The sequence below is a fragment of the Pinus tabuliformis genome, chromosome 7, assembly GCF_031772625.1.
Source record: "Pinus tabuliformis cultivar Carrire ecotype Pingquan chromosome 7, CPIR1, whole genome shotgun sequence".
Taxonomy (NCBI): domain Eukaryota; kingdom Viridiplantae; phylum Streptophyta; class Pinopsida; order Pinales; family Pinaceae; genus Pinus; species Pinus tabuliformis.
Window position 1 is genome coordinate 1,671,353,199 of NC_142293.1, and position 72,089 is coordinate 1,671,425,287.

The 72,089-nt window shown below is 36.2% G+C and overlaps 1 protein-coding gene across 1 annotated transcript; it reads right to left on the reverse strand.

The window, feature by feature from the left end:
* Positions 1–38,642: 38,642 nt before the first annotated feature.
* LOC149254879 (uncharacterized) lies at positions 38,643–39,638 on the reverse strand. The gene has a single exon (XM_089454860.1). It carries the CDS (start codon positions 39,636–39,638, stop codon positions 38,643–38,645), a length of 996 nt encoding a protein of 331 aa, XP_089310986.1.
* Between the last annotated feature and the right edge of the window lie 32,451 nt (positions 39,639–72,089).

The following is a 72,089-nucleotide window of genomic DNA, read 5'->3' on the forward strand; positions in this document are numbered from 1 at the left end:
TTCCTATGGAATTACAATGCCGATAGTGCTAAAAAGGGCTTCTATTATGAAATTGTTCCCGATAACATGGGTTGAGCCAATTAATGGAAAAGGATTAGTGATAGTAGCTAAAAAAGGAAAATTTATAAAACAGTCAGTCTAGAAATAGATGGCTGATAATCTAGTTGAGGAAGATGAAGGGATTCAACCAAAATTAGAGGAAATTGTATCAGGATTAGAGCGTTTGTCAATATCGCCTGCACCCAGGCCACCACTTAGCCCCTCCCCATGATATTTGAACCACTAACATGATTGTGACTAAACCCCAAACAAACCAACCAGAGTACACATCATGGATTTTTCTCTACCCCACCACTTGTATTGCCTGCTACCCCCACAAACACATCTATGTGTGTGCATTATTTGCATTGCTATATACCTATGTGTGTGTGTTTGAGAGAGAGACAGAGAGAGTTATAATGAAAGTGTTGTGTAAAATTTATAACATAATTTCACTACATGGATTAATGAAATTTGACTAAATCTATTATTCAGATAGAAATCCTTATTATTAGATTACCTTCAATCATTTGACATTGTAAATACAGGAGTCACCTTTTTTCTTAAAAAATATTAACAATAACAACAAAATAATGTATTGATTTGACCTACACAATAGATCTAGTAAAACATAAGATGTGCAAGATCATGTTCACATATGTTGATAAGAGATTTATTTTGGCATCTAGTTTTGGAGAATAATTGTTATAAATACTATACTACTTAAAAGATAGTGTTTGGGTAACATTATCTATAAATAAATTATTTTACATATAATAGAAATATATTCATAATATATTTTTATAAATACGAAAAAGTAAATATAAATTACAAAATAAAACATAATTATAAAAAAATGCGCATGGTACTGAAAACCCATGGTATTGACTTATGGTATGCATATGGAATATGGCCTATTTAAAAGGAAAATAAAACCAACCTAGATCCATCTTAACTTCAGATCTACCAAGCTTTGAGAGGGATCAAATCTCTTGATATGCAAATATTTTTTTAGAGTGAAAAAGAGTTTTGATCCCTCTAGATTCTTGGTAGATATGGAATTAATATGGATTTAGGCTAGTAGATCTAGAGTTATGAGTCTAGACTATTTATAATTTTAACTTTAAAACTATGAAGTTATATTAGATTGTAAAATTATCGTGGTTTACAAGCTCATAGTATTTCACAGTTTGTAGTACTTGTCCATGGTATTTTTTAATGATGAATCTTATAAAAAAGCTTGAGGAAACCCAATATGGAAAACAAGAGTACAAGGTTAGATCCATCTTAATCTTAACTCCATACATTCGTTTTTGGTGCATTCCGATTTAAGATGTATCTATATTGGTTTAAAGGAAGAATGTTTCTCTTAAAAAGACTTGGAAAAGATTCTCTCGCATTTTACAATTTACAGAAGAAAAATAAAAGAAGCCAAAAATTATCATAAAAGTTTAACTACATAGAAGTTATATTCTTTGATATATTTTGGTGTATAAAGATTATCATTTCTTTCGGGTAATAGGCAAGTTAATATCATAATAGGTGAAATCATATTTTTGATATTTTAAATAGTGTTTTTATAATATAAGTTTTTTTAAATTTAGACTAACATTGAATAACAAATTATATTATTTAATTTTCTTCCCTTCATATCTTTTTAATATTTAATTGATATATTTCATTAATTTGTTTCTTTTAATGTCAAAATCATAAGATAGATAATTATACATGGTTATTACCCTAGATAATAATAAAAAACAGGTTTGTCTAAACCTACATTTTAATTCTCCTCAGCTAGGGCAACGCTAAAATCGCAGGCGAACTAATGCTGCCGTATTAAGGGCGTCGACTGAATTAGAGCTATTTACGATTTGTACTCACCTACTGTTCAAATCATTGTATTGGACGAGCAACATGGCAGCAAATTATTAAATTACAGTTTAACTGGTCCACCTCCTTCTGAACTCTTTGAAAATCATCACTCATTTTTCTTTGTCGCTGCAATAAGCACTCTCCGTATGCTCTCGTTATTTTCATCATATTCTCTTTCAATCACTACTGCTTTTGGTTGGGAGTAATGTTATGGGATTAGAATCCATTGTGTGCAAATACCATGTTTGCACACAATGCATTCTAATCTTTTGTCTAGTTAGTTTTAGAAGTAACAATGATAGAAATAGAAAGTAATGAAAATAGCAGCAAACATATGGAGAGTGATTATTAGGGCGAGAGGAAAAAGGTTGAAGATTTTAGAAGAGCTGACAAGGAGGTGTACCAGTTAAATGTACAGATCTAAAATGAAAATGTGGAAGAAGTTTGAAGAGAATGAAAACTATTCGAATTCTTGAGATGTGCATTTTCCTCTTAACTTGCAAGACTGATAGACCATGCTGATAGGGTATGGTTGTTTCAAAGCTTAAAGACCAAAATATGAATTCAATGTTCATAAATATATTAGTAATATAAGGTTGTTTCCTAAATTATTGATTTGTTTTACTAAACGATCAAATTATCAGTTTAGTTTAATGTTATCGTTAAAATAGTAGTTTAATGTTGATGCAAGAGCATCATTGTACTTATCTTATTTTGGTAAGGGTCTTGAAATCTTTTAAAGAGAGGAACTTTTGTTAACAGAAAAAAGTATAAAGAGTAGAAAATTGTGATGTATAGACAAACATGTATTACTATATATGATGAAAATACAAACAATTATTACATAGTAGTTAGTAATTTTCATTTAGTTTAAATATAGCTAAATTAAAGTAAAAATGTTGAATTCAAATTTGTGTTAATTTAATCAATTTAAGTTTTACTGAATGGCAAATTAACATATTTTATTAGTTGTAATTTTGAATTGTGGTTCTGAAGAATCTAATCAACCAAACAGTTAAATAAATTACTTACCTCCATGCTAGCAAAACAACCATATTAAAAAATAGTCAAAATCTAATGGCCATACCATTTTTCCTGAAATAGCAAGATTACAGTAATGATGATAATTTTAGCATAAACACCTTTCATAGATTTATTTACAACTTTCATTTCAAAAGCATTTCATAGATTTCTTTACAATTTCATTTCAAAGTGTTTCATTTAGAACATGAGTGATTTCCTTACAATTTCATTTCAGAGTGTTTCATTTTAGAAACATGAGTGATTTCCTTACAATTTCATTTCAGAGTGTTTCATCTCAGGACATGAGTGATTTCCATACAGTTTTGTTTCAAAGTATTTCATTTTAAAACATGAGTGATTCCTTTGTAGTTTTGTTTAGAGCATTTCATTTCAAAATAATTTTATTTCAAAGCATGAGTGATCGATAATGAGAAGATGTATGGTTTTTATTTTAGTTTTTATGCAAAGGATTGTTAGAACATTAGATGAATACTTTTGCTTTTAGAAATTAAATTTGTGTTGCAATAGATTAGTTAAGTTTTTGTTAATTCAATAAGACAATGTAAATTTTCTTTAGTTTCATTTTACAAGTTTAAAGAGAATTTTTTATTTCATTAGAAAGGAGTGAGAAGGAATGTAATTGAGATTGAATTTATTAATTTCATTTCCTTTAAAGAGTAAAATAGGAACATAAAACATCCTTAGAAATATTTTTCAATAACTTAATCATACACATTAATAATTTGAAGGCTTCTAGCATATATAATGCACTTGCACTTCACAAGTTTACCAACTCTAGTCGATAATTTATGGCTTCACAAGTTTACCAACTCCAGTCGATAATTTATATAACAATTTAAGACAATTAATTTGACAAACAACACCCATATTTCTTACTAGAGATTTATAACATAGCTCATGGAAATATTTACATCCATATAAATATGTAAATGTACCAAACATCACCAAAAAATATACCAAAGACATATACCAAAACATCCACTCAACCAGCAAATAAGGAATGATACATAGACCACATATGATCCACCATCTCCCATGTAGCTTCATCGGGCCAAAAGTGCTTCCATTACACTTTAACCTGTTTGATTGCTTGGGTTCCGGAGCATGAACTTCTTTCTCTATAAAATACACTACGGTTTTGGCTGGAATTCTCCTTCTAGCTCCACCTACAATACAGATTAATCAATCACATGATCAACTTATTTAACATACTTCTTAAGCAATGGCACATGGAAAACATCATGGAATTTCACTGTTGGAGGCAGTGCAAGTCGATAGGCTACTAGGCCAATCCTCTCAATAATCTTGAAAGGTCCACAAAACTGGGGTGCCAGCTTAGCACATGATCCAATTTGCAAGGAGTTCTTCTTCAGTTTGAACCACAAGTACACTTGTTCCCCAACCTAGAACTCCTTGAACAACCTATTCTGATCTACATAGATCTTTTGCCTATCCTGTGTTGATTTCAAGTTCTTCTTAATTACCTGCATTTCCCACTCCATGTCTGCCAACATGTTTGGTCCAATAACCAAACTGTTCATTGTATCGATCCAACTGATGGGAGTATTGCAACCTCGCCCATACAATACCTCAAACAGACTCATCCCCAAGGATTCCTGACATTGTTATAAGATAAATATACCAGTGGAAGGTACTCTTCCCACTTCCTCTGTTGATGCATCACATACATCCTCAACATGTCCTCCAATATCCTATTGACCCTCTCTATCTGTCCATATGTCTGCAGATGATAAGTTGTACTGAAAGCTAACTCTGTGCCCAAACTCATAAACAACTCCTTCCAAAACTTGGAAGTGACCTTCACATCCCTATCTGATACAATATTCTTCGGAACTCCATGAAATCTGACCACGTCCCTGATGAAGACTTGTGCTACATCACTCGCTGAGAATGTGGACTTCATTGGAATGAAGTGGGCCACCTTTTTCAACCTTTCCACCACTACCATGATGGAATCACGCTGTCTCACTCTCCTCGGAAAACCTATGATAAATTCCATGGAAATGACCTCCCATTTCCAATATGGAATCAAAATCAGTTGTAGTAGTCCACCTGGATACTTACACTCTACTGTCACCTAATCAAAATCCAAGCACCTAACCACAAACTCTGCTACGTTTCTCTTCAAATTCTTCCAATAATAGAATTTATTCACTACTATTAATGTCTTCTAATATCTTGGATGATGTGAATATGGTTTCACATGAAACTCCCTCAAGATCACCTTCTTTAGATCACTGCTATTTGACACATATATCCTGTCTCCAAACCTGACCAATCCATCTGTAATGAGACAATAGTTACATCTTGTGCACCTGCATTTGTACCTGTACCTGTACATGTACCTATACCACCACCTGTACTCTGTTGCATCCTGTGCACAATCTCCATATACCTATCATCTTGCTAACCTATCTACAAGATCATATCCTATAAATATGTCCCATAGGAGCTCATAGATTCTATGTGATTTACCTATATCTGCTTGCTAAGAGCATCTGCCACCCTGTTCTCTTTACCTTTGATATACCTGATCTGAAAATACTCACTGATCGTGGCCAACCACCGAGCCTGGCTGCCATTCAGATTCAGTTTATCAAATAGATACCCAAAACCAATGTGATCACTCATCAATAAAAACATCCTACTAAGAAGATAATGCTGCCAAATCTTCAATGCATGTATGGTCGCTGCCAACTCCAGATCACGTGTCGGATAGTTCTGCTCATGCTCATTCAATTTTTGTGACTTATACCATATCACCTGTCCATCCTACATAAGGAGTCCACTAAGTCCTCTCTTGCAAGCATCGGAAAATACTACAAACTCTTTGTCCAAATCTGCAATCTTTAACATTGATGCATGTGTCAACAACTGCTTGAGCTGCTCAAAATTGGCCGCACTTTCCTCTGTCCCTTCAAACTTATTACCTTTCCTCTACAATGATGTGATAGGATAAGAAATTTGTAAGAAGTTCCTGATGAACCTCCTATAATACCCTGCTAACCCCATGAAATATCTCACCTCATCCACATTCTTGGGAACTTCCCACTCCAAGATAACTCTTACCTTTTATGGGTCCACTGCTAAGCCATGCTTGGAAACCACATGCCCCAAGTAGTGTACCTCAGTCTGAAAGAAACTACACTTGTTGAGCTTAGCATACAACTGATGCTCTCTCAAAAATCTCAACATTGCTGCTAAATGCTCAACATGTTTTTCTTGATTTTTAGAATATACCAATATATCGTCAATGAACAAAATAACAAACTTGTCTAAATAAAGACGCAACACACTATTCATCAAAAACATAAAGGTAGATGGAGCACTAGTTAAACCAAATGTAACTACAACAAACTCATAATTCCCATACTTGGTTTGGAAATCTTTCTTGTAGATGTCCTCTTCTTTAATGTGTACTTGATGATATCTGGATCTCAGATCAATCTTCGAGAACACTGCTGCTCCTTTTAGTTGATCAAGCAAGTTGTCAATCCTTGGAAATGGATATCTGTTCTTGATGGTCACTTTGTTCAACTGCATGTAATCAATGCACACCATCCTTCTTCTTCACAAACAATACTGGTGCGCCCCATGGTGATACACTTGGCCTAATGTATCACTTGTCCAACATTTCGTTCAACCGGAGCTTCAACTCTACCAACTCTAGAGTGCTCAGCTTGTAGGGTGCCTTTGATGCTGGACCTATCCCTCACCAACTCAATAGAAAATTCTACTTCCCTATGAGGTGATAACTCTAAAATATCTGCAGGAAATACATCCTGAAACTGTTGTATAACTGGGTACCTACTCAAAACATCTACATCCTCAACTTCCTTACCTTTGTCACTATAAATGTGAATTTCAAATAACACACACCCTTTCCTACGACTATGCTTATCCTGCATAGCTATCACCATTCTAGCTGATGTTGCTTTCTTCTTACCCTTTAAGATTCTTTGTTCCCCATTGTCATCCAAGCACTCAATGGATTTGTCATAACAATCCACCTTGGTTCTATGAATGTAAAACCAATCCATACCCAACAACATATTATATGACCCCAACAGTAATACATTCAAATGCACTAAGGTAGGAATACCATTCAAATCAAATGCGCAAGCTCTTATCGAATGATGAACTCGCTTCTTTGTACCTGTAGCCAACTGCAGTAACCAAGACTTAACATGCACTTCTTTACTCAAACCACAATTATCCACTAGGTCAGGATTAACATTTCTATAATTAGATCTAGGGTCAATCAAAATAGAAACAACTTGATCACAAAGATTATCGTCCATCTCAATGACAGATTCCTAATGGTTTTCCTGTTTATTATCCAGTGCTGCATAGATCCTAGGAATACTTTGCCCAACATCTCCCAGTGTCTGTGCCTCTTGATCAATTTAGATCTACGCTCTACCACCTTAATGCTATGGAAAATCTCTCATGTGGTGTTCTTTCCACAAGTCCAACTGCATCCTTGTTTTTCTCCTTAGATCAAAGTCTCTATCCTTTGTCAAATGAATTGAACTTATCAGATGGCGTTGCATTCTCTTTATTTCCTATACCTTGAGGTCCTGCTCGCTTCTTGTCCCATTTTCCTTTGTTCTTTGCATTACCTTTCTAGTCCGTCTTAGTCTTAGATCTATGCATCGATTGATCATATCAATGCTTTAGCTTTCAGATGGCCTCCTCCAATGATCTAGGTTCATTGAACTCAATCCTGTCTTTGAATGCAATTGGTAATCCCCTAATAATCTATGAATATTTTCTTTCTCCTTTTTTAGGTAAGGCACACACCTCAGTGTCTCCAAGAACCTACTAGTGTACTCCTCATCTGTCATCGATACCATCTTTAGCTCATAGAATTATTTTATCCTATCATCAAAGTATCTCTCTGATAGGTAATTCTTCTTGAATAATCTCTTGAACTCATTCCAAGTCAAGTCCTCCTCATGAATAATTCTAACATTCTTCACATCTTCCCACCAAATATATGTTTTACCTTTGAGACTGAATGTTGCTATTTGGCTTTCATGTTCTCTAAGTAATCATGCAACCTAAAGAACTTCCTCATACCAAGAAACCACGCCTTGACAACATGTGATTTATTCATCTCTCCATCAAATGTAGGTGGTTTTTCTTTCTTAAACTTGTCCAACAAATATCTACTGTCACTCCTCCTGTAAGGATGATAACAATGATGATCATAATGCCTGTCAGAACCAGAACTAGAATAGTACCTGCATCTATCACCTCTCCTATTCAGAGTATCCAAGGACATGCCGTATCTGATTGTAACATCTCTACATGAACTATACCCACTAGGAGACCTATTTCCATATGCCCCATTAGTTTTGTATTCTTGCTCATGGCTGATCTGAAGGGGTCCTTGTCATTGCAATTCTCACAAAATCTGAAGTATAACTACATTTACCTCTGCTTGTTTCTCTTGTGCCCATATGATTACACCATTGTCTGCCTTACAACTCCTTATTTATACCTTTAAGCTTCTCAGCGTGTCTTCCAAATCAGAAGAGTGCCCAACACCATGCTGCTCTTATGATCCATAGGGAGATTCTTGGGAATTGTATTCTACCATCTTGCTAGTAATCTTTGATATTCTTCCTGCAAGGTATATCATGTCAGCTAAACCAAATTACAATAAACCAGTCCACCTTAGCATAATTTGGGAGGATACCTCGTTTGCAGGATCAAAAAATCAACATAATACATGTATAACATAATCATGAAAACATATAGAAATATAACACATAAGCATATAAGAATATAACCATCATTCTAACTAGAGTCCAGTCATCAATGCATGACTAGATCAACTACACATACCATGACCTCATGCATGACAACAACCACCACATCACTGTACACTTGACCACATTGAATACTAATGTGCATAAATAATGCATATTCAATGATACACTCAAGACAACACACTCCACAACAACACCATCAACTTCCCATGGCGACCTCACTGCAACCATAAACCATACCATACAAATGCAACAAACACATGGTCTTACAACATGCGAAACACATATGCACCCGACATGAATGCATGACCAATACACAACCCATCCAATCCGAGGGGTGAACCATGCTCTAATACCAATCTGTAACCCCCTATCCTCCCACATATACCCAAGCAACCAACCAACCAAGGTAAACATGTTACAAGCAGTTACTATGATATGATTCAACTCCCTATGTGTCAGTTAAGGAAGTGGAATTGATAGAACACATCAAACAGACTTTCCACATCAGCAACAGAACCCCCAGGAGCCATCCCAACCACTTAGATAACCAACCCCTAGGTCCCACTGAGAATTTATACCATTAAATTCCCGAATTCTCCCTTGATATGGACAACCATGCATCTAGGAGGCTCCAAATGCTCCCACAACATGGGTATGCATGCATCTGTATACTTTTCTCCTTAGAACTATGCCTGCGACTCCAGGATTTGTGCCAATTTTTCAGTCCCAGAGCCCATGCCACTACCACATAACTGAATGACACTTGAATAAATTAAATATAACAACAAAATGATGATACAAATGCAAGTACTTGAACAAGGACTTGACTGGACCCCTACTAGCCATGACAAGAATTTCGTCAAACATGTCCTAATTATGTAATCTACAAGTTTAGACAATAGATATAAGCATAGGGGTCTCATACTCATCTGAGAATCACTAAAAAGAATTGATGCCTCAACACATTAGCTGTATTTTCATCCATTAGGCCATAGATACATTGTTCATTCATTTACAAGTAAAAACACGATGAGAGCCATACATAGTCACTGTCATAATACATGCTCATAACTAACATAATAGCAACAGAAATACCAAGGAAAGAACAACCATATCATCCACATATAAACCAATATAATACTCATGAATTAATAAGGAGAAATAACCTCATATTAATAATGTAGAGGAAAACCAGGTTAGGAACTTCCACAAACCACCTGACCATAGACATGGTTGAGTCAAATCTCCCATCAGCTAGTCATCCCTGTGCCATATTCCAAGCATGAATGTGGGATCTCATAAAACACATCAATCAAAACCATCTAGGGATTCCAGAGGAAAAACCACCTCAACCCATCAAACAGTGATTCCACCTCACGGTCGAACATCACAACCATCACTAGATTGTTCTCTACCCAAGCCTTCCAAGGCTCTAGAGCGTTTGTTCCAACTAAGGCTTCCAAGACTAGTAAATCAACCCAAAACTGTCATTGGGATTCTAAAGTGTTTTTCGAACCAGGTACTAGTAACTCAACCCACCAAGGGCTTCTTGAGCATTTTTCCAACCAAGGCTGTTACAGGGCTTCCAGAGCATTTGTCCAACCCAAGATTCCAGGAACTAGTAACTCAACCCAAGCTAAATGAAACATGATAACCAACCAGAAAAACCAATAAATCAACCCACAACACCATGTCTATCCAGGAAATGGGAAGTCTAGGAAAATCCACTATCAATCCAGGAAATTCTCCATGCCAATGACAGATTTGACCAATAAACCACATGCATATGCCATGCATGCCAAAACTAGTGAGGAAAACATACATGCAACTTGATACTTGCAAGAAAAACCCATTGTAGTTGCTGATACCGATGTTCTCTTGTGATTTCTTGCTCTTCCTTTGCCTTCTTGCTCCAAAACTCCAAGTATGCCACAATCCTCCAAGAGTGCTCCAAGAAATCTCTTGTTGGCATTATGATACATATGTTGTACTTGATGGCAACCCACTCATCTCAGATGATAAATTATAGTGCAGATAAAAGTTCACGCACTTTCATGAAGATAAAAGTTTCTTTCATGAAGATAAAAGTTTATTTCATGTAGAGAAAAGTTCACGCACTTTTATGCAGAGAAAAAGTCTATTTCATGTAGAGAAAAGTTCACGCACTTTTATGCAGAGAAAAGTTTAGAGAAAAGTTCACGCACTTTTATGCAGAGAAAAGTTTAGAGAAAAGTTCACGCACTTTTATGCAGAGAAAAGTTCACGCACTTTTATGCAGAGAAAAGTTCCTTTCATGAAGAGAAAAGTTCACGCACTTTCATGGTTGGCTCATGGTATTAGTCCGACAGTTTTTGATGCTATGGTTTTGGTCCGTGGTATTGCATCCAAAAGTGTTGATCTCACGCACTTTCATGGTTGGTTCATGGTATTAGTCCGACAGTTTTTGATCCTATGGTTTTGGCCCATGGTATTGCATCCAAAAGTGTTGATCCCAAGTATTGGGTCTGTGGTATTGTGTTATTATGGTTTTGGACCGTGGTATTGTGAAAGGCCTAAGACTATAAAAGAGGAAGGAGATCATTTGGCAAAGTATCATCAAATGAATTGAATATCTAATAAGTGCTAGATCTGAAATATTTTGTGATTGGGTTATGGTGCAGATTTGGATCTGAATGAAGGAGGAACCTTGGTGCATAAAGAAGGATAAGTTCTATTGATGGGTCATAATATTTATGCTTGAATAATAGTATCTTTGTATGATTTTGATCTGTTATATGAAGCGCATGCTTGATCTATAAATCTGACAATCTGGGTTAATTAGTGTCTGAATATTTGAAAGAAGGAATTATTCTTTATAGATCTGCACGCAGGTTTCAGGTTGTTGAAGTAGCGTATATCTTTAAATTATGATCTAGCTGCCTCTGTCTATTGCTGCAGTATTTTGGGTTCAGAATTTGGTGTGTGGTTACTGTTATTATGTTCTGGGTACAACTGTCAGAGAAGTGTTTACTTTATTCAGTGATAATTGGGAAAAGGAGATTGTTTGATGCAGATATACTTGATGATTGATTGATGTTCATGGATCCAGTCTGAAAATTTATGAATCGTGGTACCTGGAGGAGAGAAGATTGTAGGCCGGCGCCTACGTACTATTATCTTAGCTAGTACAAGAGCTAAGGGGGTGGCAGCTCCCTTCCAGTAGTAGTTGAAAACTTTGGAGCATTGTAGCAGGTAGCAGCCTGCGTACTAGTAAATGGATCGGCTAGTACAAGAACTATGGGGGTTGTAGCTCCCTTCCAGGAAAGACTGGAGAACGAGAGAGGGTTGTAGCTCTCTGCAGGTAGAAGCCTGTGTACTGGTATAAGACTACACTAGTACAGAAATATTGTAAAAGGATTTTCTTATTAAGAAGAAGATTGAGATGACTTGTAGCAGGTGGTTTTCTCCCACATTGGGTTTCCACCTTATATCATGGTGTTCATGTGTGTGGCTTATGTGTGATGATCTGTTCTATTTTACTGCACCTGTTTACTGTTAATATGGTTGATAATGTTCTAATGCACTCATTAAGGATCAACTAACTGAATCATAAGAAGTTGTGGAAGTAGCATATATGAATCTGAATATGGAAATGAAAAAGTTTTATTGATGTGATAATACTGATTCACCCCCCCCCTCTCAGTATTATTTCCAACAATTGGTATCAGAGCAGGTCCTTTGGTAGAAGCTTGATCGCTTGAAGGAGATCCGTGGAACTATGGGAAAGAAGCTTAAGAAGAAAGCACCTAAGAAGAAGAAGACATCTCAGAAGAACTATGACAGTGGGAGAATCGATTGGGGATTAGGTATAAGAAGCTCTTCAGATTCAGATTCAAATTCGGAATCATTTCAGAATAAAGATGAACTATCAGGTATGAATTTGCTATCCTCTGATGTTCCAGCTATCTATCCATTTGGAAAAGATGGAAGTGATAACGAAACAACTGAATGTGCTCTTATGGGTGAGGAAGAAGGATATCAAATAGAGGCAGAATTTAACAGGCTGACAAACAAAATTAGTGAACAAGAAAGACTTCTGAACATAAAGAGTGGTGCCCTCAAAGAAGTTGTTACTAGACAAAAGGCTCAACGAGAGTTATTCAAGGACAAATATCAAAAGTTGCAGGATGAAGTAACATCTCTAAGAAATGAAGTCAATGAAAGAAGCACAACCATCAAGAAACTCAGAGATAGATCCAGTTACTATGAAAGTCTTGAAGCCACAATCCGCTCGCTAAAGGAAGATCTTGAAGAATCAAGGAAGCAGAATAAAGATCTACTCCAAGCTAATGAAAAACAGGTAAACGAAGTTATCAGCTTAAAATCTCAGCTAGAATGTGCCTTCAGAATTCGTCAAATGCAGCAGGATCTGAATGAAGAACAAGAAAAGGAGATTCTCAAACTAAGGCATCAGTTGGAAGAAGGAAGGAAAGCTGAAGAAGACATGAAGAAGCAATATCTTGAAAAGGAAGAACAACTTCAAGTTGAGGTAAATATCTTGAAAGGTAAATTAGAAGAAAAGGATAAACTGTTGTGATTTCAAGATAGTACTAAAGTCTTGGATGATATTCTTAATAGTCAAAGGTCTCCTGCTATCAAAACTGGTCTTGGTTTTCATGAATCTATTGAAGGTGAATCTAGTTCACAAAGTAAGACAAGGGACTCGACTGCAAAATCTGAAATGCTCAATAAGGAGATGAAAGGTCAATCTCATCATCAACCAAGGAAAGAAATTCTTCAAAGAAAATCTTTTACTCCTCCTATGAATAATGTTGAATGTTATGTATGTCATAATCTTGGACATGTTGTAGCCAGATGTAGAAGAAGAAGGTTTCAAGACCATCATGCAGAAATATCATCACATTCAGGGTACTTTAATGGATATTGCTTTGCTTGCAATATGTTTGGTCACAGAGCTGTTGATTGCTATAGAAGAAATATGAGACATGTAAGATGTTACACATGTAACAAGCTTGGACATATAGCTAAGGAATGTAGGAACAAAGTATGGGCACCATACCAAAAGGAGAAAACATCATCATCACACCTGAAGATGTGGAAGAAGAAAGAAGTACAGCCAGAAAGAGGCGGCATAGCACAACATATAGACATAACAAAATCGGAGGGAGCTGGAAGTGTAAAACTTCAGTGTCCTAAATCTCATATGCAAGTTTCTTAAAGAGAAGTCACGTATATACGTGGGTTGGTTATGGCATAGTCGCGTATATGATTGTTTGAGGAAAGGCAGAAGGGATAGGTTCAGGAAAAGGATCAGTTATGATTCGGTTTATTATTTGCGATGTTTGATAATGGTTACAATTGCTGATGATGTGTGGAAATGACTTGATGGTTAGAAGTGTTTTGTTTCTAACTTGATAATGATGATGTCTTGATACTTCTTGCTGATATGCATGATCAGATCTGACAATAACCAAGATGGCACAGGTTTAGGGGGAGAATATGCTTTTAATGAATTGTTGGCATTATGGTTAATAGTCCTTGGTGATGATGCGTATATGGATAAATGATTCATTTTGCTATGATTATGAGTTGTTCAGATGATTCTTGGGGTTACATAGTTGATATTTAGATCAGATTTGTGGTTGATTCTCTAATGGTGCTTACATGGTGATCTTCATAAGGATAAGGAGAAGTACATAGCTTGATTTCACATCTTCTTTACTTGATGATGAGTCACTCATATGATGTTGTCGTCATATGCATAAAGATCATATATTATGATTGTTCTTGGCACATATATGGATGAGGATTGTTGGCTGGATACATGGATGATTATTCAAAGTTGCATTGTTGGAGACATGATGATGATGAGTTCTTACCTATATGATAGGTTTTTTCGTACATATGTTGATTAATGCAGATATTCCCAATTGATGATACTTGGTTCATGCAGATCTGGATGGCTATGGTGTTTCTCACATATGATAGAATGTGAATGATTCTGTATATACAGAATTCTGTTCAAAAGGATGAGTTGATACAGACATACCTTGATGATTCATGCACTAATACAAGTTGCTGGTCTAGTTGTTGTTGACATATGCTATGGAGTAGATCATACAGTGTCATTGTTGATGTTTATCATGATCTTATTTAGGTGTTTGGTCTCTGTTATAAATGCCATGTATATCATTCGATGTAAAGGTCATATCAAGACTCATGATGTAATAGTGTGTCTCTATCTATTGTAGTCATTTGATGAAATATTTCAGTCATATCAAGGTCATGTAACGGCCTATGTTGGTTTCCCCACTATGCCTGGGATGAATGATGTAGTGTACTTGGTTGTCATTTTCTGGTATATCCCCACTTGGTTGGGAGATGGATGTATGTATGAGTATTTGGTGCTAGGAAGGTCACGTATGATGTATAGAGTCATGTTCTTGGAGAACATCTTTTGCAGATCTTTCCTACAGTTAGGGGGAGCATGAACAACACAATTCAGAAAGAGCAGAACTTTCAGCATGTGGCATGAATAGATTGGTACACCTTGGCATATACAAAGGGGGAGCTCATTCAGAGATTTCAACAGGTACTCAGGGGGAGTATGAACAGCGGAATGCCTTTCTAGGAAAGAGAATATCTTGTTTCGCCCTTTGCCCTTGATTTCAAAGGGGGAGAGTGATTTGGTATTGTTGCCGTCAAGTCCAAAGGGGGAGATTGTTGGCATTATGATACATATGTTGTACTTGATGGCAACCCACTCATCTCAAATGATAAATTATAGTGCAGCAAAGTTCACGCACTTTCATGAAGATAAAAGTTTCTTTCATGAAAATAAAAGTTTATTTCATGTAGAGAAAAGTTCACGCACTTTTATGCAGAGAAAAGTTTAGAGAAAAGTTCACGCACTTTTATGCAGAGAAAAGTTTATTTCATGTAGAGAAAAGTTCACGCACTTTTATGCAGAGAAAAGTTTAGAGAAAAGTTCACGCACTTTTATGCAGAGAAAAGTTTATTTCATGTAGAGAAAAGTTCACGCACTTTTATGCAGAGAAAAGTTTAGAGAAAAGTTCACGCACTTTTATGCAGAGAAAAGTTTATTTCATGTAGAGAAAAGTTCACGCACTTTTATGCAGAGAAAAGTTTAGAGAAAAGTTCACGCACTTTTATGCAGAGAAAAGTTCCTTTCATGAAGAGAAAAGTTCACGCACTTTCATGGTTGGCTCATGGTATTAGTCTGACAGTTTTTGATGCTATGGTTTTGGTCCGTGGTATTGCATCCAAAAGTGTTGATCTCATGCACTTTCATGGTTGGTTCATGTTATTAGTCTGACAGTTTTTGATCCTATGGTTTTGGCCCGTGGTATTGCATCCAAAAGTGTTGATCCCAAGTATTGGATCCGTGGTATTGTGTTATTATGGTTTTGGACCGTGGTATTGTGAAAGGCCTAAGACTATAAAAGAGGAAGGAGATCATTTGGCAAAGTATCATCAAATGAATTGAATATCTAATAAGTGCTAGATCTGAAATATTTTGTGATTGGGTTATGGTGCAGATCTGGATCTGAATGAAGGAGGAACCTTGGCGCATAAAGAAGTTCTATTGATGGGTCATAATATTTATGATTGAATAATAGTATCTTTGTATGATTTTGATCTGTTATATGAAGCGCATGCTTGATCTATAAATATGACAATCTCGGTTAATTAGTGTCTGAATATTTGAAAGAACGAATTATTCTTTATAGATCTGCACGCAGGTTTTAGGTTGTTGAAGTAGCGTATATCTTTAAATTATGATCTAGTTTCTTCTGTCTATTGCTTCAGTATTCTGGGTTCAGAATTTGGTGTGTGGTTACTGTTACTGTGTTCTAGGTACAGCTGTCAGAGAAGTGTTTACTTGATTTAGTGCTAATTGGGAAAAGGAGATTGTTTGATGCAGATATACTTGACGATTGATTGATGTTCATGGATCCAGTCTGAAAATTTATGAATCGTGGTACCTGGAGGAGAGAAGATTGTAGGCCGGCGACTACATACTAGTATCTTAGCTAGTACGAGAGCTAAGGGGGTGGCAGCTCCCTTCCAGTAGCAGTTGAAAACTTTGGAGCATTGTAGCAGGTAGCAGCTTGCGTACTAGTAAATGGATCAGCTAGTACAAGAACTATGGGGGTTGTAGCTCCCTTCCAAGAAAGACTAGAGAACGAGAGAGGGTTGTAGCTCTCTGCAGGTAGAAGCCTGCGTACTGGTATAAGACTACACCAGTACAGAAATATTGTAAAAGGATTTTCTTATTAAGAAGAATATTGAGATGACTTGCAGCAGGTGGTTTTTGTTAACACCCAGGTTGTTCCCTATGACTCCCAAGGGAATACGGCCGGGGTAACCACTAACCAATCTTTGGGTTACAGTTCCTAGCCTAACTGCAACCAGAGAGGGCTCTCTCTTTATGATTTGTCTCTTGTTATGATGGTGTTTTAGGCTAGCTATTATGCTCAGGTTTTGGTTTATGTTTTGGTTGAAGGATTTCTTTCAGGTCTTATGATGCAGTGTTTAGACAGTATAATACCATTGGGCAATGGAGTCTGAAGTTGTGAAGTGATCTGATACGCTGGTTTGGTGGTGCTCAAACTGCAGGGCCTATTGTGTATTCTAAACAGACAAACTAGATCAAATGGTGATGTATGTCGATCAACAGAAAGCAATTAAGAATTTTCTATTGAGGTGGTGGGTGAAGGTGAACTGCACAGGAGCAAAACTTGAATTCCTGTGACAAAGGTCACTGTGATAGATGTATTCTGAAAGTGCAGCATTTAAGAATTACACTTAACTAGATTACAGCTGAAGAAAATATTGATAAACAACGCAGATTGAACTCAGGTTACTCAATGAATAAATCCTGAAAGCTATTCTTTTTCCTTGTTGCTTAGTATTGAAAACAGATAACATATATGGATTTTAACAAAACAACTAATTAACAGAGAGAGATACAGAGACTTATTGTATGATGAAATACACAGGGATCCAGCAGTTATCAACAGACACCAGGACGCATCCAACACCTCAGAAATCCGAGAAATTCCATTGCTTTGCTCTATTAACTTCTGAAAAGGATTACAGCATAAGAAATTCTTCAGGAGAAATCAACAACAACCCTTGCAATCATATGCGAAGGGGACTTTATAGAAATGCGTATACAAAATATCTCAGGCATTGAGTCATCTGAGAGAGAAAATATCTTCATTATTACGTTCAGAAAGTAGGCAAGGAGTTATTACAATTTTAAATGCAGCGTAAATGCCCTTTATGTCTGTCAGAGGATTGTTTTGACTTTTGAGAGTCACTGAGTCGGTTGCATTACTCTGTTTTAATTCTGGAAATACGCATTTACTTTTGGCTGCGCAGTGCATTCTCGGGTTTGCCAGCTGTGGTTTTCTTTTTCTGCTTTGTTGGCCGCTACATCCGCTGAGTTGGCTCAGCTTTGATTTATGCTGCATGCTGACTTTGCTGAACTGTGCTTTTTATAAAAAATTTGTAATAAAACAGAAATTTGGTGAATACCTTAGTGATTACAAAATTCTCTGTATTGCATCTGTCCACCATTCCTGTGTAGGGAGCTGATGCCTGAGGATGGCTTCCATTGTCTCTTCAGCTTCTATATATTTGAAAAAATTTGGGGCCACATCAAACAAGTGATTAATTTCATTCATTATGAAAAATAGATTTTCTATTTTACTATAGAAAACCTGTCCTGTAATAGGCCCTGTGTCTTCTGAAGTGCTGGCCTTCTCATTGATCTGTGCTGAGGCAAAAACATTTACTCTTTTAGCAAACTGTTCATGGGTGAATAATTTCCCTCCGCTGTTCAGTAAGCTAGGGAGTCCTCTACTCTGCAATACCTGAAATTTCTCCATGAACCTATTTGCCTCTGTTTGCATATCCTGGGTTCTTCTGTCCAATGTCTGCACCAGATTTCTAAGAGTAAGAACCCTCTTGATCATTTGAATAGTCTCAGTTCTATTTGTGATTCCAATGGTGGCTAACTGAGAACTTGTTTTGTGGTTAAGCACATTGATCATTCTTGTAGCAACTTCAGGCATATTTCCTAATAAGGCCCTTGATGTTCGGATTTCCTTCTGTGCCTTTGGGATGAGCTCTAGTTGCTCATGGATTGTCTCAATATATGGCCATTGGTTGTTGATGGATTGGCCAATATTGGACCATATCATTGCTCTGACCTCAGATATGATTTTATCTAGCTTGAGCTCATTCTCAAGCTCCTTGATCCTATCTTTAAGGGCTTTGATTTCCCTGGCCTTTTCTCCCACCTCTCTTTTTGTCTTATCATGCCTTTCATTGACCTTGGCCAGCTTATCTCTGGTTTCATGTAGCTCCGTCATCTGAGCTTCCAAGATTTGTATTTCATTCTTTAACTTCTGCATGTCTAGGCTATGTGCCTGTTCTGTACTTGTAGGTGCTGCTGAAGTGGATGTAGCTGTTTGTTCAGTTTGTTGAGGTGGAGGCACAGTGGAAGGAGCAGCATCCTCAAGATTGATAACTTGAGGAGGAGGCTGAGAAGTCTGACCCTCTTGTCTTTGCTTTAGTGCTGCTTGTAAGGCCGCTTGAGTAGCCTCAGACTCTCCTAATTTCTCTTGTGTCTGCAGGAGTTGTTTATAAATAGAAATTAATAAATCTGTGGTGTCCTTCTCCTGTCTTTGTTTGGCTACCTCATCTGTCTAAGGGTGCATGGTGGCTGGTAGTTTCATTTTCTTCCTCATGGCGGCCAAGTCAGCATCCCTCAACTTCAAGAGTTCCTGTACCCCTGACAGATCTTTGGGATCATGCCCAATTTCAATGATTATGTCTTCCAGGGATCTTATTCTGTTGTCCTTTGCCTGGGATGATGCCTTCTCCAGTTCTAGTTGAGAGGCTGTGGCGTTGAGACTGCTTTTTAGCTTATAATTTTCCAATGTCTCATCTGCTAATGAGGCATACACCATTTCGCCAGTTTGTTTATGCAGCTCAATTTTATCCATTGGGTGTATGTCTTTGGCCATGACCTCCAGGTTAGTCCTGAGGTAATCCGAGGTAGATTGGGGTTGCAATGCAGTAGGCATGAAATGGCTCATTATCATTTTGGCTTCACCTACATCAAAAGCAGACATAAGTCTCTGCTGATTGGAAGGAGCCATGTTTAGCAGGTGATTGTACAGTTGTACTTTGATAGGATCACTCCTCCTCTTGATGTCTATAAATTGCTGCTTGATGCTTACTTGTCCTTCTTTTTGCTGGCTGGAGGAGCTGACCTCCCCTCCCATGGTCCTGTCCTGTTCCTGCTGGAAGGAACTTGCTGAAACTTCTCTGCTGGGTGGGCCCATGCCCAATGCCTCTCTTATTGCTATATCCTCCTCTGGAAAATCATTTAGTCTCTGCCTTTTCTCTCCCTGGTTTATAGAAGATGTTAGGGGAGTTTCTCTGTCCCTTTTTCTAAAGACAAATGTATCCTCCTTTTGAGGGGTTTGGAGGACCGAGGCATCAAAGGTAGTGTCTTGTCTTGTAGGCACCGTTCTTTCAGTGGTCTGAGGAGTCTCCACTGTTTCCTTTTGCTGGGCAGACTGCTCCTGCCTTTGTTCTTCTTGATGTTGTCGCTCTTGCTGTTCTGATTCTTCTTGCTGCCCTTGCTGCAGCCCTTCTGCTTGCTGCTGTAACTCTGCCTGCTGCTGTAACTCTTGTTTATTTATTGGCTCTGTCTCCATTTCCGTCTCTTTGCCACTGCTGGATTTATTCTCCGTTACCTTGGTATTTTGCTGCTTGGCAGTTGAGGAGGATTCAGCCGCTCCCGTTTGTGTACTGGGAAGTGTGAATACCTGTGGACAAAGCTCAAGGTCAGCCAACTTCTTTAGATTCCTTAGTGCCCTCTCGTTCAGCTCTTCTTGTGACAAGGGCTCTTCTAAGGTCCCTCTCCTCCATTTATCTTGGTTTGCATATTTTTCAATGTGAGGGATGCTATGGTGATCATAAGCAGACAACTTATATTTGAGCCTCCTTGTAGTTATGAAATGGTTAGGGTCATAAGGTACCCATATAAAACTGGTTTGCAGGCCAAAGGCCTCAAGCATTCGCTCTGCTTCCCTCCATCCTTGTTCTCTCTCATTATAGATAATATGGCCAAGTTGGCTTCTGACCTTCAACTGTGCCTTTTTGCCTTTTCCTGAAAAATGAAGCACATCAACTCTGCCAAATTGTCTAAAGTACTCTAGGGCAAATAGCCTCATAGGCACATACTTGGGTAATTTGAAAGGAGGTAGATCACACCCATATATCCTGATGATAGTGTGGTTTTGGTAGAAGTACCAATCCCCAATGCTATAAACTTTTGACAGCTGAAGAATCCTTTGCATATCCTCAGTGAGTCTTGGTGGGGGTGAGCTCATCAGCATTGCCATGGCTGGATGGATGAATAGATCCATAAATTCACAGTATGTGTATGGAGACTCGGGTCTGATATGGAAGACAGAAGACCAATAGACTATTGATCTGGGATTGCCTTAGGCATCCATTCTTTTGATTGAAAAGTGAAATTTCTGATGTTGATGATATAAGATCAAATGGTAAATGTAGGAGGTGTATCTGAACACCCTATCTCTTCTTAAATTCATCAATTGCTCATGAATCTTGTCTGATATGTAGGTGGCATAGTCATAGCAGATTGGTGACTTGCCAGGAGCAAACATAAGCATTAATACCAGCACAGTTGTATCAATATGCTCGACTGAACTATACCCCAAGATGGGAGAAATCATATCTGCAAGGTCTCTGCCCAGCTCATTGAGGTATACATGAAGAATTGGAGGGGCCATTACAATATTGGTTTTGATGTATAGCTGATTGAATTTAACAATTTGAGCATCTGTGAGTTTATCCCCTTGTTTTATCAGATTTATCAGTGATAAAGGAGCCAATTTCTTCTGAGGGTTGAAGCAGAGCATGTCTCTGATAGCCTGAGGGGTAACATAGAAAAGTACTGCACCAGATGGGTCAAGAACAGCCCGCTGAGAAACATCATATTGTTCAGCACAGAGGTGGATTAGTTCAGGGAACTGGTTGACCTGAGGGAGCTTAAAGATAGGGAGAAAAGAGTCCCATAAGCCCAGTATATCTGTCCCATTTTCATGCTTGGCTTTTAATTCATTTAGCAAATGAAGGTGGAATTTGCTGCTCATAAGCTTCTCTTCCTCAATTTGGTAATCCATATCTGCTAAGGCTTGCCATTTCAAGTCCTTTTGAGGAGCATTCAGAGGTTGAACATTTAGCACTACAGGTGTCTCCATTGCACAGGAGGATTTTGAATCAAGTGTAAAGTGATTTTGTTTTGAGCAGGACAGCACAGGGGAATGCCTCTGTACCAGGGAGGTTAGATTATCAGGAATAGAGAGGGATTCTAGAAAATAGCAGTTGAAATACTATTTATGGCAACTGGGACCAATGTTTGGCCTTTCCTTTCTCTCTTAATGGCGAAATTTGGTTTAAATGAACCTGCCGCGATTGCGCAGACAGAACTTAGTTTCTCAACAGAATGTAGGTATAACAAAGCTCAGTTGGTGTTTTTCGAGGTGGTAGTTGGAAATTGGAAGCTCTGCAGAGGAATCCACTGGTGAATTTATAAGTTTTAACGTCCTTTAAGCTTTCGGAGTGATTTATAGAGAATTGCAGGCGCACGGAGGATAAATGATGAAGAATACCTGGTAAAACAGTGAGCAGAGGTCGTATATGCAGGCTGGACTCGTACGCTGGAGGCCTCCTGGTCGATTTAGCAGGTTGACAGCAAGCTCGGACGTGAACCGCATGCAGCAGAGAGAACGAAAAATGAATGAAAAGAATGTAAAAATGCGATTTTTGGCCATAATATAGACTTTTAGCAATTTGGCGCCTTTTTGCGATGACGTCAGCATGATGTCATTGGTGGGGTCAAGGTCGGATGACGTCATGCTGACGTCATCGGGTGATGTGGCGAGCCCTGACTGGCCCACGGGGATGATGAGGTGGCGGGACAGATCGGCCAACGACTGGAGCGAAAGTTGACGTGGCGGCATAGGTGGCGGTGACGTAAGGCGACGGGGAGCTGACGCGGCGAGGACGTAATGCAAGCGGGATGGGGAAACCGGAAACCGGCAGCGGTTTCGTATCGCACTGCTTACGGTACGGTGGCGGTAAATATCAGTTGTACCTCCGACGTGCTGGGGCGAGGGCGCGTGGCAGCAGAGTGACGTACCCAAAATACGGCCGTCGGAAGGTATCGCCCGGACAGAGGATCCGCTCCGATATGGATGCTGACCGTCAGATCTGGAGGAGCAAGATCTAACGGTTATCGGGAGTTTGACGTGACAGGAGGATAGTACGGTTAATGATCGGGCGTCGGAAGGGGTCCGATGTGATAAGGGCCGTCGGATCTGGAGGGCCTGATCCAACGGCCATCGGGAAGGTGACATGACCAGTGTATACGGCAGCGGGCGGAGGCATAAATACGTGTTTTGAAAGATTTTTCCAATGTATTTCAAAAATCAAATTGTATGTGCAAACTTTGGTTAGGGAATAGAAAGTGGGTTTTTTGGGAATTTTGGCAGTTTCAAAGGGTTTTCATGGGTAAAAGGGTTTTTATAAGGTTTCTCCTGGCAAATAATGGTTTGGTGAGTGGAATGACTTGAGGAAAGGGAGGGTAGATGAGTTGTAGGTTCATCCAAGTGGCCAGATGCCACTTTGATCCCTGATATAGGACTTATTGGCTATATTGCCAAAGGGGTGGGTATTTATATAATGCTTGGGGTTTATACACCATGGTGTTAGTACTAATAGGGGAAAAGGTAATATAGGGGATTTACATAGTAGAATTAGAGTTAATATGGATGAGAGGGTAAGTGAAGGGAAAACCATTAAGTTTATGTGAAACAAACTTGGTTTTAAGAGTAGATCAAAATGAAAATAATTTTAGACAAGAAATGTGGCTTCTAAAGATTAAGAACCACCATGAAACCTTAGTCTTTTCCATGAATCTTAGCTGATGGGGGGATGTTAGAAATGAAATTGGAGGGGAATGAGGGAAATTAGTCATGCTTCCTGATGCAATTCGATGAAGAAGAACACCTTTGTCAATTAATTGACTTTGCTTTGATGCCCACAGTTACCATCTCTGCAATGGTAGGGATAACCTTTCTGCAACCCCAACTACTTACCCAGCTACTTGCCTAGCATTTTTATTTCTTCTTGGAGGGTGCACTTGGACTTGCAGACCCTTACTTGCCTTTTCTTTTCTTTGGCTTTTTTCTTTTGCTTTTTCTATCTACTTCTACCCTTATCTCTTCCAAGGTCCCAGATTAAGCTGTTGGGAGCCTTTTCTTCTCTACCTGAACTAGTTGTCTGCCAAGATTAAGCAGTTTGGACAGACTTCTTTCTCTATTCTATAACTGAAAATTGAAAACATGGCATGATCCAGATTAAACTGTTGGATCATCCACCAAAATTGAAATAAGGTCATCAACATTGAAACACTTTACACACCTCTTGTTCTCTAGCAAATATGGGATCTTTGTGATATCAAAGCAGAGCATATTTGGACTTTCCCTTGCCAATCATGAAATATGAAACCTATTGGTATAGGTATCCAACAATTTTCTCCCACATTGGGTTTCCACCTTATATCATGGTGTTCATGTGTGCGGCTTATGTGTGATGATCTGTTCTATTTTACTACACCTGTTTACTGTTAATATGGTTGATAATGTTCTAATGCACTCATTAAGGATCAACTAACTAAATCATAAGAAGTTGTGGAAGTAGCATATATGAATCTGAATATGGAAATGAAAAAGTTTTATTGATGTGATAATACTGATTCACCCCCCCCCCCCTCTCAGTATTATTTCCAACATCTCTAAGTGTCAAAGAGTATGAGAGAGAGATAGCTCCAAACCTGAACTAACAAAAGTATGTGAAATGATCCTCAAAATCCTTTTTATTAATGAGGTCTCTATTTTCTTCATTTTCCATTATTTTCCTTCGTTTTCCTCCTCACATGCAACTTGTGACATTTCACCTCACTTTACTCCTAATCTCCATTATTTTCATAAATAAATGCCAATAAATGCCACTTTGCCTTTCCAAATCCTTTACCATTGCCTTTTCCAATTTCCTTAGCCCTTAATCAATCACCAATGATTCCCATCACTATGCCCAACATTCAACTTGGAATAAGTGTGCCATCAACCATGGTTATTATTTTTCCTTTATTAACTTTTACCTAGATTTTTGACAAGCGCTATTACACATAGCCCAAGAGCATGTGTAGGAGCTTTGATGGTACTAACAATAGGTCTAAGGGGGATGCTAGGATTGTGTATTTTTTGTTGTCCATAGATTTTAGGGGTTTGGGGGTATGGAGAATAAGACTTTTTTGAATGGAATCGTCTATAGAGGAGGATTTTATAACTTTTGTGACAAACTGAGTTATGGAATTAATGGGGTTTTTGGGAAGGATTTTGTAGGAAGAAGATCAAACAATTTAGATTCATGGTTTGTGGAGTTCATAATGATTTTAGCATTTCCTTTATTGGCCTTCACGATAAGAATGTCGAGGTTATTATTAATATGCTTAATATATTGGACTTCATATTTGGATAAATTAGGGTTAGACGGTTTGGGACAATGAAGAATTATGCCACATTATTGTTGAATTGATTTAGCAACATGAGTGGGAAGTATTTGGAAAACTAATTCAGTAGAGCATTGGGATACAACGATAAACCCTTTCTCCAAGAGATGATGAGAAGAATAATAATGATCATAGGATGATACATTAATAACAAAAGATGGTTTGGAAAGGAAATTATATCAGGGGATTGGGACAAGTGTTAGGGTTAGCCAAAGCATTTGACGGACAAATGGATTTAAGGGGAGGATTATTGATTTGATCATTATTAATTTGATTATTTATATTCAAATGAACAAAACCTTTATTTAGCGTAGGGGATATTGAAGAATTAGATGGATTAGATGTATTTTAAATACTAACATTATAATTATTAGAAGAAACGTTATTATAAGGAGGAATGGAATTAAAATATTTAACTTTATAATTATTAGGGGGAGAGGAAGAAATAAAATAATTGAGCTTTAAAGAAATAGACTCAAGTGATGGAAGTGAAGTGGATTGAATGATAGGGTTTCCAAGGATTAAGGATTCGTTTTCCAATGGATGTGCGTAGGTAATGGACGCCGACATCTCATGAGAGGAAGGACTATGAAATAATATATTTATGGATAGCATTGTCTATATTAAAATGTTTATTTTATTATTAACATATTTTTAAATACATGTCAATATCACTTAACTCTACATATTGAAATATTTTATTTATGACACATTGAATTTTATTATTATTATTAATCATTTTTAAATGTTATATATTAATTTAATATTAAGAAATGAATTAATCATTCATCTTCAACTTATTATTATGAAGTGATTGAATTTTTTTACTTCCAATTATTTCTTCTCTTTAGGCATTGAAATACTTTCTTATGGTTACATTAATTTTTGTGTTTTTTAATATTTGCTTTCTTTCTATATATACATATATGTATTAGTTGATATTGAAATAAATTAGTTAACATAGATATTCAAATAATTTATTAAGTCCTATATTGAAATATTTTTAAAAATTATAAGAAGTATACATCTTCCTGATATTCTCGAAAGTGAAAATACATTTTCTTTTACTTTTAATTACCTTATCTCGCTCTAAAGTTTATATACTTGATTATGTTACTTCACATGGATATCAAAATATTTTATTTATGGTTGAGATTGGGAGTGAATATTTTTACATCTCCTTCATGCTCAACAACAAATTGAGCAAGTATAATGAGAGTAGGATTATTGATACATCTCCTTCATAATCAGCAATGAACTAAGCAAGTACAATAAGAGTGGGATTATTGATGTTTTATAATTATTTTAATTAAACATAACCAAATATTATATTCATTTTTGTCTTTTTTATTATAGCTGACATTGTTTTTTTACCTAAAGAAAAATTGATATTTATTTTAAATTGAAATGTGTCAACTTGAGGTTGAGTACAGAAGGAATTACATATGTCCCTCATACCACGTTGTAAATGTGCCTCTCAACACAACTAGTATAGACCCATCTTAATTACGGATCTAGTAATCGCTAAGAGGGATCAAATCTTATGAGGTGAAAACCTCTTTTTTAGAGGGAAAAAATTGAAAAATTGTTTCCACTTCAAGACATTTGATTTTTCTTGATGCTTGATAGATTGGTGGTTAACATGGATATATATTGGTTACATATATAAACTATGTATTATTTTTCATTTTATAAATTGCATTTGTGAATGTATAAATGGATTCAACACCTTAAAATCCCCTTGGTCACTTAGGGATCAAATCTCATGAGGTGCAAACCTCTTTTCTAGAGGGAATAACTTGAAAATTTGTTTTCACTACGAGAAATTTATTTTTCTTGATGCTTGATAGATATGTTGTTAATATGGATCTATACTGGTTACATATATAAACCATGTGCAATTTTTCATTATATAAATTTCATTTTTGAATGTATAAATGGATTCAACACCTTAAAATCCCCTTGGCCACTTAGGGATAAAATCTCATGAGGTGTAAACCTCCTTTTTAGAGGGAAACACTTCAGAAATTGTTTTCAATTTGAGAGATTTGATTTTTATTGATGCTTGATAGATCTATGGTTAAGATAGATCTATATTGGTTACATATATAAACCATGTGTAATTTTTCATTGTATAAATAGAATTTTTGAATGTATAAATGGATTGAACACCTTCCCTTGGCCACCTAGATTGTGTAGACTATATAATTTAAACTTGCAATTCCAACAAATCATTGTTAGATTTCAATATTTTTTTAATGGTAATGAGAATATTTGTATTAATTTCAAATTTGTGCCAATATCACAGTGGTACATCGGGAGTTACATTATTGTTTTCTCCCACCTTCAGGATCATCTACAAACTCCTGAACCAAAATTATCCCTTGAAAAGGAATAAAACCAATACTAAGGATATACGTCTTTGGAGGTAAGTACCTTCCAATAGAAACCTAAAATTGAACAAAACTTGCAATACATATAGCCTACAAAATATAATCCCTAATTGCAAGATATTTCCTTGAATCCACGTTGACTAACAAATCCCATCCCCCCAAATTTGTACATTTGAAAATAGGATTCATTCTTAATCCATTAGTTCTCAATGAGGGTGATCTATTCGTTGAAATGAGGCATCAGGATTAGGGTCCTCCATCTTGCTTTCGTATGTAGGTAATAATGGTGGAGGTTGGCGTGGCGTGCCCTACCTAAGACTATTACATACATGAGAGACTCCCTCACACACTTGCGATTTTGAGTATTGACACTCCCCTACTCGAGATATTTAAGGTGACAAGAGTTTATTTAAGGCTTTGATATTTTAGCAAGTTGAGGAATGAGAGGGAAAGTGGTTATATCGTGCAACTCAACTGTGTCTATTTCTTGTGGATGGCATGGAAATATTTTGTTTGGGATAGCATGGGTGTATCGTCAACAAGGAGTCAAAGTCCTTTCCCTCCTTATTCCCTACAAATTCTCTGTGTTTCTTTTGCTTTAGGTGTATTAGGTGTCCTCAAGGCTCTTATCGAAGACATTGTCCAATTTGGGGATTGGTAGCCTGGTGTGAGGTTCATTGAATGTCTTATGAGAATTCGACAAGGCTCAGTGGTGGAGGGAACAAGCGAGTGGTCTTGGTATTGTTATCTTCTACAGTGATTGATTTACATATATCGAGTAACTACCTCTTTATGGATTTTTTTTGTTGCATGTCCCTATATTGAGTTATATTCTAGCCCCATTGAATTTTTCCTCTCTAGTGGATTCATTTTCATTGCGTATTTTTGGACCTGTACTTGGCGAGGACTTGAGTTTTTATCTTGTATATTGGACGGACTATTCACTTGTGGAATTTTTTTTTTCTTGTTGGATAATGTGACGAGTTGGGTAGGGCTAGTGTTGACTAGGGAAAGCGATTTTGGAATATTTATGTTTGTCTAAATTGTTTTTATTAAGGAGGATGAGGTCTTATTTCTTAGCTTCCCATGGGGTCATGGGTGTGTGTTCTTTTGATTTTGTTGTGGATTTCTCTGGTCAAGTGGATGCATGTCCCACCTTTGAGCTAGAGGGCCCTTAGGTGAAGGGGATCTATGTGAGCCTAGAAGCCATGCACAAAGACAAAAATTAAGGATGTTATTACAGTCTTCCACGTAGTGACTCCCCCTATCACACATAAGGATATTAAAAAGTGGGAAGCCCATGTCACTAAGGAACATATCACTAATTTTGATGTTAACGTGTTTGATGAGGTATTGATGGGACCAGCCCTGCACTGTTTAGATTAATCAATAATTAAATGATATAAAACCATGATTAACTGTGGATTAGGATATGGTTAATGTCTTGTCCTCAGATATTTCTGGAATATGATGTGGTGGCAATTATGTGTGCATTGATTGTGATGTACTATACCTTGGGTTGCATTTTCCCGCTCCTCGTTTCACGCCAAAACCCTCCCTCCGTTTATCACTTGGTCATTTTTTATCTTGGTTCTTTGTCATCGAGGGTTGCTCTGGTAGGGTTATGCTACCTGGATATGCAACCGCATTGCAACTCTTGGGCGCATTGTTTAGGTTTTATGTCCAAGGGTTTAGCTCTTACATTCACCTGGTTAACTTTTGGTCCTGGTTCTTTATGCAACCGAGGGTGGCTCTATCGCCTGGGTGAGTATGTTCCTGTGCTTCTTCTGCAATTTTTTTTAACTGGTTTTCGCTCCACAGTCTCTGTTCTGGTATGAGGTCATCTTGCTTGGGAAATCTTAGTGGTTTGGCATGCACTCAGGTTGCAAAACAATGGCACTCTCTGGTCTTCAGCTTCACTGCAGGTAACTTCGTCCATCCATGATTCAATTTTTTCTTTCTGTGGTTCTGCTTCTAATGTAGCTGCTCCTTTGTCTCAGTCATTGTATGGGATTCGTGGCTCAATGGCCTGTGCTCTGTTCTTGCTGCGAACCTTTTAGGTAGGGAAATGTATCCCTCTTCCACTTACATTCTTGCACTGGTTTTTCCTTTCTCTGTCGACAGTTTGCTAACATTCATGTTTTGGTTCTTTTGCAGGTTATGGGGTTTGCAGTTGAGCGCGCCTGGAACAATCTCTTCAGCCTCTGCCTGGTAGGCTCTGTCAACGTGATCAATTCTTAGTTTTAGAGTTAGGGCCTGTGGGTTGAGGGTCTGGTTCTCCTCAACACTTGTCGTTGATGTGTCTCGGCTGTAGTCCAGCGTCCTGGTCGTTTCTATCATAGGCCTCCTCGATTTTGTGCTCGTTGACTGTAAGTTATATAATATCGGAGTCGTTTCCCAAAACCCTCCCCTAGGGTTTGTCGACCATCTATTTTGTGATTGTTGGAGGGTTGTTTTCAAACTTTGCTATGTATGCCCAGAAATTTCATATGATAATTAAAAGTAAATTTCAGATAAATGTAGGCTCGAATTACCTCTGTTTTAATGGTGACTGTTGACTGTCTTTCCTTTCAGTCTGGCTTGAACCTCCTTGAATTATGCTTGTTAATTTATGGATGTGTTCGCAATTTATTCAATGAGTAGAAAAGCGTTGTGGTTGCTCTTGTATTCGCTCTAGTGGATGGATTCTAAATTGGAAATAAAAATGATATGTGGCTTGTGCATGCGTTTATTCCTGTACATTAAATGTTGATTGCTTTTAATGGGTTACAAACCCTCATTCTGGAACTTCGTTACAGTCTCGTTGTCTGACTTTTTTCTTAGGGAAAAAAAAGAACAAACTAGTATGCATGCATTGTATCAATATCTCTGACTGTTTGGAAAATTAGGAAGCACAAAATAAAAATGTTTTGGTTACACAGATGGATTCGAATAAGTCTGCTCTTTTATTATCAATGCTTGTATGCTAAAAACGCTGAACCCTTTCAATGGATTTTTCATTTACATTTGTAGTCTCTGTTCACAGTTACCTGAACTGTGTAGTTGCTATTTTCAGTTGTAATTCTATTTAGTTACATAATGATGCTTGTATTCGGTTCTGCTTTGTGACAAGATTTTACATTAAGCACATTTTGTTCTTCCCTCCAAAATGACATAACAATTATTAAATTTTTGTTGATTAAAGACAGACAAACTAATGACCCTAACCGACCAAACTATCCCTAACTAGTACTGAAACTAAAAGTAAACAAAACTTATACCCTACTTTGACAAAATGAACATAAAGAAAACCAATTTGTTAACACAACTTCCACCTTGGGGGAGACCAACACCCGGTCATGGTGCCCTAGCTGGATGCTCTTGCACCAGGCTCCTGGGGTAAAAAGAAATCATGACTCCGGTCCATGAGCTTCTCAACTGAAGAACCCGCCTGCTCGATCTGCTTGGCATGAGGACAGTTCTTCCATTTGACCAGGTATTGCAGATACTCCTTCCGTCGAGTTCGTTTGGCCACCTGAGTGTCGAGGATGCTCTCTATCTTGGGAGGCTGAAAGTAAGGCATTTGTCTCATCCAAGTTTCTCCTCCATCCTGGGTATTCCGTGTAGGCCGTGTGGTCCTATCTATTTCTTCTGAGTCAGTAATGTAAGGAAACAGGTTTGCCACATTAAAAATGGGTGAAATGCCTATCCCTGGTGGCAGTTGTATCTCATAGGCATTCGCTGAAAATTTCTGGAGGACTTTGCAGGGACCTATCTTCTTATACTTCAACTTATTGTATGCACCTCTAGGGAAGAATTCCTTGCACAGATGCACGAGGACTTCATCTCCCACATTGAACTGCACTTCCCTTCTTTTCAAATCTACTTGCTGTTTATACTTTTGGCTGTTGTCCTGTAATTTAATTTTCACCTGCTCATGTAAATCCCTCATTGCGTTAGCGAAATATTCTCCATTTGTGCTTCGCCTTTCTTGCCGTCCAAGATCTCGCAACTCATGCACTCCGCGAGGATGCATGACGTATAGGATCTGAAATGGACTGCAACCAGTGCTGCGATTAGGTGAGTCGTTATAAGCAAACTCTGCCTAGGCAAGCACTCGATCCCACATCCACGAATTCTCTCCAATCAAGCTTCATAGCAGGTTTCCCAGACTTCTGTTTACCACCTCTGTTTGTCTGTCTGTTTGTGGGTGATAAGCAGAGCTGTAACTCAACTGTTTATCCATATTCTTCCATAGGGTGCACCAAAAGTGCCCTGTAAACTTCACATCCCTGTCCAAAAGAATAGACTTAGGCAAACCATGTAGCCTGACAATCTCCATGAAGAACAAGTAGGCCACGTGAGTGGCATCACTGGTTTTTCTGCAAGGGATAAAATACGCCATCTTCGAGAATCTGTCAACTACTACCATCACCGAGTCATAACCCCACTGTTTCCTCGGTAGACCCAAGACAAAGTCCAAGATGACTGAATCCCACGGTCTGCTTGGAATAGGCAATGGTGTATACAATCCCGTGTTTTGACTGTGACCCTTCGCCAACTGGCACACTTTACATTTGGTCACTAATCGCTGTACATCCCTTCGCATCTTTGGCCAAAAGTAGAAATGACTGAGCTATTCAAGTGTCTTGTCTATGCCAAAATGTCTGGCTAGACCTCCACTGTGTTTCTCTCGAATAATGTTCTCTCTCATCAAGCAGCCAGGAATGCATAGCTGTCCTCCTCTAAATAGAAGTTTCTCTTCCAAATTGTAGTCCAACCATGGACTGTTATCTCTCACCAAGGTTTTTTGACATGCCTCATAGGCCTCTTTAAAATCTATGTCAGTATGATATAAATCTTTCAAGTGCTCAAAACCCAGCACTTGTACAGTACTCTCCTGCAAAAGTAAGGTCCTCCTACTCAACGCATCCGCCACCTTGTTGGCCTGCCCACTGATGTGTTTCAACACAAAGGTGAAACTCTGCAAATATTCCACCCACTTGGCATGTTTGTGATTCAGCTTGTGCTATTGCATCACATACTGTAGTGTAGAATTATTCGAAAACAACACAAATTCATTTCCTAGAAAATAGTGTCTCCAGTGCTTCAATGCCTAGATGACAACATAGAACTCCTTGTCATAGGATGAATGTTTCTGCCTGCTTTCATTTAGCTTCTCACTGAAAAATGCAACAGGTTTATCCTCCTGGCTGAGTACAGCTCCAATAGACGTACCACTAGCATCACAGCGAACCTAAAAGAGCTTTTTAAAATCTGGCAATCTCAGGATCAATCTCTCTGTGATCTTCTTCTTTAGTAGATGAAAACTCCTCTCTGCTGCATCAGTCCATCGAAAAGGCCGATTGGCCCTTTTAATAGTGTCCAACATAGGTGCACAAATTTCGCTAAAATTTCTTATGAATTTCCAGTAAAAACTTGCCAGCCCATGAAAACTACGTGCCTCAAATAATCTTTTCGCGGATGGCCAATTAACTATCACAACGATCTTCTCCGGATCCATCTTTAGCTTGTTTTCTGCTATTACAAAGCCCAAATAAATCAATTCTTTTTGTAGAAAGGTACACTTTTTCAGATTTATCAGCAGCTTATTTTGCTGCAATTTTTCCAGCACTTTCCAAACATGTCGAAGGTGCTCTTCCCTTGTCTTGCTGAAATTTAGTATGTCGTCCAGGTACACTATCACAAATTTTCCGATATATTCTTTCAAAATTTCATTCATTAACCGCATAAATGTACTAGGTGCATTGCTCAGTGCGAATGGCATAACCATCCATTCAAACAATCCCTCATTCATCTTGAAGGCTGTCTTCCACTCATCCCCCTCGCGAATTCGGTTCTAATGATACCCACTCTTCAAATCTATCTTAGAGAAATATGCTGCCCCACTTAGGCAATCCATCATGTCGTCCATCCGTGGCAGTGGAAACCTATACCAGATGGTGATTTTGTTGATGGCCCTTGGGTCTGTGCACATTTTCCATTCTCCTCCTTTCTTGGGAGTGAGAACCGTTGGAACTGCGCAAGGGCTCAAACTCTCCCTTATCAATCCTTTGTCTAGCAGCTCCTACACTTGCTTTCTAATCTCCTCATTTTCCTTGGGGCTCATCTGATATTTTTCCTTATTCGGCAAGCTTGCTTTGGGTATGAAGTTAATATGGTGACTTATGCTTCTTTTGGGGGGCAGTTTATCTGGCAAGTCATCCACCACTATATCTGTAAATTCCTGCAATAGCTGCTGAATTTCTTGGGGTAAATCTGACACCTCTGTATGCAACAATATCGTTTTTTCTCTTCTTACAACTGCATAACTCACCTCACTATCCTCAACTTGTTTCAAAAACTGTTTTCCACTGACCAACAATACTCTTGTCTCACTTGTTCCTGTCGTTCCTTCCTCCTTGATGGGTACAAGTGTGTGCTTGATTCCATCCTTGACAAACTTGTAACAGTTTGTTAGTCCGTCATGTACCACCTTTCGTCATACTACCATGGCCTGCCTAGCAGTATGTGACATACATCCATCAGCATTATGTCACAAATGACCTAGTCCTTATATCTGCCTATTTGAAACTCTGCCTCGCATTACTCATCTACCAGCAACTGATGGCCTTTTTGTAGCCATGAAACTTTGTACGGGGTGGGATGTTTCAACTGCTTCAGTCCTAACTTCTCCACCATCTCTATGGCCACCAAGTTATCTGTACTACCGCTATCAATAATTAACTTACAACACTTACCGTGTGACTTACAAACCATTCAAAACAAAGCCTTCCGCTGAGTTTGTTCGGTGGTTTCTTTGGCTGGTTTTAACAACACCTTGTTCAACACCAGGGCTTCCCCTATTTCTGGAGCATGCTCTGCTTGTTGGGGAGGTGCCTCTGCCTCTTCTGGTTGTGCGACATATGCACCCCTCTGTCCAGCTTGGTCTGCCTCAGGACATTCAAATGATCTATGTACCCACTTATGACACCTGTAACATTGGTAACCAACTCCTCTGCCTTAGCCACTTCCCCTACCTCGCTGATATGGCCTACCACCTCTCGTATTGTCACCTTTTTCTGTGTATCCGGAAGCTTTAGAACTGCTGCCTTTCTCATTACTATTAGTAATTCGCCCTCTGCCATAGGATTGGCCGCTTCCTCTGACGGTTCCTCTTCCTCTCTTGGCATTCTACTTTCTAGTAATTTTCTCTTCAACTTTCATAGCACTCTGATATGCTTCTTTAATGTTCTTCGGAGACAGAATACTAATTTCATCTAAAATTTCTAGCCTTAAACCATTTACATACCTGGCTGTCTTCTCTAGGGTATCCTCTGTATAACTGGCCCTTAAGTTCACTCGATAAAACTCTTCAGTGTACTCCCTTACTGTCATTCCTTTCTGTTTCAGATTCTGCACTTGCCTGTGTAGTGTAATCTAATAATCTTTCGGCAGAAATATGCCCTTCAAGTTGGCCACCATCCTTGACCAGTTCTTGATTGACAACTTGTTCAATCTCCTTCTCTCTGTTTGGATACTGTCCCACCACAGGGCTACGCGTCCCTTCAACTTTGTCGCAACGAACTTAACTCTGCGGTCTTCACTGATCTCCTCACACTCGAAATACTTATCCAACTCACTGATCTAGTCCAATAGAACCTCTGTGGACAAGTTGCCATCATAATTGGGGAGTTCTAGTTTGGGTTTATTGCTTGCCACTAAGACTGATCTCAACAGTCTCATTTCTAGGCCCTCTCCATCCAATCCGTCTGTTGTCGCTTCAGCTTCCTCTTCGCTATCATCACCTATCTTTGGATCTCTTCTTCTCCCTGCTTCTACTGCCTCCAAACGGGCAGTAAGAATCCTGATCTCCTCTCTCAATCCCTCCTCTGCTATCCTCCGAACACCTCTTCCACGACCTCTCCTTCCTACCTCCATTTCTTCAGTGAATTTCAATTCCTTGCTCTGATACCACTATGATGGGACCAGCCCAGCACTTTTTAGATTAATCAATAATTAAATGATATAAAACAATGATTAACTGTGGATTAACATATGGTTAATGTCTCGTCCTCGGATATTTCTGGAATATGATGTGGTGGCAATTATGTGTGCATTGATTGTGATGTACTATGCCTTGGGTTGCATTTTCCCGCTCCTCGTTTCACGCCAAAACCCTCCCTCCGTTTATCACTTGGTCATTTTTTCTCTTGGTTCTTTGTCGTCGAGGGTTGCTCTGGTAGGGTTATGCTACCTGGATATGCAGCTGCATTGCAACTCTTGGGCGCATTGTTCAGGTTTTATGTCCAAGGGTTTAGCTCTTTCTTTCACCTGGTTAACTTTTGGTCTTGGTTCTTTATGCAACTGAGGGTGGCTCTATCGCCTGGGTGAGTATGTTCCTATGCTTCTTCTGCAATTTTTTTTAACTGGTTTTCGCTCCACAATCTCTGTTCTGGTATGAGGTCATCTTGCTTGGGAAATCTCAGTGGTTTAGCATGCACTCAGGTTGCGAAACAATGGCACTCTCTGGTCTTCAGCTTCATTGCAGGTAACTTCATCCATCCATGTTTCAATTTTTTCTTTCTGTGGTTCTGCTTCTAATGTAGTTGCTCCTTTGTCTCAGTCATCGTATGGGATTCGTGGCTCAATGGCCTATGCTCTGTTCTTGCTGCGAAGCTTTTAGGTAGGGAAATGTATCCCTCTTCCACTTACATTCTTGCACTGGTTTTTCCTTTATTTTTCAACAGTTTGCTAACATTCATGTTTTGGTTCTTTTGCAGGTTATAGGGTTTTCAGTTGAGCGCGCTTGGAACAATCTCTTCAGCCTCTGCCTAGTAGGCTTTGTCAACGTGATCAATTCTTAGTTTTAGAGTTAGGGCCTGTGGGTTGAGGGTCTGGTTCTCCTCAACGCTTGTCGTTGATGTGTCTCGGCTGTAGTCTAGCGTCCTGGTCATTTCTATCATAGGCTTCCTCGATTCTGTGCTCGTTGACTATAATTTATATAATATGGGAGCCGTTTCCCAAAACCCTCACCTAGGGTTTGTCGGCCGTCGGTTTTGTGATTGTTCGAGGGTTGTTTTCGAACTCTGCTATGTATGCTCAGACATTTCATATGATAATTAAAAGGAAATTTCAGAGAAATGTAGGCTCGAATTACCTCTGTTTTAATGGTGACTGTTGACTGTCATTCCTTTCGGTCTGGCTTGAACGTTCTTGAATTATGCTTGTTAATTTATGGTTGTGTTCGCAATTTCTTCAATGAGTAGAAAAGCACTGTGGTTGCTCTTGTATTCGTTCTGGTGGATGGATTCGAAACTGGAAAGAAAAATGATATGTGGCTTGTGCATGTGTTTATTCCTATACATTCACTGTTGATTTCTTTTCATGGGTTACAAACCCTCATTCTGGAACTTCATTATAGTCTCGTTGTCCGGCTCTGTTTCTTAGGGAAAGAAAATGAACAAACTAGTATGCATGCATTGTATCAATATCTCTGACCATTCGGTAAATTAGGAAGAAAAAATAAAAATGTTTTGGTTACACAGATGGATTCGAATAAGTCTGCTCTTTTATTATCAATGCTTGTATGCTAAAATGTTGAACCCTTTCAATGGATTTTTCATGTACATTTGTAGTCTCTGTTCACAGTTACCTAAACTATGTAGTTACTGTTTTGAGTTGTAATTCTATTTAGTTACATAACGATGCTTGTATTCGGTTCTGCTTTGTGACAAGATTTTACATTAAACACATTTAGTTTTTTCCTCCAAAATGACAGAACAGTTATTAAATTTATGTTGATTAAAGATAGACAAACTAATGACCCTAACCAACCAAACTGTCCCTAACTAGTACTGAAACTAAAAGTAAACAAAACTTACACCCTACTTTGACAAACTGAACATAAAGAAAACCAATTTGTTAACACAACTTCCACCTTGGCGGAGACCAACACCTGGTCATGGTGCCCTATCTGGATGCTCTTGCATTAGGTATCCCACTAAATTCCTGGCCCTTCTCACGCCAAGGGAAGAAGGAACCAATATCTATAGTCAATCACTCTTCACTAGTAGCTTAAGACATTGTCTTTTTTTCCCATAAGGAAAAAGTCGTAATTTCTATTAAAAGGAGAAATTACATTTTGCAGATGCATATCGCATATTCATATGTGGCCGGTGGCCAGTCAAAGTTCACAAAAATATCAAAGTGATCTGGATCTCCTCGCAGGGAGTCTAACTGTTATAGGTACAAAATTTAAATATTGAGAGCTTGCTCTACGTAGAGAGCACTGTAATAGTCATCATGAGCTGTACAAAAAGTATGTCAAAAAAAAGATGCCATTTTCCAAGTATGTTTTTATGGATGGGTCTGTGACCCATTCCTGATAAGATCTATGTATGGCTTGTGATAATATTGATGGAATGTTCCATCAATCCTTTCCTGTATCATCCATTGGTCTAGATGGCTATGCGCTGCTTCTTTTGACAGTTGGTCTGCATCTTCATTCTGTTCCATGTAGATATGACGACAGTCAAAAGATTCAAAAGAAGTGATCAGTCTTTTGGCTTCGTCAAGTATATTTCTCAAAGAGTAAGTATAACAATGAGATGCAGAGTTTATCCAATTGCAAACAATCTTGGGGTCACCAAATAATTGGAGGTCTCTGCAATTTTTTTGAATTGCAAAATATATGATATGCTTGGCTGTGCTAAGTTCAGATAAGTTATTGGTTCCAATTGGATATTTAATCTGGATCCTAAAGTAGTGAGATTCATTCAAATATAAGACGGCACCCCCGCCGCATCATGTGTCCAGTGCTGAGCCATCAAAGAAGGCCCATGCCTTGGACTTGTCAATGATGAGAGGAGTAATTGAGCGGGCAGGTTTAGTTTTATCAGTCACAGGAAGGAGGTTGTAGTCAGCAATAGTGTGGCTCAGGATGGAAGGCCAGATAGGGGATCTGTTATTAAAAATGATATGATTCTGGGCTATCCGAATAGCCCAACAAACAAGCAGGGGTAAGTTTATGAGTCTGCCAGAGTGATCTCTGATCCAATTGCTCCAAGCCTCCTTGGTGCTTGTCCCATTCCATTCCTTGAGGTCGGGGATTTGTGTTGATATACTATTCCAGAGAGATCTAGTGGCAGTGCAATGGATGAATAGATGATCAGTGCTCTCTTCCTCGCAACAACAGAGGTGGCATCTGAATGGGCCGTGGAAGGATCTTTTCAAGAGGTTTTTACCAGTGGGGATTTTATCAAATATGATGTTCCACATGAATAAACGACACCGAGGTGCTGCCTGAAGTTTCCAAATCTTATTCCAGTGTGGATGGATGTCCGGTGGCTTATATGGTTCCATTAACTTCAGATATTCCTCTTTTGGAGTATAAAGTCCATGTTTAGCAATGGCCCATATGAGTTCATCAGGTCCTTCGGACAATCTGATGTTAGCTTGTGTGAGGGCCTCTGTGAAATTGTTCCATTCAATCTGCCACTGGTCCGGGATGCCCAAGGTTGCCGATGAGTACCAGGCATGTTGTAGGAAAACAGAGTTTGCATTGTCACCGATATGATTAATATGAGTTATGCCCCTGTTGTGTAGGTGTCTGATAAGGCCATCCGATAGTCTGTGCAGGTTGCCGCATCCTACCCAGGGATCTATACCAATCCTTACATCCTTCCCACTCTTAATGCGCCATGTAATGCCCTCCCTCAGGAGTCGAAGGGAGAGTAAAACGACCTTCCATATATTTGAGATATTGAGTCTTGGGTTGTGATGCTGTTGGAACCAATCCATGAGATGGGAGGGTCTGATATATTTTGCTTATGCTACTCGTGACCAGAGACTGTCAGTAGTTAGGAGCTGCCAGCCCAGTTTAGCAGCTAGGGCTTTAGCAAACAGGTCAAGTCTCTTGATACCCCATCCACCCCATCTTTTAGGCCTGGCAATGGTGTCCCATTTTACCCAGGCAAAAACCCTCCCAGGCTGTTGTCCATTCCATAAGAATCTGGTGCAAATGCTCTGTAGTCTGTTTATGACCCCTCGAGGAATCCAGGCCAGTGTCATCCAGTAAACCGGCGTGGCTTCGATGACAGCTTTGATAAGAGTGAGGCGACCTGCTCTTGAGAGATATTTGTGATACCAGATGTGGAGTCTCTTCTCCACCTTGGCAAGGAGCCAAGTCCAATCTTCTATTTTGTAGCCGAGAGGTTTCAACCTGTACCTCAAGTACTTGATGCCGTCCATGAGTATGGATGAGGCGAAAGGGAACCGCTGGGATGCAAATGTAGATTCATGGCGAGAGCAGCCAACTGTCGTAATAATAGATTTACTGTCATTTATCATCATCCCAGTAGCTAGTTGAAATAATAGAAAGATATTATGCAATGCTGTGATATCCCCCAGCCCTCCGTTAAGGAATATAAGAATGTCATCCACAAACAGTAAGTGCGTAAGGAAAAAATTATCAGATATGCAGATACCAGAGAGTTGATTCCTGTCCTTAGCTGATGTGATAAGTCTGCTCAGTCCTTCCGTTACCAGCAGGAAAAGGAGAGGGGAAAGGGGGCAGCCCTGTCTGAGTCCTCTTTCCGATGTGAAGAATGGAGTGGCCTCCCCATTTAGAAGAACGATGTAAGCAACCTCAGTAATACAACACATGACCCATTTAATGAAAGAAAAGGGAAAGCCAAGGTGAGTCAGGAGTAACCTGATGTATAACCAGTTTACTCTATCAAAGGCTTTTGAGAGGTCGACTTTGAGGATCATGCCTTTATGTTTTTTAATATGAAGGGTATGAAGGAGTTCCTGAGCAGTGGCTATGGCTTCATGAATCTGGCATTGGTCAAGGAAGGCAAATTGTTCATATGAGATGTGGCGGGATAAAATAGGCTTCAGTCGATTGGCAATGATCTTTGCAATGATCTTGTAGAGAAAATTGCATAGAGAGATGGGTCTGAAATCATTGAAAGATGCAGGGTGGTCAGCTTTGGGGATGAGGGCGATGAAGGTGGATTTGATGGCCATGGAGACCCTGCCAGATTGTCTGCAAAGTTCAATGATTTTCAAAAGATCGTCTGCCAACATGTCGAAGAAGGCAATGTAGAATTCAATGGTCCAACCATTGGGGCCTGGACTTTTATCCTTCTTGAACCATTTGATAGTTGCTTCCAGTTCGGCCATAGTCACCTCCTTAGTGATATCATCATGTTCCTCCAGATCAATGAATCTGGGGAATTTCTCAGCCACTCTCATAATCTCAAGAATGTTTGATTCACGGGGAACTTTATAAATGTTCCTGAAGTGATCAGTTGCAAGCTTAGATAGGTGCCTCTGAGAAGTGACCATATGATCCTGTTCATCCTTTAGTTCCCATATGGTGTTAATAGCCTTTCTCCCATTGGCGAATCTGTGATAGAATCGAGTGTTGTCATCCCCTTCAGCGAGCCATATGGCTCGGCTGCGCAGCCTCCAGCTTTCCTCTCTGTCCTTCAGGATATGGGATCGCTTTGCTATAAGAGACATGTATAGGTTTTTCCTTTCCTGTGAGGGAAAGATGCCTCCATCCTCATCTTCATGTGAAGCAATGATATCTTTAGCCTCCCTCAAGGATTGATCATCACGGAGTCTCTTTTGGTGTGCCCAAATCTTAGAGATCCTTTTCAGCTCCGATAATTTCCTGATGAAACCCTCAGTGAAATGTTCCTCCTCATCGATGGGGTGACTCTGCCAGTAATCGGTGACCATCTGAATGTAGGAGGGGTCTTTTAACCAAGAGGCGTTGAATTTGAAGGGGCTCTTAATCTTGTTATGAATATCAGAGAATTCCAAATATATTGGTCTGTGGTCGGATATCCCACCATAGCCCACCCATTGCCTTATACGAGCAATCCTATTATGGAGGGGCTCTTTAATAAGAAATCTATCGAGCCTCCTGGCAAGACTCTGATCACCACTTCTGTTATTTGACCATGTGTGTTGTAATTTTGTCATGGGGGTGTCAATCCAGTGGTGTTCATCTAGCAGGGTAGATATAGTATCCGAGAAAGGATCTCTCCTGGCCGCGTGCCCCCATGGTTCGCAGAATCCTATGGTGAAGTTCAAATCCCCTCCTAGGATGATGTTATCCTGTTGAAAAAGTACAGAGTTCAAAAGTGAATGCCAATATGCAGCCCTGTCAGAGCAAGGGCCATATACGTTGATGAGTCGGAGCTCTGATTCCATAGACAGTATATAGGCATCGATGCCAATGAAACCTCTGCCACCCCAAGTGTTAATGACTCTCAGCGCTCTATTGTTGATACCAATCGCCAATCTACCGGATCTCCCAGAAGCATCTATAGCGTGGAAGGTCCAGTTGGGCAACCAGGCCTCGAGGGTCGGTATAAGGGAGTCCGCATTACAGAGGGTTTCTTGCAGGAAGATAATGTCCGATAGAGAGAGGGAGAGAAGTCTTCGCAGGGCTAGTTTTTTGGGTGTACTAGCAAACCCCCTACAGTTGTAGGACAAAATCTTCATGACGGATGAGTGGCAGGGCTATTCAACGCTCTAAGGGCCCTGAAGATGGTCTGCTGTCATCCAAGAGCGACTTCAGCATCAGCAACATGTCTAGCTTTGGATAAACGGGAAGGACGCCCCCGCGAGAGCTTCTGATGAGGAGGCGAAGGGTTGAGGGCTAGACCAATGGCGTCAGAAACATGCCCTCTGATCCGGGGGTGGAGAGAGTACCGGGGAGGATCCGGGGAGATGGACACCGGCAGCGGATCAATCGACTGCGAGGGGATAGAAGGCTGACACGGCGAATCGCAAGTAGAGGGGGAGGGGATGGGATAGTTAAGAGTGGAGGGAGGAGTGGGCATTCTGGAGGAGGGCAATGATGAAGCAGATGCAAGTGATGTGGAGGATACAACCCGATGCAATGAGACAGAGGTAGCCAGATCATGCAAGGAAGAACAAATAATAGAAGAGGAGACAGCTGACATACCCGGAGTATCGTCACCCGCCGGTTCAGATTCATCTGGATCGGGGGCAGGTGATGAACGGGTGGGATCCTCCGCCAGTGATCCAGCTGGTATGGGGGGAGCAGCTTCCGCCTGATCAGGAGTCTCCGCCGGCACCTCAGACTGTGGCTGGGCAAGTGGAGGGGAGGGACGATCCGGAGCAGCTTCCTGTGCTTGAGCCGATCCTTTTCTCAACAGTGGGCAGTCCCGATAGAGATGACCAACCTTATGGCAGCGGCGGCATCTGTAAGGAATCCCTTCATAGTCTATGTTCTATTTCCTAGAGAAGTCCCTCCACTGTATAGTGATGTATTCTTGAAGCCCTCCTCTGGTATCCAGATTAATGAGAATCCGTGCATATGCCATCATACCTGTGTGAAGGTATGATTTGTCATAATCCATGAAGACGCCGATAGCATTACCAATTCTGCGGAAGATATCTTCAGACCAAAATTGCAGGGGGAGGCCAGGGAGCCTGATCCATACAGGGCCAATTCCGATCTGTTCCGTGGCCGGATCGAACATGGGAGTCCAGCGCTTAAGAAGAACAGGGGCATGTTCAAAGTGCCAAAAAGAGGAGAGAACCCAGTTTGTGTGATCGGCACGAGCGAACCGTAATGCGAACCATCCCCTCACAAAGGTTTGCACGAAGGGGATGTCAACCAAATGTTGTCCCCAAACTTCTGTAGCCCAGGCTTTCAAACGTGCAGCTGAGTAATTTCTGCCTCTGATACGACCCACGAGAACCCTATCTGCAAATTCCATGATGTCTCCCCACTGGATGTCCTCCTCGAGCCGGAGGAAAATGTCCTCCTCCCTGGATCTGAAACAACGGTACTTTCTACCCGGGCCTGGTCTCGGCGGATGAGGCTGGGGGGGATTCGATACAGGGGAGGATTCAAGCCCGCGAAGAGGGTTAGTGGCGGATGCAAGGGGAGGGGGGATGGAGCCAGCAACGGGAATCGAATCAGAGAGTGGGGGAATATCAGTGAAACAACCCGAATGAGAGCCGGCGGTAGGGAGGGGGGGATGAGGGGGAGCAGAAGACAGAGCGGCAGAGAATGGCCAGTGAATCACAGCGGACTGAGAGGAACTAGGGTTAGGGTTAAGGCAACCAGCAACAAAACCCAGAGTGGCCGGCGAGTGAGGCGGAGTAGACAAAGCTAGCCAGGAGGGGGAATATCCGGGAGAATAACGGGAAGGTGTCGCGGTGAGTCACCGGTAGAGTAAGCAACCAAATTGACCGAAGGATCCAGGTGAAACATACCTTGAGAGGAGGAATAGGGCGTACGCCAGATGGAGACGCCATCCAGCGGATCTTCGGTGTAGTCGACAGCATCTAGGTCTTCCATGTTGCCAGCTAGCGAACCCCTCGGAACGGCGGGCACCTTGAAACACAGGTAACCAGGGATACGGGATGCGGTAGCGAGGCGTAACGGAAGGGAGGGAATCAGACGGCAGGGGCAAAGCGATGCGGAGACGGGAAGCTGCAGAGCGTCGGATGATGGTGGACTGTCGAGAAACGGCGACGATTGCGGAGGTAAGGTAACCGGGAGAGGTGCAGGGAACGGGCACAGTAAACTGTAGACAAGGGTTTCATGACCAAAAACCCTAACCGTATCCGCCTCGCACCGCAGTCACCATCAGACCGTCCAAGAATCCGGATCAGCTTAAGACATTGTTGCATTATGATCTCCAAGAAAAACATGAAAATAGAAATTACACCATCTCCTTCTTGAACTAAATTCATAGGAATCAATGGAAGATACAATATATTTTGAAAATGTTGGATGCTCATCTTGCTCATATGGAAAAACATATCTAGTGTGATTTCAAGCTTCAAGAGCCTACTAGTGTGAAGGCGAATGACCCTGCCATAGCGAATTATTCAAAACCTTGAACCGGATGTTATGTAGTGGTTTTTTGTAGGATGTCTTGATTATTATTTTTCCTATTTAGATGAGGTTAGTTTTATTCTTGGTAGTTTCATGGACATTATTTTCTATAGGTCTCAACTTATGGTTTCCATTATAGCAGGGTGGGACATATAAGGTTTTCAAAAGAACCAACTAAGTAATGTTATTATTCCAGGAAATACAACTTAACTTACCAAAAAAAAAATCTTAATCGACTAAGGGATGGAGGATGGTCTAAATTGACCATTATCCCTTAGAATGTGCTTAGAACTCATCTTTGGGATATCTTTAGATACCTTCTTAATATGATTTATGAGATTATATAGAACTTTTTCTCTAGGGGAAGATCCTTTGACCAAATATTGAGTTATTAAAAGGGAGTCACCCAACATAATGAGAGAGGAGAATTGAATTTCTTTGATGAATAATGCCTTGGAGTAAACCATAGGACTTTTTCTGATTATTTGTCATATTCACCAAGCCCCATGAATACTCTAAAAATTTGATTACCCTAGGGCCATAAAGGACCACTCCCCCTCCTTCCACCCCTGATTTCAAAATAAAATTGACAAAAAAATATACTTGGAAAAGGGAAAAGATGTAGAATAGTGAGACTATTTCAAACATTTTAATCATAATAATTTATTTATTTCAATTTCTTTATATAATATATACATAATTTTTCCACGAGGCACATAGTAGATGGTGAAAATGTATTTTGTTAAGGAAATTTGTAGTGTAAAGGTCATTGGTTCAAAACTTCATGGGAAAAAATCCGGCCATGCTAACAGTTTGTGTGGCCTAGGTTGGGAGCGATCCTGGGGTGATTTTGATGGATTAGGTGCCCTCGAATTGCAACTACTCAAGCCAAAAGTTATGCAAGCTAGTCATCTCAAGACTCACATTACCTAACACACACACACACACACACACATAGATGCATAATTCTTCTAGACCATATATAATATGTACATAGTTAACATTGAAATATTTTATTTAACATGGACATTGAAATATTTTTTTATGAATAATATTGTCTATATTAATATGTTTTATTATTATCAATATATGTTTAAATGCTATATATTAATTTCATATGAAGAATTGAAAGAATTATACATCTTCCTTTGATTACTCTTATTAGGAAATAATTGAATTTTGATACTTTCAATTATTTCTTCACATTAGGCATTGAAATATTTTATTATGGTAAACGTTATATATATATATATAAGTTAGCATGGATGTTTAAATAATTTATTTAAGTCTTGTATTGAAATATTTCTAAAAATAATAAGAAATATACATCTTCCCACATTCTCGAAAGTGAAAATATGATATATATTTTTTCTTTGACATTAATATTAAATTATGTTATTTCACATGCACATCAAAATATTTTATTTATGCCAAAGAGTGTGAGTGAAATATTTTTACATCTCCTTTCGAGTAAGTACCATTAGAGTGGGATAACTAATATTTTACCGGTGTTTGACAGATAATTCCTTTCAGTGGACAAAAGAAAACTCCCTAGATCTAGTGTCTTGATATAGAAACAATAGAGACAAAAGAACTTATGCTTTCCTTAAAGAAATTATAACATGGTGGAAAGACATACCTATAATCCAATGCAAGTTCTCCTCTTGTCCTTGCTTGTGTGTTTCAGCTCCAAATCTAAATGCTATAAATTGAACATGCAAAACAACTAAAACATGCAAGAGCACTACAATATACAAATAACATGTACTAACATCTCTAAACAATTATTAGAGAAGGAATTGTAAGGCATATGCATAAATGAGACATAAGTATAAGGAAAAAAGCACTTGTGTATTAATGAATGTAGGAGAAATTACAACCCTTTACATATCTTGACCTGGTAGATGTCTCCCTACTATCTTGTCCTTCCCTTGTCACAAAGAAATCATTCAATCAAAACTCAAGTGCATGGATGTATATGGGAGGTAGTAAATTTAGAGGGTAAATGAGGTGGTTTGGGATTTACCAATCTAGGACCTAGATCCAGATATGAGGGAGGATAATCTCTAGGGACAAGAGATAAGACCTCAAGTATAGGAGTTTGAGATCTTGATCTAACAATAAATAGTTAAAACTACTCAAGAAGCTTATGGAAAGAGAAGATTCAAATTATTTTTATTTTTTACCGAATTCTAGAGGCCATCTCACTTGCAACAAAGGAAACATGTGTTGGTTAGTGCAATTGTTGTGTGTACAACCTACAATAATGTAGGTTGTACACACAACAACTGCACTGTTGCTCAAAGGGAAAGTGTGATGGGCCGAAAAATTAAGGTTTTGAGTTGTTTAACCTAGAATTCTTGGAATTTTTGGAGAGAGGATGTTCTAGGCTTTGCAGAGGATGGAAGTAAAGTGTTAAAGGATGATGATTGATCCAGTTTCCAAGCCATTTGATTCGATGTGACAAAATTACCTATAATATATTACCCCCTAAGTACAAAGTCAGAAGTGGTGGTTGAGGATGAAAGTGCTTTACCTTGTGACAAGTCTGGATCAAGAATAAATTGAATGAGATCATCATACGTTACAATATGTTATCATAATGATATCATTGTTGAGGTAGGCAAACCCATACTCAACATAGAATCCAAATTACATGTACATGTATATTAACTAGAATTACATCCACAGATGACATATGGTGGAACCATTCTTGGATAGTTTTCTGAATGATCATAGCCATTATACTTTGTAATCTTGTATGAATCCTTAAATCATAGGCTGGATGGATGAAACTAGATCTAGGGTCTTCTTCTTCGTCACTCGATAGTACAAGTCTAACCATGTTAATAAATGTACTGGAATTGAATATGGTAGACACCATCTGATTACCGAAAAATGATGTAAGTCGTTAACAAATGCAAGAGGAACCACCTATAATGATAATGGTTATCAAGGTACTATAGTACAATATATGTCGTGCCAATAAATGAGTTGAAGTTGAACACCACACAAAATCTTCTGGTATAACGTCAATGATGAGAACCTATTGCCAAAAGCAAGGAAACTTGTCATTGAGGTATGAGAGATCCAAGGAAATAAAGGGATTTTCTAAGTCAACTCACTAAATAATGTGCTAATGTTGATAGGAAGTGACCCACCTCATGATGGCCTTGATGTATCCACCATCAATGACATGAAACAAGTATCAATATTTGAGAAAAAATGTGCTGATACAGAGCTAGTTTAGGAGAGGTAGACATGAAGTAAGGGATATTGTATCATATGTCTACTGAGGGTGGAATTTCTCTTGAACATATTGGTGATATTGATATGGATTTGGCAGCCTTGCGCTATAAAGAAAAGACCTTCTAGTGGAGGTTTTTACAGAATCCCCCATAAAAATAGGTCAGAATTCTGTTTGTAGCAGAGGTCACTAGAGGAGGTGGGAGGGTGGATGTTTTAGTAGATTTATTTTGAACGATGTGTCTATAATATACAAATTCACCAGTGCTTTACTATCCATACAAGCACTGGTGTTGAATATGACATGGTGCACTGTGGAAAATTTATTTTTTATAAAATAAAAAAAACACAGTTTGCTAAATAACACCACACACTGATAATCGATGGAATCGGTTCCCTTCATGTCACTTTTAAAAATAATGAGTGTTTAATTCAACTCAAATACCATTTGTGTGCCTTTGATGTTTAACATTCCAAGATAAGAACCATGTGATCCATAAACACCATTAAAATCCTATAACAATTACAACTAGTTCTTGGGTCATTGGTAAAAGATATAACTTATTCCCTCCACATAGTACCACAATATTTTTCATAACCAAACGAATTGAGAGAAGAAGAGAATCAACAACTTATGTCTGTAAACATTCAACATGAAATATTATCATCAAACTAGTAGTTTTAATGTGAAGAAGAATATCCATGTTAAATAGTCATTAGAACATTATGAAACTATCTTCACATTAGCATGGTGCAATATGATATAAATGTTTGTTAATATGAATGATTGTACTAGTGCATAAATACTATTTATTTTTGAGCAACCCTTCATTTCAAAATTTTGAAAAACCTTACAACATACTATTCATTTCCTTTGGAAAATATGTTTGACATATAAAAGAGAACACCAAGTTGATACTTTGATCATACTAATAATGAATAAAATAAGATAATTGAACTCTATTTAAATAAGACAAGATGGTCCTAAAAATATAAGGACGTCGAAAGGAATAGGCTATGGTTATAACACATGCATTGTACAAATTTATTCCCATGTTAAAGTAGTGAGTAGAAGGTTAGCCAATTTGGACCAATTATTTTTGTTGTTGTTGTTAATGTTATTATAGGTATTTTTTTGAAAATAGTTTTTTCTATTTAATAAAAGAACCACGTGTAATTATATCATGGATTTTTTATTTTATTTTTATAGGTTATGCATTTAATATTGAATATACCTAACTCTTTAGCACATATAATTACTTACACAATTGAGAGTGATGCATAACTCTAAGTTTGAGTTGGGTCCAAAAGTTTAGAGATCAGCAATAATATGAAGCAAGATAGAAAATTATTATTGATGAGTATATTTATAGGATGGATTATATCAAATCATAGACAATTGGAATCCAAGGTATCTCATGACCAAGAAAAATGTCATCTTTAGCTTTGTTCAGAGTTTTTGTTCTTGAAAACAAATATAATACTAATCAAGCATAGCTCACGTCATCATGTGATTTCCTATTCCAAACTAGGTAAATTTCATTTAGTTATACCATGCGAAAGAGACCAAGATGTGGCGTAAAAAATATATTTATATCCGTATGAAAATCACAAATACACCATTGAGACCAAATGCCATGACAAACCACTTGTGGATAATTCATGTAAATGTTTTCTTCCAAATAGTTTAGTGATATACACAAATTTCATGATAATTAAAGGCTAAGAAAATATCTAAGTGAATTATTTGGATTTATTAAGATGGTTCATTATTATTAGATAGATCATATAAATAATTTATTAAGTGCATTTGTATACTATACAATGTTTTCATTTATTTTCTTTCTTTGTAAGCATATTGAAATATGAGCCGCAAGGGGATATCTAGTATTATGTTCTATTTTATAAATATAAATTATTATATGAAATGCATAACTTACAATCTTTTGCCTCTTTCATAAAAAATTAACTAGCATATCGACATCAATAACTAATGGTGAACACTTACAAGTATGGATAACCATGCAAATGTCTCTTATTTACGAATTAAAAATATATCATCTAAAAAAAAATATTGGATGGTGGATTAAAGAAAATAGAAATATTGGATGCATCCCTACCATTCAATCTTTCACCCCTAATTGTATTTTATGAACAAGAATGTTTGTAGGCTTCATGAGTCAAAATATATGACTCTGGGGACCCATGCATACATATATCTCAAGGAAAAAGTTTATTTTGCCAAATATTGGGATTTATGTATGGTGTGTAATATTCAAATGTTATTTTGTATGTGTTTGGGTAGTTTTATTTTATGGTATTTTTCTTAACGAGGGACCTTCTAGGGTTTGTTTAAACATGCCATTTCTTATTTTATTACTTTTGTATAAAATGTCATATGCTTGTTGTAATGTGATTATGTTTTCTTTCTAGGCCCACATATGTTGAGTGCAATATTTTATGCAAAAACAAACAATCACATATGCCATATTTGGCATCTTCAATTAAATTCTATGATTATAAAATATCTTCTTGTAAATTGGTTTGCCAATGCATATAATTCTACGCATAACATGTCGTTCATGTCAATTAGGAAAGTCACAAAGTTATGGTAACTCTTACTATCATAATGGTTAATTGGGTATAAGGTAAGTATACATATGTGTTGGAACTTATCCTTTAATCAATCTATATGTAAAGCTATTGTCAAATTCTTTTTGGTTTTCCTTTTCCCATATGTGTGTGTGTGTGTGTGCACGCACACCACACATGCACCATATGTCTTCCGAATGTGTGTGTATGTGTGTGTATCTTCAAAGTAATATGATTCTTGGTTGGGTTGAAGAAGAATGTTGTATGAAATAATAATCTTTCTAATGGTCGCATGTTGTCACAAGAATTGTGTAAAAGCCAATAGATCATGGGTGGCCCATAGAGTAGTTTTTGTCCCCCACAAGTAGTTTCCACTCTTAGCCCCTCCCCATGATATTTGAACCACTAACGTGATTGTGACTAAACCCCAAACAAACCAACGAGAGTACACGTCATAGATTTTTCTCTAACCCACCACCTGTATTACTTGCTACCCCCACACACACATCTATGTGTTTGCATTATTTGCACCACTATATAACTATGTATGTGTGTGTGTGCGTTTGAGAGAGAGAGAGAGAGAGAGAGAGTTATAATGAAAGCGTTGTGTAAAATTTATAACATAATTTCGCTACATGGTTTAAAGAAATTTCACTAAATCTATTATTCTGATAGAACTCCTTATTATTAGATTACCTTCAACCACATTGTAAATACAAGAGTCACTTTTTTTCTTAAAAAATATTAACAATAACAACAAAATAATGTATTGATTTGACCTACACAATTGATCTAGTAAACCATAAGATGTGCAAGATCATGTTCACATATGTTGATAAGAGATTTATTTTGGCATCTAGTTTTGGAGAATAATTGTTATAGATACTATACTACTTAAAAGATAATGTTTGGGTAACATTATCTATAAATAAATTATTTTACATATAATAGAAATATTTTCATAATATATTTTTATAAATATGAAAAAGTAAATATAAATTACAAAATAAAACATATAAATCAAATAAAACATAATTGTATCTACAATATATATCAAGTTATCAAATCAAAGATCACTTCACATCACTTCATTGTTCACCCAAATAAAACAAATAATGAGAAAATAATTTATGATGTAAATATTTTATTGATTTAATGAAACACTAGTAACTTTTCATAAAAAATTGCCCCCACTCTATCCAATGGTTAAGAATATATATTATATTCACTCACATTATTTGTATGAAATATCACGCTAATTAGGAAGATAAACTAAATATTTTGCATAAATATTTTATTTATCTAATGAAATAAAATTTATGGAAGACCATTTTATTTTATATTGATAAATATGTATAAGGTTAGGTTTTATCATTTTTCTAGTGAAATTATTTCATTGAAAATAACAATATAATAATAAAGAAATAATAATATAACATATTAATTAAATTGTAGGTAAATATTGATACATATCAACCAATGATAGGAGTTAAAATACTCACATCATGAGAGGTCTTATATTTCTTATATTAAAAAAAAAAACAATACATAAAAACCAACTAAACTACAATTTTGTTTTAAATTATTATTAATAATAATTACTAAAGGAATTAATATCCATTAAACATATATACATTTAAAAAATATGTCACAAGAAACTTAGTTATATTATTCTAATATTATTAACTTATGAATATGATTTATTACAATATAATAGGTCAACACCATGATTTATCAATAACATATGCCCAAATATATATATATATATATATATATATGAAAACATAACTACTTTTAAGATAACTCTCAATTTTATATACCGACTACTTTTTAAAGTATTTCATAAATATTTCCTAATGTTTCAATTTTATCATTCACATATTAGTTATTAATAGTTAAATTAAAATTATGAAACATCATTAAAAAATAAATATACATATCGATGTATATTATAGATGTTTTTTAATAAATATATAAAAAAACATCTATTTAATATAGATTTTATAAAGTCTCAAAGTTATATATAGACATCTCATTTTTTAAAGTTATGACCACAAGGTTTTTGCTTATTTAAAGACAAAGAAAAAATAAAAACTTAAAATAAATAAATAAATACATTAGTTAACTAAGATAGAAGTTTGACTTATCCTTCAAGGATTAAGTATAAAAGTTGAGATTTTCTATTTGATGAAATGCTTTTAATTTTTTGGATTCTATATCCAATTAGGCCATAGGATTAAAATTAAATTATTATTATGGTATTTAATATTAATATTTATTTAATTATATATACTTATATAAATAAATCTAGTAAAGGGAAAAATATTCAAATATATAGAATTGAATAAATAAATAAATAATAATAAAAGTTATGACATGGTTATATGAAAAAATGGTGAATTTAACAACTAAAAAAAGGAAAGTTGGGATTTTCATGAGGTGATGAGGTGTTTTTTATAAGGGAAAAAATAAAATGGTAGGGGAAAAGGAGAAGGGACAGCTCAGAAAACTATTCAATCAACCAGAAACATTCTACGTTAAACATAGTGGAGAATTATATAAAGAAAATAATGGTGATAATTACGAAAAGAGACTCTAAATTGTTGGCGTTTCTTTTTTTTATCAGGACATGAATGTATTTATGCAACTTATGGGTCTTCTTGAGCCTAGTATGACAACTTTTACTATCAACATAAACATTTTGACTTGGTCAAACATAAAATAAAATAAAATAAAAAGAGGTACACATATATCAATAATTAAAATTATAAACATAAAATAAAATTAATAATTATGTCGAGAGGCCTTCTGCAACCCCGTATAGTAAAGATGTTGTAACATAATGTAATGTCCTATAAATAAAAATTAAATTCAATAAAAATATTAATGTTATGTGAACTAAACATTGTATTTATCTATATATATATATATATATATATATATATATATATATATATAGATGGTATTGACCCATCGTAATGTGGAATACATCCTATTTAAAAGGGGAAATTAAACCATCGTAGATTCATTTTAAATATCTTAAGATGCATAACTCTTTTAGAGCGAAAAGAGATTTGATCCCTCTTGGCTCTTGGTCCTTGGTTGCGTACAAAGGCACTCTCCAACCCAGTATTGTAGAGATAGTTTAATGTAATGTTTAAATTTTGACTAATTCAAAATAGATAAAAATAAATAAATTAAATTAAAATATTAATGTAATGCAGTGTGGATATTTTAACTTGTCAAAATAATATAAAAGAAATAATGAAAAAATAAAAATACCCTATAAAAATCAAATAATAATAAAAAAATTCCCTGTGGTATTGACCCATGGTATTGAAAACCCATGGTATTGACTCATGGTATGCATATGGAATATGGCCTATTTAAAAGGAAAATTAAACGCTTAACTTCAAAACTACCCAGCCTTGAGAGGGATAAAATCTCTTGATATGCAAATATTTTTTGAGTGAAAAAGAGTTTTGATCCCTGTCAATTCTTGGTAGATATGGAATTAATATGGATTTAGGCTAGTAGATCTAGAGTTATGAGTGTAGACTAGTTATAATTTTAACTTTAAAACTATAAAGTTATATTAGATTGTAAAATTATTGTGGTTTACAAGCTCATAGTATTTCATAGTCTGTAGTACTTGTCCATGGTATTTTTCTATGATGAATCCTATAAAAAGGCTTGAGGAAATCTAATATGGAAAGCAAGAGTACAAGGTTAGATCCATCTTAATCTTAACTCCAGACATTCCTTTTTGGTGCATTGCGATTTAAGATGTATCTATATTGGTTCAAGGGAGAATGTTTCTCTTAAAAAAACTTGGAAGAGATTTTCTCGCATTCTACAATTTGCAGAAGAAAGATAAAAGAAGCCAGAGATTATCATAAAAGTTTCACTACATAGACGTTATATTCTTTGATATATTTTGGTGTATAAAGATTATCATTTCTTTCGGGTATTATAGTCTTAAGTAATCCACAAGTTAATATCATATTAGGTGACATAATAGGTGAAATCATATTTTTGAGTGATCCACAAGTACTTGAACATTGTTTCTATAATATAAGTTTTTTCTAAATTTAGGCTAATATTAAATAACAAGTTATATTATTTAATTTTCTTCCCTTCGTATCTTTTTAATATTTAATTGATATATTTCATTAATTTGGTTTTTTTTTAATGTCAAATTCATAAGATAGATAATTATACATGGTTATTACCATAGATAATAATAAAAAAATAGGTTTGTTTAAACCTACATTTTAAACAGTTGGATTTGGATAGGTTTGGATGTATAAAAGTTTTTCCTTTGATATTTTTTAAGTATATAATGATTATCGTTTTTAATCGAGTTATAGTCGTAGCAGGTTGTTTATTTATAGCAGCACTTTGCCTTTCCATGACTTGCTTTCGTGAATGTTCTGAGTACGTTGGTTTTCCTTTAAAATCGCAGGCGAATCTTATCCACGCTGCTAATGCTTCCGTATGCAGGCCGTCGACTGAATTATAGCTATTTACGATTTGTACTCACCTACGGTTCAAATCATTATATTGGATGAGCAACATGGCAGCAAATTATTAAATTACAGTTTAACTGGTCCACCTCCTTCTCAACTTTTTGAAAATCATCACTCATTTTTCTTTGTCGCTCTAATAAGCACTCTCCGTATGTTTGTTGTTATTTTCATCATATTCTCTTTCCATCACCACTGCTTTTGGATGGGAACTCATAACTGATGGGGACTCATGTTATGGGATTAGAATTCATTGTGTGCAAATACCATGCTTGCACAAAATGTATTTTAATTTTTTGTCCACGTTTAGGAGCAATAATGATAGAAATAGAATGTAATGAAAATAGCAGTAAATATTTTTGAGAAGAATTTTCAGCGAAAATCACATAGAGATATTTCTATTTTTTTCGATGCTTTTGAACCAATCAGTGTGGTTCATCCTCAGGGCAAGTTGAATGAGCAGATTTTGCTATGCATTATAAATAGATAGGGCAGAATATCCAATGACCAAATTTCTAGATCAGGTAACAACTAAAATGACAATAGCTAGATTTGACCGAGAAACGACTAGCGCTATGAAGGGTATAAACATTATTTATTCAAATAAGTTAATTCGGTTATTAATTTTCATATTAAAATAAACGTAAATGGACAATTTTATAATTACAAATATATAGTAGAATAAGTGAGTTAATATACTATAATCATAAAATAATCAAAGTAATTACATATAAATATTAAAAATAGAGTATTCTATAAATAGTTAATTATATTTTAAATAAAATATAAGTTAAAGGGACATTTATATCTTAATTTAAATTAAGTAAATAAATAAATTAATTAATTAGTTATCAAAGATCTTATATAAATATTAGTTAGTTATACAAGTTAAAAATATTAGTTAGTTATACAAGTTAAAAATAGAGTAATCTATAAATAGTTAATTATATTTTAAAATATAAACTAAAAGGACATATATTTATAAATATATATTAAAATAAATAAATTAGTTTCATATTTAAACATATTAAACATAATTCAAGGACCACGGATAGGATTGTAAGGATTCTTAAGAAGCATAATGTCCCCTCAACCTTTAGACCTCTTAACACCATGAAGGATCCTATTGAGCCCAAGGACATGAAAGGTGTTTATATTATTCCTTGTTCATGTGGGACCGCCTATATTGGTGAGATTGGTGGCTCCATTAACCAAAGGATTAGTGAGCACGCAGTTGAGCTCAAGCATATGAGAACCAAGTCTTCCGCTTTAGCAGAGCATGTGGAGAAAACCAATCATCATGTCTGCATCGAGGAAGCTAGTGTGATTGCTAGAGTGTCACAATTCCATCACCGGAAATTTAGGGAAACCCTTGAAATTGAAAAAAGGCTGAACAATCTCAATAGAGAAGATGGCTGGAATATCTGTAGTTCCTGGGTCCAGCCCTCTCCTCCTAGTCGTTTTCTCCCTTAAGTAAACTATTTTTTTTTAAATATTGTAATTTTTTCTAATACTTGAATTCTCTAATATTTATATATTTAAACTCTTTGACTATTAAATTAATTTTTTTAATTAAATTAAAATTGCACCATCCGCAATTCCCTCCGATCGGTGAAAGATCCCATTAACCCTAAGGACATGAAGGGTGTCTACTTGATCTCTTGTTCTTGTGGGACCCCCTATATTGGGGAAACATGGCGCTCCATCCATCAGAGGATCAGCGAACATGCAGCTGACCTAAGACATGGGAGATCCAAGTCTTCAGCGTTGGCAGAGCATGCAGAAAAGACCAAGCATCAGGTGTGTATAGAGGAGGCCAAGGTTGTCGCCAAAGTTGCTCAGTTCCATCATCGTAAATTCAGGGAAGCTATTGAGATTGAAAGAAGGCCGAACAATCTCAATAGAGATGACGGCTGGAAGATCAGTAGATGTTGGATCCCCGCCCTTTCATCCTAGTCTTTCTCTCCCTCCCCCCTGCTTTCTCATCTTCTTTGCTTTCGTTTGGGTTTGTCCTTCTTGTTTTAGGCCTTTTCCGGTCCTTCTCCTTCTTTTTTATGTTAGGCGCTCTTTCTATTTACTTCTTCCTGATAGATATTAATGGATATGATCATAACTATTATTATATTAATATGATCGTAGCTATTATATATTATTATTATTAATTTATTTATGTATTTATTTTTCATTATTATTATTATTATTTTAATAATTTATTTATGTATTTATTTATTTATTATTATTATTAATATTTTTTTTTTTTTCACGTTCTTAATTAGTTTTATTCAGTTTTATTTTTTAGGATTAGTACTATATAATTACTATAACTAACTATCACCTTAAATTACCTTATAAATATTTTTACGAAAGTAAGGTCCTTTATCTAACTAATTACTATTAAATTTATATAAATAAGAAAAATTTTAACCGACCAAGAAGTTATCACCATTTAAAATTATTTCTTTTAAAGGTTTCTAGTTATTATAACTAACTAGCCTACCTTATATATTTTTATATATTGACCCTTTCCCCTTAGTTTACATTTTATATTATACCTTTCAACTAACTTTTATATATATATATATATATATAACTTTCTAATAATATATAGGTATTATAACTAACTATCATGCTAAAATTGCCTCACATATATATATAAGTCATGTCCTTAATATAACTATTTCCCTTATAAGTCACAATTCTTATTAAACTAATAACAGAATCAACATCTATAATTATTTCTTTTATATAATCTAAATAACTCCCATTAAATTATCATTTTGACTTTTTGACTACAGTCCTTAAGTCAAAATTAGCCCTTGATCAAGATAGCCGTTGGAGGCTCTGCACAGACTATTTAGCATGCATAGCTAGATCTGTTTCTTCAACTTGTCCTGACGATGAGCCACACTGGTTGGTTCGAAACGCGTGACAAATGCCTCTCTTTATGTGATTTACGCCGAAGTTCTACTTATAAATAATATGGATCACAAAAGCCTAAATTCAATAGCAACAAACATATGGAGAGTGATTATTAGGTCGAGAGAAAAATAATTGAAGATTTTGGAAGAGCTAATAAGGAGGTGGACTAGTTAAATGTACAGATCTACAATGAAAATGTGGAAGAAGTTGAAGACAATGAAAGCTATTCGAATTCTTGAGATGTGCATCTTCCTCCTAACTTGCAAGACTGATAGGCCATGCTGATAAGGTATGGTTGCTTCAAAGGTTAACAAACAAAATATGAATTCAATGTTCATGTGATAGGACTCCTTATAGTATATTAGTAATATAAGGTTGTTTTTTAAATTATTGATTTTTTATTAAATATCAAATTATTAGTTTAGTTCAATGTTATAATTAAAATATTAGTTTAATGTTGTTGCAAGAGCATTATTCCTAGGTATATTTTGGTAAGGGTCTTGAAATCTTCTAAAGAGAGGAATTTTTCTCAACAGAAAAAGTATTAAAAAGTAGGAAATTGTGATGTATAGACAAACATGATTTACTAGATACGATGAAAATACAAACAATTACTACATAGTAGCTAGTAACTTCCACTTAGTTTAAATATAGCTAAGTTAAAGTAAAAATGTAGAATTCAAGTTCGTGTTAATTCAATCAATTTAAATTTTACTCATGGGTAAATTAACATATTCTATTAGTTGTAATTTTGAATTGTGGTTGTGAAGAATCTAATCAAACAAACAATTAAATAAATTACTTACCTCCATGCTAGGAAAACAACCATATTAAAAGATAGTTAAAATCGAATTGCCAGACCATTTTTTCTACCAAACCAATATCAGTACCTATAAAAATAAATAAATTAATAAACCTTTTTGCATAATCAGTTTCTTTAAAATTTAGTAAATAACCTTTAAAACTATAAAATATGATAATAATAAAAAAGAAAATATATTAAAAAGTTAATAAAATATTAAAAATTCTATTTTATATAACAACCCGTCATAACCATAATTACTTTTAGTTTGAGTCTCACATTCATGCTTGGAATATGATATGGTCAGGTGGAACGTGGTAGTCCCATGCGAGGTTGGATTTTTCATTCATTAATAATAAGTGCTTTTGTTGCTATTTTATGTGTAAATGTATTGGTTTATATGTGGATTCTATGGCTGATGTATCCTTGATATTTTCATTGTTATTATGCTGGTTGTAAGCATGTATTATGATAGTGATGATATATGACTCTCCTCATGTTTTGTTTTGTAAATGAATGAATAATGTATCTATGACCTAATAGATGATAATGCAGAAAATGATATAAGGAAACAATTCTTCTTAGTGACTATCAGATAAGTATAAGACCCCTATGCTCACACATGTTTTTTAAACCTGAAGATTACATATTTCTGACAAGTTTCACGAAATGTCTGTTATGGCTAGTAGGAATCCAATCTAGTCCGTGTCAATATTTTTGGAAATGTACCATTTTTCTATTGTGTAAATTCATTTATGAACATGTCATTGAGTTCTAGGTAGTGACCTAGGCTTTGGGCCTAAAAAGTGGCACAAATCCTGGAGTCCTAAGTACATCACTAAGGAGAGAATTCCCTGGATGCTCGTTTGCCCTTGTTGTGGGAGCGTCTGAAGCCTCCTCGATGCATGCTGGTCCATATCAAGGAAGCGTCCACGAGTTTGTTGCACTAAAACTTCAGTTGGTCTGATAGGCTGGTTACTTGAGTGGTTGGGATGGCTCATAGGAGTTTTATTGTTGATGTGGAAGATTTGTGTGGTGTGTTTTTGTTGATTCCAATTCCTTATGGTCACCTAGGAGGTTCAATCCAATTATAGTGGACTCTGAGCACATATTTACCCTGATTTGTCAGTTACTTGGGTAGATGTGGGATGAGGGTGTTACAATTCCTTTTAACCAAGAAAATAGGACACGCAAGCTTCATGAATTAAATCAAATTTTAGTAAATATAAGAAAAAAAACAAGTTTCCCATCAAGTCGATGATCCATAATGATTTCCAACCATCAATTTTGTTAATTAGTTAATAATTAATACTATTATTTAATCATACTTTCACGGGCATTGCACACTAGCATTAAAATTGTATTATAGTAAGCACGGGTAGAACAAGGGGATGTGACTTTTAAAAATAAAACGTGTTTAATTCAATTCAAATACCATTTGTGTGCCTTTAATGCTTAACATTCCAAGATAAGAACCATGTGGTCCATAAACAAAATTAAAATCCTATAACAATTAGAACTACTTCTTTGTATCACCTGAGGTCATTGGTAAAAGATATAACTTATTCCCTCCACCTAGTACCACAATATTTTTCATACCCAAATGAATTGAGAGAAGAAGAAAATCAACCATTTATGTCTATAAACATCCAACATGAAATATTATCTTCAAACTAGTAGTTTTAATGTGAAGAAGAATATACATGTTAAATAGTCATTACAACATTATGCAACTATCTTCACATTACCATGGTTTAATATTATATAAATGTTTGTTAATGTGAATGATTGTCCTAGTGCATAAACAATATTTATTTTTGAAGCAACCCTACATTTCAAAATTTTGAAAAACCTTACAACACACTATTCATTTCCTTTGGAAAATATGTTTGACATATAAAAGAGAACACCAAGTTGATACTTTGATCCTACTATTAATGAATAACATAGGAAGAAGATAAAAACATTAATCTCTAATTAAATAAGACATGATGCTCTTAAAAATACAAGGACGTCGAAAGGAATAGCTTATGGTTCATAAGCATGCATTGTACAAATTTATTCCCATGTTAAAGTAATGACTAGAAGGTTAGCCAATTTGGACCAATTATTGTTGTTGTTGTTGTTAATGTTATTATAGGTCTTCTTTTGAAAATAGTTTTTTTTTTTTTCATTTCAGTAAAAGAACCACGTGTAATTATATGTTGGAGTTTTTTTTATAGGTTATGTATTTAATATTGAATATACCTAAATCTTTAGCGCATATAATTACATACATTATTTCATTATAAAATAAGAAGGAATTCTATAAGGATTTATAGGAATCTTATCAAACAATTGAGAGTGATGCATAACTCTAAGTTTGAGTTGGGTCTAAAAGTTTAGAGATCATTGATAATATGAAGCAAGATAGAAAATTATTATTGGTAAGTATATTTATAGGATGGATAATATCAAATCATAAACAATTGGAATCCAAGGTATCTCATGACCAAGAAAAATGTCATCTTTAGCTTTTTTTAGATTTTTTGTTCTTGAAACAAATATAATACTAATCAAACATACCTCACATCATCATGTGATTTCCTATTCCAAGCTAGGTAAATTTCATTTAGTTATACCATGTGAAAGATACCAAGATGTGGCATAAATAATATATTTATATCCGTATAAAAATCACAAATACACTATGGCGACCAAATTCCGTGACAAACCACTTGTGGAGAATTCATCTAAATATTTTCTTCCAAATAGTCTAGTGATATACCCAAATTTCATGATAATTAAAGGCTAAGAAAATAGTGAAGTATTTGGATTTATTAAGATGGTTCTTTTGTTCATTATTATTAGAGAGATCATACAAATAATGTATTAACTGCATTGGTATGCTATACAATGTTTTCATTTATTTTCTTTCTTTGTAAGCATAATGAAATATGAGACACAAGGGATATCTAGTATTATGTGCTATTTTAGAAATATAAATTATTATATGAAATGCACAACTTACAATATTTTGTTTCTTTCATAAAACATTAATTAGCACATCACTTATGAGTATGGATAACCATCCAGATGTATCTCATTTCCCAATTACAAATATATCATTTTAAAACAAAATTATTGGACCGTGGATTAAAGAAAATAGAAATATTGCATGCATCCCTACCATTAAATCTTTCACCCCTAATCATATTTCATGAACAAGAATAGTTGTAGGCATCATGAGTCAAAATATATGACTATGGGGACCCCATGCATAAATATATCTCAAGGAAAAGGTTTGTTTTGCCAAATATTGGGATTTATGTATGGTGTGTAATATTCAAATGTTATTATGTATAATTTTGGGTAGTTTTATGTTATGTTCTTTTTCTTAATGAGGGACCTTCTAGGGTTTGTTTAAACATGCCATTTCTTCTTTTATTACTTTTGTATAAAATGTCATATACTTGTTCTAACGTGATTATGTTTGCTTTCTAGGCGCACATATGTTGTATGCATTATTTTATGTAGAAATAAACAATCAAATATGTCATATTTGGAACCTTCAACTAATTTCTATGATTATAAAATATCTTCTTGTAAACTAGTTTTTGAATGCATATAATTCTACGCATAACATGTCGTTCATGTTAATTAGGAAAGTCATAAATTAATGGTAACTCTTACTATCATAAAGGTTAATTGAGTATAAGGTAAGCATACATATATGTTGGACCTTATCCTTTAATCAATCTATATGTAGAACTATTGTCAAATTCTTTGTGGTTTTCCATTTCCCATATGTGCGCACACACACATGCACCATATTTTTTCCAAATGTGTGTGTGTGTGTATCTTCAAAGTAATATGATCCTTGGTTTGGTTGAAAAAGAATGTTGTATGCAATAATTATCTTTCTAATGATGGTATGTTGTCACAAGAATTGTGTAAAAACCAATAGAGCATGGGTGGCCCATAGCATAGTTTTTTCCCCCACAAGTAATTTCCACTCTCAACCCCTCCCCATGATATTTGAACCACGAACATGATTGTGACTAAACCCCACAAAAACCAATCAAAGTACACCTCATGGAGTTTTCTCCACCCCACTACCTTTATTGCCCCCTACCCCCCCACACATATCTATGTGTGTACATGTCTGCATTATTTGCACCGCTATATACTTATGATTGTGTGTGTGTGCTTGAGAGAGAGAGAGAGAGATAATGAAATTGTTGTGTAAACTTTATAACATAATTCCTCTACATGAGGCTTAGCAATTAAATATTTTTATAACGCGGTGAAGGGCCAAGCCTAGGGTTGGAGAGAAATATCCAAGTAAGGATGGAAAGTTCAACAGCCAAGGATGCACACGTACTCATTTCCTCCCTTTGATTTGCATATTCTGCAACTCCCACCAAACTTAAGATTATTGATCTGTATGTGGTTTACGCCATTCTCACGGCAGTTGTGCAGGGAGGTTAATGAAAGTGCAGACAAGCTATCGAAAGAGGCAACACATCGTCCTCGAGGAGAATGGCTGATATCAGAGCATACACTAGAGAGGACCTACTAGTACTTCCACAGGCCATACATAGACAAGGAACTTCAGCGGGTGGATAGCCCATAAGATCATCAGCATATATTTTGTCTCTTTATTACAACTTTATTATTATCTTGTAATTAGCAACTTTGGGCTACTGAGCAGCGATCACCCATTGGTGATTTTTTGAATATGTAATTGTTATAGATGTACAACACACCCAATTGGGTCTATCTATTTCAAATTTTGGAACTGTAACAGTTGACTACAGTCACAGTATTTGCATATGCCTATGGGCATCCATAGCATGTAATTTTCAATAAGTTAATGGAAATTACGAATTTTCTCCCCAGGAAAAAAAACATAATTTCTCTACATGCATTAAAGAAATTTTACTAGATCTATTATTCTTGTAGAACTCCTTATTATTAGATTACATTCAATCATTCGAAATTGTAAATACAAGAGTCACCTTTTCTTAAAAAATACTAACAATAGCAACAAAATAATGTATTGATTTGACCTACACTATTGATATAGTAAAACATCAGATGTGCAAGATCATGTTAATGTATGTTGATAAGAGATTTATTTTTACATCTAGTTTTGGAGAATAATTGTTATAAATACTATACTACTTAAAAGATGTGTTTGGGTAGCGTTATCTATAAATAAATTATTTTACATATTATAGAAACATTTTCTTAATATATTTTTATAAATATGAAAAAGTAAATATAAATTACAGAATAAAACATATAAATCAAATAAAACATAATTATATTGCGATATATATCAAGTTATCAGATCAAAGATTACTTCACATCACTTCATTGTTCACCCAAATAAAACAAATAATGAGAAAATAATTTATGATGTAAATAGTTTATTGATTTAATGAAATACTAATAACTTTTATCAAAAATTTCTCCAACCTTGTCTAATGGTTAAGAGCATATATTTCTTCCTGTGCTTGTTTCTATAGTAATCTCCTTTCAAATTAATATTCACTCTTTATTTGTGCCCCAACCCTGTCCAATGGTTAAGAGCATATATTTCTTCATGTGCTTGTTGCTAGAGTAATCTCCTTTCAAATTAATACTTACTCTCTTTATTTGTATGAAATATCACCCTAATTAGGAGGATAAACTAACTGTTTTGCTTAAATATTTCATTTATCTAATGAAATAAAAATTATGGAAAGCCCCTTTATTTTATATTGATAAATATGTATAAGGTTAGGTTTTATCACTTTTCTAATAAAATTATTTTAATGAAAATAACAACAAAATAATGTATTGATTTGACCTACACTATTGATATAGTAAAACATAAGATGTGCAAGATCATGTTAACATATGTTGATAAGAGATTTATTTTGCATCTAGTTTTGGAGAATAATTGTTATAAATACTATACTACTTAAAAGATAGTGTTTGGGTAACATTATCTATAAATAAATTATTTTAGGTGATATAGAAACATTTTCATAATATATTTTTATAAATATGAAAAAGTAAATATAAATTACAAAATAAAACATAATTATATCTGCAATATATATCAAGTTATCACATCAAAGATTACTTGACATCACTACATTGTTCACCCAAATAAAACAAATAATGAGAAAATAATTTATGATGTAAATATTTTATTGATTTAATGAAATACTACTAACTTTTCATCAAAAATTGCCCCAACCCTGTCCAATGGTTAAGAGCATATATGTCTTCATGTGCTTGTTTCTAGAGTAATCTCCTTTCAAATTAATATTCACTCTCTTTATTTGTGCCTTGTCCAATGGTTAAGAGCATATATTTTTTCATGTGCTTCTTGCTAGAGTAATCTTCTTTCAAATTAATATTCACTCTCTTTATTTGTATGAAATATCACGCTAATTAGGAGGATAAACTAATTGTTTTGCTTAAATATTTCATTTATCTAATCAAATAAAAATTATAGAAGGCCACTTTATTTTATATTGATAAATATGTATAAGGTTAGGCTTTATCACTTTTCTAATAAAATTATTTTACTAAAAATAACAATATAATAAGAAACAAATATTAATATAGCATATCAATTAAATTGTAGGTAAATATTGATACATATCAACCAATGATAAGAGTTAAAATATTTACATCGTGAGAAATCTTATATTTCTTATATTAAAAAAACAAAAAAAAAAACATAAAAACCAACTAAACTATAAATTTGTTTTAAATTATTACTAATAATAATTACAAAAAGAATTAATATCCATTAAACATATATACATTTAAAAATATGTCACAAGATACTTAGTTATATTGTTCTAAGATTATTAACTTATGAATAAGATTTATTACAATATAATAAGTCAACACCATACTTTATGAATCTAAAAAAAACTATAATATATATATATAGATAACTACTTTTAAAATAACTCTCAATCTTGTAGGCCCACTACATTTTAAAGAATCTCATAAATATTTTTTAATGTTTCAATCTCTATCATTCACATATTAGTTATTAATAATTAATTACAAAATAAACATGCATAAAAAACAACCTTATTTAAGATCTTAAATTTTATGAAGTCCGAAAGTTAATATATGGACATCTCATTTATTAAAGCTATGACCATCGAAACCTTTCCCCACAAGGTTTTCGCTTATTTAAAGACAGAGAAAAACATAAAAACTTAAAATAAATAAATAAATGCATTAGTTAATTAAGATAGAAGTTTGACTTATTCTTAAAAGATTAAGTAGAAAAGTTGAGATTTTTTACTTCCGTAGGCATTTGATAAAATATTTTTAATTTTTGGGATTCTATATCTAATTAAGCTATCAGATTAAAATTAAATTATTAATATTATATTTAATATTAAATCTTTATTTAGTTATATATATTTATATAAATAAATTAGTGAAAGAAAAAAATATTAAAATATATAAACATTGAATAAATAAATAAACAATAATAAAAAGTTATGACATGGCTGTATGAAAAAATGGTGAATTTAAAAAATAAAAAAGGAAAGTTGGGTTTTTCGTGAGGGGAAGAGGGGTTCTTTATAAGGAAGAAAATTGAAATGGTAAGGGGATGAAAATTATTCGATAAATCAACAGAAATATTCTACATTGAACATAGTGGAAAATGATATGAGGAAAGCAATGGTGGCAACTACGAAAAGAGACTCTAAATTGCTGGTGTTGTTCTCTTTTCTCAAGACATGAATGTATTTATGCAATTCATGGGTTTTTTTGAGCCTAGTATGACAACTATGTGATTATGTTTGCTTTCTAGGCCCATATATGTTGCATGCATTATTTTATGCAAAAACAAACAATCACATATGCCATATTTGGCATCCTCAATTAACTTCTATGATTATAAAATATCTTCTTGTAAACTGGTTTGCGAATGCATATAATTTATCCATAACATGACGTTCATGTCAATTAGGAAAGTTAGAAAGTAATGGTAACTCTTATTATCATAAAGGTTAATTGAGTATAATGTAAGTATACATATGTGTTGGACATTATCCTTTAATCAATCTATATGTAGAGTTATTGTCAAATTCTTTGTGGTTTTCCTTTTCCCATTTGTGTGTGTGCACGCACACATGCACCATATTTCTTCCAAATGTGTGTGTGTATTTTCAAAGTAATATGATCCTTGGTTGGGTTGAAAAAGAATGGTGTACCCAATAATGATCTTTCTAATGGTGGCATGTTGTCACAAGAACTGTGTAAAAATCAATAGTGCATGGGTGGCCCATAGAATAGTTTGTCCTCCACAAGTAGTTTCCACTCTCGGCCCCTCCCCATGATATTTGAACCACTACCATGATTGTGACTAAACCCCACACAAACCAACCAAAGTACACCTCATGGATTTTTCTCTCCAAATAATAATAATAATAATAGAGCACTCTCCAACCCAGAATGGTAGAGATATTTTAATGTAATTTTTAAATTTTGACTAATTCAAATTAGATAAAAATAAATATATTAAATTAAATTAAATTAAAATATTAATGTCATGCTCTGGCCTTTGGCGCGAAAATTGTATGGAGGTTAATAACAGGGCCCCCAACGTGGTGGAAAAAAGTGTTGGAGATCAAGTATCTAAACTTCCCCAGGTAGCATCTTCTTGACTCCAATATCCCCAATAGAGACTCTACCAAAATCTGGAGGTTATGTAAGAAAGCACTTCCTATGATGATCCAAAATATTTCGAAAGTCCCAGGGGGGGAGCCAGCATAAACTTTGGAACTGACAAAATCCTGGGACATCAACCTTTGAACATGCATAAAGAAGCCACTCCTGTCATCAAATACCTTAACGAGAAAGGTATCCATAAGCTAGCTCAAATCTCCAGCTGGGATCCTCATTCCCGTGCTTGGATTGGCTGGTCCTTCCCAGAAATTCCCAATGCCTTAGAACCCAGTCTTAGCTTCCTAAAGACTCTTCTCTACAGCAAGGCTCCTATCAAAGAAGATGAAATGGACGACTTTCGTTGGGATTCAACAGGAACAGATTATACAGTCAGGGCAGGCCACCAACACATATGCAACAACACTTTTCAGATTAGTCTGTGGCCTCATTGGAAAATTGCTTGGCAAACAGAATCTCTCCTAAAAATATTTTTTTTTATATGGCTTCTGCTGAAAGACAAAATTCTAACAGCAGAGAACCTTAAAAGAAGAGGCATCAATGGGCCATCCAGATGCCCCAATTGCTGCAAAGCTGAAGAGACAATGTATCATTTATTCATAGAATGCCCATTTGTTGAAGAATGCTGGAGAAAGATGTCCTTCATTGACAATTTAAACTAGGACCCTCAGCATACCATAGCTGAGAAAATCTATAAATGGAGAAAATGCTGTCCCTGGAAAGAAAAAAGAAGTCACTTGGTGAAGAGAGTATGGAATGCTCTCCCCAACACCTTGCTGTGGCGAATCTGGCAAGCTAGAAACAAAAAAAATTTCCATGATAAGAGCACAAATACATGAACAACCTGCAGCAAAGCTAAAATTCTCGCTTTGGAAACTATTTCCAACACCACTGGAAAAATCGATGCAACACAATACAGTGTCAAGGAACGAGACTTAATAAGCTACATCTTGGACAGACAGCATAAAGTATTGGAAGGCAACAGGAGTGAAGTTCAGAACAAAGCAGAAACTAGATCATGGAAAGTCAGACTAAAAGAATAGGAATTTGCCAATTGGATAAAAAAGAGCAACTACTACTCCTTGTTCTTCGACAGGGCATCCAAATCAAATCCTGGTATAGCTGGAGCAGGGGGACTGATTATTAATGCCAATGGGGAGTGTATCATTCAATATGAGTGGAGCCTAGGGAAGGTTTCGAATAACAGAGCCGAAGCTCTAGCTTTGTTTCAAGGCCTAACTCAGCTAGGCAAACTGGGAATAAAGAAAGCACAGGTATTTGGGGACTCCTCAGTCGTAATTCGCTTAATGGTTCATCAGCAAAACTCCCCCAACACTCTGCTCCAACAAATTAACAGACGAAACCAAATTCTTCACCAAGCGATGGAAGACATCCAATACTATCATATTCTCTGAAATCTTAACAAGAAGGCTGATGACAACACCAACAATGCGTGTGGAAGACCTGTTGGCACCTTAAGATGCAACTCCAGGGAAACTCTCCAATATCTGCCATGATCTCAACTGAAATCATCAACTCCAAGCCCAAAACCATTGTCAGGCCCAAAATTAGTCACATTACATGGGCTGTCATTGGGATTGACCTTTGCAAAAAGATAGCACAAGGACACGAAATCCACAGGACTTACATCAAGTCAGATAATCACATCATGCCCGTCGGCAGATCTCCCAATAGATCTGACTCATGGATTCTTTTGGATTTTATTCAGGTCTGCCAGCAGATCATCCTCCAGTACCCGTGACTAGACGGCCCCTCTCCCGCCTCATTTCATCTCAGCTCCCCCCTATATCTCTCCCCCCTCCTTCATTCCTTAGCGTTATCTCCCTCCGTCGCTCGGTTCCCATTCACTCTTGTTGCTTTCTCCCTTCATCGCTTGGCTCCCGCGTAAATTACTGCCTCTGTCCCAGAATCATTCTCTGCCCTCAAAGCTCTGTTTCGAGCCTCTGGACAATCTCTTATTACTCTTCTTCAGACTTCTGCGCCTACAGGCATCTTACTCTCATATCTTCTGCTGAATCTTTTACCTTCCCCACCATTTTGGATCCCTGCGCTGTGAGCTTCACATCTTCTTTCGTTCGCACCTTCTTATCGTCCCAATCTCCCACAACTGTTTCTATTGCACGCAGCGAAGATTGTTTGCACTGTGCAGACTTGCAAGCCGAGCTAGAGGAAGTCAGGGCCCAGCAGCACATTCTGGAGAATCAACAAAGGATTTTAGAGACGAGGCTTGAAGATCAGAACCACATCTTGAATGAGAAATACCGGGCTGAAATAGATCTATTTCTGCACAGGGTGGCCTCTCTGCATGATCAATCTAGTCACTTATCAAATCGATGCAGCCACGTGGAAAAATCGATTTCAATCCTGCAGTATATGATGGATAAGCGAAACAAAGCTGCTTCCAGTTCCTCAAGTGCCAAACAGCCTGAAGTGGACCCAAATCCGGAGGAACCTACCGCAAGGCAAATTAGCCATATTGAAATAGATTAAAATGTTTTGTAAATGTCAATTTTGGTTGTCTCAATATGTAAGAATCTATAGTAGCTCGGGTAGTTTTAGAACTAGAACAAGCAGAAAAAGGATCAAGGAGAGATCCCTATTTTGTAACTCTCCTAATCCAAGCTGCCTTCGATATCTAATGTACTTCAGGAGTTCTGACTCCTCTTCTTTTTTCAGCTCTTAATATAGCAACCGAATTTGTTAAAAAAAAAATATTAATGTTATGCAATATGAATATTTTAACTCGTCAAAATAATATAAAAGAAATAATAAAAATAAAAATAACAAAATAAAAATACCCTATAAAATGCAAATAATAATAAAAAAATTCCTTGTGGTATTGACCCATGGAATTGACTGATGGTATGTGTGTGGAATATGCTCTATTTAAAAGAAAAATTAAACCAACCTAGATCCATCTTAAGTTAGAATCTACCAAGCCTTGAGAGGGATCAAATCTCACAAATATTTTTTTAGAGCGAAAAGAGTTTTGATCCCTCTCGATTCTTGGTAGATCTGGAATTAATATGGATTTAGGCTAGTAGATCTAGAGTTATGGGTGTAGACTAGTTATAATTTTAACTGCAAAATCTTAATCTTAACTCCAGACATGATCTTTTTTAGTGCATTCTGATTTAAGATGTATCTATATTGGTTTAAGGGAAGATTGTTTCTCTTAAGAAGACTTGGAAGAGATTCACTGGAAGGTAAGGGTCTCTGAGCTTTTCTCCTCGGGTTGCAAAGCTTGGGAGGCCCATATCTGAGCCTCAACATCATTACTTTCACGGCCACAGTCCTGAGTGGTCTCTTTTCTTAGCCATCTATCTAATCATTGCATTATAGTCACTGAATAATTCTTGAGAAAGGTTTTATTTATTGTTTTCTAGAGAAGGTGTATTTCATCATATTCTTTGAAGGGTTTGAAAGAAAACGAGTAGGAAGGGCTCGACGCTCACCCCAGTCTAAACGGCTAGGGTTTTAGGCCTTATGCTATACCTTTTTTTTGTGGGTTGTTAGACTTTCGTGGAGCTGTGGGATTTGGAGCTACGGGATTTGAAGCTTGGTTTAAGCATTTATTTGAAATTTTTCTATGAATTTTAAAATTATTTTGTGAAGTTGCTGCTTTTTAAAGACCTCAAGAAAATTCTTCCTTCTAAAGCCACGCCACAAAGGGGTTTTCTACAAAATTTCTGATATGAACGTTGATAATTTCCCAGGGCTGTAAGGGCATTAAATCAATTTTTTTTAATTTTTTTTGGGGAGCAATTTCAGCAAATTTGTGGAGGTCGAATCTTGAAACCATAAGAAATTACACAAAATTTCTTTAGTAATATTTAATTCAATTTTTTGTGTGGTTAAATTAGGCTAGACTGCATGCATTAAGGGCTTGAGTTTCATTTGATGCGTAACTTCAGGGAAAGAAAAATTTAAAAGGGTTTCTCCGCTAAACTTTTGTTGACTTAGCTGTGTTCTTTTGCAAGGTTTGCGACTTCTCGAAACTGACCTCTTTTTACTAGATGTGAGCTAAAAATTTCCTCCAATACTGGGTGCTCAAGGAAAGTTGATTGGTAGGATTTTTGTTTATTTTTTTGGGAGCAATTTCTACAGTAAATTTGTGGAGGTCAAATCTTGAAACCATAAGAAATTATCCAGAATTTCCTTAGTAATATTTAATTCAATTTTTTGTGTGGCTAAATTGGGCTAGGTTGCATGCATTAAGGGCTTGAATTTGATTTGCTGCCTAATTTGACAGGGAATCACAAACATTTTAAAAGGGTTTTTCCACTATAATTTTGTTGACTTAGTTGTGTTCTTTTGCAAGGTTCAGGGCTTCTTAAAACTAACCTCTTTCTACTAGATGTGAGCTTAAAATTTCCTCCTATACTTGGTGCTCACGGAAAGTTGATTGGTAGGATTATAAGCAGGATTATAAACAGTAGCTTGTTCATTTAGAGACATATCTTTGGTATCATGGAAACTTTGCAGCATAGAAGTTTTTTGTTTTGGGATTGTGTTTTTCTTTCATTTTGATTAATTTTTCTTTTATT

What these genes read in the sequence shown, in the direction of transcription:
- LOC149254879 (XM_089454860.1), bottom strand. Translation starts at nt 39,638, where the DNA reads ATGGATTGGTTCCAACAGCATCACAACCCAAGACTCAATATCTCAAAT.